Genomic DNA, 69,806 nt, shown 5'->3' on the forward strand with positions numbered 1-69,806 from the left:
CTTTGTGTTCCATCATTTAATTGAATTGCTTTTTGTAAGGTAATATTTTATTTAAACCACTCCCTCTTGCGGATGGGAAGAAGGTGATTGAAGATAGTAACAAGGATAGGTTATATGCATATGATGCCTCTATTGTCTGCATCATGAAGAGTCTGAGGATTTTGAATCAACCGTTGTGATGTGGGCATAGATTCTTTCAAGTGTATGTTTATATACTTAGAAACCAGTTGACTTTTTGTTTTCCCATTTAAGAATGTTGCTTTTGAGTTCAGATTCTTTTGATGCTTCTTGACCACAAATATAAGGGGGCCACAGGGTATTGGTGTGGGTTTTGTGTCCTCTTAAAAGTGTAGGAGAACACAAAGTGCTCATTGTCAAGGGTGATGATCCAAACTTTTGCTTTTTTTGGTAAAATTTAATAATGTTGCTAAATGCTCATATTAATATGCAACAAAACAGATAACCATGTTTTTGTTTGATGCAAATATATATATTAATATGTTTTACCAAAAATACATATTAATATGCTGAACTTTATCTAACTATTACAAATAATATAGAGTTCTCAGCAAACTCCAAATCAACAAAGTATCCTATGAATCTTAAACCCCCCCTCCCCCCCCCCCCCCCCCCCAAAAAATAAATAAATAAATAAAAATAAAAAAACCACCAAAGAAGAAAAAAGAAAATTAGAACCCTAAGAATTCAAGTAATCAAATCACACTAGCCTAAAAATCTCATCTAATTTGCTAGATGAGGTATCACACTTTGAATGTCATTGGCCATATTCTGGTAAGCAGCTTGTGTTGGGTGGATGGCATCAAAGAAAATATATTTAGAAGAATCTGAGCATATTGGAGTTACACTCTTGCAAAGAGGACCCATCTCTACGTATCCAGTCCCACAACATCCTTTTATGGTATGCTCAAAACCTGATAGAATAACCAATTAATTACAATACAAACTCAATCAGTATCACAACTCAAACCTATAAAGATCAAATAAGTTTAAGTTCAAAATCGTGTACTTACCATAATTCTTTGGGTTTTGAATCATGTCCATCAAGGAACTATAGACGTCTGCATAAGCAATTCTGGAACCAGGGAATGCAGCTTCCCACCTTGTGATATAATATTTAAGTTTAACATTGTATGCTTTCGAATCCTCATTCTGTTGATCTACACATTTATACTGTAATATGTTTGGACCCGGTTCGACAGCTGCTTCCGTCGCTTGAATCGGCAAACAGCCAACCGGCGGGAGCCCCGTTATCAAAACCTTCCTTGCTCCCCTCCGGTAAAGATCCTGCATGTAATTTCCAAAACACTAGAAGGTAAGAAAAATTTAAACAAGATTTTTGTAGCAAGTGTAGGGGCAGATGCACAACCATGAAGAGCACAAACAAAATACTTACAAAAGCAAGGAATTTACTATGGTTTGACAAGATTGTTACATCCACTAGCGAAAACAAAATTCCACTATTTCATTAAAACCTCACCCCCTCTTTGCTTCCCTTATTTTCTAGGTTATCCCAAATAGGGAAACCCAAAATTGTAATCCCTATATAATTACAATTCTACGCACCCATGTAAAAATAATTAAGGGCCTGTTTGGTTACATGAGTCTGAAGATTTCAAATATTTAGAGATTTCAAATCTATGGAGTTATAATTTATAAAATTAGATGTTTGGTTGTGGAATGAAATCTGTGGATTCATCCTAAAAAACTATTTGATCGACGTGATTTTTGTGAATGTGCAAATGTATAGCTTTTTTGAAATCTCTGGTTTCACCCATTACCCATAAATCAAATCTACAGATTCACGTTTTTAGTGTAAAAAGGTGAATCTCTAGATTTCCAACTGTATAGCTTTTTTTAAATCTCTGGTTTCACCCATTACCCATAAATCTACAGATTCACGTTTTTAGTGTAAAAAGGTGAATCTCTAGATTTCATGAATCTAGAGATCTTTACAACCAAACGGGTATAATTCTCAGATTCATGAATCCAGAGATTAAATCTCTGGATTCATGTAACCAAATAGGCCCTAATGCAATTAAGATCAATCTCTAATTATATGTACCCTAAGAATACAAGAGATACCCAAACCCTAAAATTGCTTGGGTGTTGTGCAATTAATGTGCAACACCTACAGCAAGAAATTTTGATCTTTTCCATTTCTAAAAAGCACAGGGGTGTGCAATCAACTGAGGTGGAGCTCCCCAAAACCAAAATGAAAATGAGAAGAAAACTAGAAGGAAATAATAGGTTACCGCGACAAAAGTCTCAACATTTCTGAGAAGGAAATCATGGTAGCCGGACAAGGAATACTGCACCCTTCTTAATGGTAAATCATAGTAGTTAAACAACATGTCGTTGGTTGCAGCACCAACTGTGAACACAGCGTTCTTTATGATCTCATCTGCAGCAGCGTTTCCTACTGTGGATTGGATCCGAGTGATGCATTTGTCGAAGTAATCTAGCTGAGTTGACATGTGAATCACATGGCTTAGATCTGCAGTCATGTCATCCAATCCAGAACCCGCAGAAGCGAAGCTGACACCAGTGAGCAAATCGTTGTTGGTGACTTGAGGATCAAGATATGCCGGCACAGAATCCTTAATCCCTAGACGTGAAGCAATGATGTCTGGAACGAGTTTGCCATTAGTGAAACGACCGGTAGGAATACCACCTTCAAAGTCACGCCCATATGGTAGGTGATCACCTCGCATTAAGGTTTTCAATCCATCGTTGTTGCCTGGATCTAATGTTGAATCACCAAAAGTAAAGAGACCAGTAAAGTTATAAGTATTTTGAGGTTTGGGATTTGCATCTTCTGCAAGAACAGATAAACAGGAGACGAGAAGAATGAAGGTGGTGAAGAAGAAGAACACAGCACACCTCTTCCCCATGGTACCTTATGGCTATAACACTGGGACTCTCGTTGTTGAAAGAGTGATTTAAGTATTACTTACTTCTATATTTAGGTCTTGATGATTAATGAAAGAGGTTTAGTATGATTAGAACTTCTAGTTTCCTTTATCTAACTAATTTCTAAGTTTTCGTTGCGATATTTCAGTTCCCCTTATCTAACCATTTGTCATTTAATGTATAGTCATCTCAGAAACGAACTGTAATCCACCTATCCATCTACATCTTCGGAAATAATTAAAGTGCGCAAGAAGTTAGGGTATCTTTTAGGAAAAACTACTTGATTACCTTTTAGGTTTTCCTTCACAAAAGTAGCCACTTAATGTTTCACTTAACAAACCTAACTAAAACCGAGTTTGCAGCATGGGGGTGAAAATATCCAAAGGGTATGAACAAATAATGACTTTTCCATTTTGGACAAAATAATGATTTTTCCGTTAAATGATTAGTTTTAGGGGTAAAAAATGTCCAAAAGAGATGAAAAATCATTATTTTAGTCAGGTAAAATCAGTTTTAACTAATTTTGTTAAGTGAAACACTGAGTGACTACTTTTGTAAAAGAAAACCTAAAAACAGCTAATCATATAATTTTTCCTTTTCTTGGTGGAGTTGGGGTCCCTCTTATCCGGATTTTAGGTCCATGTAGTGAAATAAATCAGTTTTTCCTTGATATGAACAGCTGATTGAACCATTCTTTTATGTGGCTGAAATTTAGTGAAGTTTATATGGTGTCCCATTTAATACTAAATACCATAAGCACCACCATGTCAAGCATACCAGCCTAGCAAGACCGGAACCAAGTAGGTCTTGTCAGTAGAAGAGGCTCATTAAACCTACAAATTAAACGTCTCATTGGGCACTTTCTGCCTATTGGCTTTACCTTTAAAAGGTTTTTCACAATACCCCTCTCAAGGCCAACGGGCGCTTGGCCCATGGTTGTATTTTTTTTTTTTTGGGGTCAAGAAATTGAAAACTTAATTATAAAAAAAAATTTAAGCCAGGAGACCTGGACAATACAGACGGATCAATCATAAGCCCATGGTTGTATTTACTAAATGACTACAACAAACAAGGCTAGAAATCTTTTTATTTATGTCATTTACAAGAATCTATCATTTCCATGGAAAAGGAACCTGTTAGGACAATACAAGGTTCTATCATTTACATAGAAGAGGAAAACACTTCGAGAGATATCTCCAAAAGATAACATGTTTTTTTTTCTATAGTATTTGTTTGTTAGTCATTCGAACAAGTTCTATCGTAGTAATGCTGGAGTTTATAAAAAAAAATCTTAGTCTAAAAAGAATTTTGAATTTAATATTTTAAAATTCCAACAAACATTTTCATATTGGAGCAAACAAGTTTCACAAGAAGTTTGAAAGTAAAGATATTATCATCAAAGGGTTGCTCCGTCGGTAATAATTGGTATCTTTTGGTAAAAATATCACGAGTTCGATGTTCCTAGTGATATATATCTTTCATGTGTGAGTCCTCTTAGTAGAGCACAAACTAATGTTGGGTCCCCTTAGTACAACTATTTATGTCTAGATCCCATAGCAACTAACATTGTCTCCCACCGTTAAATTTTTTTTTTCAAATTTCAAACCTAAAAGCATGAAAATACCCCTTGAATTGTTTAATACATATTATATTACTAAAATAATCCCATATTTTATTATTAATTTATTATGAACCATATAGGTGGATGAAGGGGAATCCCTTCACCCAAATAACAGTCTTAGTTCCTCTCCTGCCGGTCTTTGGCAACGATCCAAACAGCTTGCATTGCATCTGGCGGCCGGAAAGTTGTTGCCAGGTACCATGAAACAATGTGCGTAGATACTTGTCAAAATTGATGAAGCATAAGCGCAGGTGGATTTTCAAAGATCTCGTTGATGTCAATGGATTGGGTCTTCATGACTACAACCGAATAAAATTATCAAGCAACCAATGGATCTTGAGGCCATGAAAGCCAAGCTCAATAAGAACCTTTATGCATTGCCTCTTGATTTTGCCTATGATGTATGGTTGACCTTCAATAATGCCGCAGTTTATAATCCCAAGGGCCACGATGTTTATGCCATCGCAGAGCAACTGCTCGCTCATTTTGAGGAGCTGTTTGAACCTGTTACATGAAATTGAAGAATATGCAACGACAAGTACTTTCTATAGTCGAAAACTCATTTTTTGAGCTTCCAACTCTGGAAGTCGGTTGAGGACACCTGATCCTATTGTTGGATTGTTGGCTTAACTAACACTGGACCTTTATCTGGGCCCTTATTCATTCAAGATATTTAGTTAGGGGTATTACTGACCTTTACTACTGTGGGAGTGGTTAAATGTTAGGGTTTTACATTATAAATAGCTTCTTGGGTCCCCGTAGCCGTCACGCTATATATTTGGGTTTGAGATTGTTTACATGCACTCTCAAGCGAAGGATTCCAAATAGTGAAAGGCTTCAAAAGATTCTAAAGAGAGTAAAAAAGGCGGATCTACAACAATAACACTAGAGGTATTTATTCATCTACGCTTCGGTGATTATATTCATAACACATGCTTTAATTATTATAGGAATAATACATATCCTCATGGATCTAACAATTGGCATTAGAGCCATTTTCTATAATAATTAAGGTTATGAATTTTTTATTTTATCGTTTGATTATCTAGGTGTTCTGTTGATTTTATTTTGGATTAGATCCAATGAGAGGATCCAACGGTTTAATTGAAACCCTATATCATTTTTTGATTTGATTTATTATTGGGATCCAATGGAAAGATCCATGGTTTAATTGAAACCCTAGATCATCTATTGAATTGATTTATTATTTGGATCCAAATGGGAGGAGTGTAATAATATGCATGATTTGTTAATTATATATATATCTGCAAATAGGATTACATAATATTATGATAGAATTATATGGAACCCACCAAAGTGGTAAAATATAATTTTTAGGGATAATTACTGATGCCCCCTTGTAATTTAGAATTATTATTACTACTTTATCCCCTGTATTTTTTAAATTTACTATTCCAACCTTTAACTTTGTCTACAATTACTAATGCCCCCCTACCGTTAAGCTCTGTCGGTTTACTGATGATGTGGCATTTATATATTTTTTCAAAATCCCCAAAATAACCTTGCAATTATCCTTTTACTTATTTGCTTTTTTTTTAAGTTATAATACTACCCTTAATAGGAAAAAATCAACTTTAATTTTACTTTTCTTTTTTAAAAAGAAACCACAAAATAAAAAAAATATGTGATTTTTTTTCTCTAAAAATAAATCACCAAAAAAAGGAAAGATGTAATTAAATAGAAACTAAAATATTAAGAAATATCAAATTTAAATCAAAGCTGAAAGTTGAAAATCACCTAATATATGCTTACCATTATATATGTTACCAAATTTTCTATCAATTAGATCTTATATGCTAATTTATTTGTAAAACTTCCATCATGGTGATTATGAAAAATTTAAATGGAATGTGAAAGTTTTAACAATCATAAGTATGTGGTCCCACCAAATCCAAAACTAATTCTAAAATATAAGATTTTAAGGATATAATTGACATGCAATATAGTTTCTATAAATGAGGGTAATGCCATATTTTTACTTATTAATTTTAAAGGCAAAATAGACATTTCAAATTTAATGTTAACAGCCACTTAACACCATTAGAAGTGAGGGGGGCAATAGTAATTTCACAAAGAATGGGGTTTGATTAGTAATAAAATCAAAGTATAAGGGGGCAATAGTAATTATCCCTAATTTTTACCATGGTATTTTGTGATCCAAGGTATATAATTATTGTAGAAGTTTGATGGTGTTCACACAAACGTGTCATCATCAAAGAATGATAATGCATATGTTTTAAGGGAATATGATGAATTAGAAGTACCATTAACCCAAAGGTGATGGCATTTTCGAAGTCATATATCCAGTGGCAATTGAAAATTGTAAGGGGACTAATGCATTCTCAACCCAAATGTTGAAATGTAGTAACAGTGGACAACTCTTACTAGCATGATGGTAATTTTCTTTCTTTGGCAGTGTATATTTTTGTCATTATTATTAAATGCATGTATAATATTGATGTTTTGATAATTTATATATGTCATTTACAGTTCTATCAAGATGTCTTCTGTTTTCTAAGGCATTTTCAATGGGAATTTTAAGAATCATGTTTTCAGTATGGGTGTCTTAGAATCTTTTGATACTTTCATTCAGTGGGAGTTTTTAAGAATCATGTTTCCAATATGGGTGTCTTAGAATCTTTTAATATTTTTATTTAGTAGGAGTTATTGTTTGTTTTTATTCAACATTCTTTGACTTCAGTATGAAATTCATTCATTAATAAGATGATAATTTCATTTTCATATTGTGTTAATGATTAAGGTAAATAATGTAGATTTATATTTGTTACATTTACTGTTTGATAATAATGGAAGTATTTAGCCAATGTTCAAATGACAATGGCGGTATTTAGTCAATGTTCTAATGATAATGCTGGTATTTAGCTAATAAGGTTCTTATCTATAACGGTATTTAGCCTAAATCCTAATTAGCAATTTTGCCACAGGCAGCGGTTATGCCAATAGGCAGTTTTGCCAATGAGCGGTTTTGTCAATAGGCAGTTATGTCAATGAGCAATTTTACCAATAGAAGCGCGATTATGCTAATGGGCGGTTGCTAAAGTCAGATATTAATGTTAGATCGATCATGATGGTTTGCCAAATTATAATATATGAGTATTTTACCTATGAGGTAATTCAAGGTAGGTTGATCATTGATTAGGAAAGGATCCACAAGAGGGAATGCTTTTGTGATCACATAAGGTTTGGCATTCTTTGCCTCTTGTATACACCCCAAGGATTCATATCAACAAGCTGTTAATGACTATAAAGGTAGATAGTTATGTTTCATATATTGAGGAGCATCTTCTGTTGTCGTTCACATTAATTGTTTGTTAGTTGAATCATATTTTCTGAGTGATGAAGGATTATGAGAGTTATGGCCAAATACTTATGTAAAGGTACCCATGTTAGTGTAGCCCAAGTGGGAGATTGTTGGATTGTGGGCTTAACTAACACTGGACTTTTATCTAGGCCCATATTCATTCAGGATATTTAGTCAGGGGTATTACTAACCTTTACTACTGTGGAAGTGGTAACAGGTTAGGGTTTTATATTATAAATAGTTTTTTGGGTCCTCGTGGTCGTCACACGATATATTTGGATTTTGAAATTGTTTCCACGCACTCTCAAGCGAATGATTCCCAGTAGTGAAAGGCTTCGAAGATTCTAAGGAGAGTAAAGAAGGCAGATCTACAATAAGAATACTGGAAATATTTATTTACCTACGCTTCCGTGATTATATTCATAACACATGCTTTAATTATTATAGGAATAATATAGATCATCTGTTAATTTGATTTTATTTTTGGGATCCAAAAATAAAAGGATTATAATGATATAGTTTTTGTTGAGAGAAGGCAAGAAAGGTAAGAAAAAGCGTTTTTTTTAAGCTATGTGGGCACACTGCATGCGCGCAGCACGAACGCAGCCAGCGCGCAGCGTGCGTAGCGCCCCGTGCGGGCAGATGGCTGCGCCTGCGTGGGCAGAAAGGTTTTTTTAACAAAAAAAAAGGGGGGGGGGAAATATGGGATTGTCAAAGCGGGCATGGGAGGTGAGATTGGATGCATGATCAATGAAGGCTTCTTGATGGAATTCCAAATGTTGTCAAGGAGTGGAACACCCAAACTGCCTATGATGAGTATGGTCCATCAATGAACTTAGTCTTATCGGACCTGTTGGACAACTGCATGCTCTTGTGTTGGCAATGGGATGCTTTTTGCTGGAACACATGATGGTAATATATTGGCATGGAAAATTGATGCCCAAGTAATTGCTTTCAACCAGCCACATCCCTTCATGGCCATAGTATTGGTGTTGTTTGCGCTTTTTCTTTTATCTCATAGAATCAATCATGTGCCGTTTTCTGGATTTGTTGGTTTGAAAGTCAAATGCCATTTAACTTTTAGCCGTTTGTCCCATTTTTGGGTTGCCGGTCAACCATGGAAGCTGCTTTATTTGGACCAGTTGCAGTTTTTGGGTCTTGAGTTTTGAGAAGAATGGGATTTGATTTTTCTGTTGTATTTAATAAAACCTAGGGTTTCTCACCTTCATCTCATCCTTTTAATTTATCGCATTTGTGGTAATTTTGCTGGATTACCTATGATACAATTAGAGGATTGAAGCACCTATAATTGTCCAATTGCAGGCAATTTGGCAAGAGATGGATTTCGAAAGCTTCAGGAATTTCATTGTGTTCTTCTGATCTCTTGAAATTCGAGTTCGGACTTGGCATTTGATTTCATCTGTTGAGAAGCGTTTCTCATTTAGTTGTAAGATTTGATTCTGGGTTTGAAGGATGTACCACAGTGTGCCTTCGGCCACTCCTTAGTGGAGCGATACCTACGGAACAGAGGTCCTCCTTCGAATATGACAAGGAGGATCCTTCTTATCCTAACTCGTACTTTTTGGATCCTTTAACTTCTTCCTGAGCTGAGGAATTGTTGAAGAAAATCCAAGAACTAGAAGTCAACCATGCCCACCTCAAACGAGAGATGTCGAAGGAACTGTTGGGTCCTTATGACCTCTCCATCTTTTGGACACTCGTCTCCACTAGAGAGGGAGAGCAGCAATACCAGACCTGCTATTCCTGTAGCTATGAACTTGACAGATAAACAGTACCTAATTATTTTACACTTACTGGGGCAATCAGTTCATATATTTGATCTCACTGGCTGCATAATTTACTAGTGAACTTTCTTCTTTTCTAATTTGGGTCTCTTGCTAGTTGTTACACCTTCCATTACCCTTTTCTTGCTCTGCCTACATGCAAATAATGCAACCTTCTTGAAAAGCTATCAATTAAACTAAAAATGATAGCTTGGGTTGTATGGGTAATTTGGTGGTTTTTATGACTTCAAAGTGGGAGATTGTTGGGTTTTGTGGACTTAACTAACACTGGTCCCTTTATCTAGTCCCATATTCATTCAAGGGTATTACTGACCTTTACTATTGTGGGAGTGGTTAAAGGTTAGGGTTTTATATTATAAATAACTTCTTGAGTCCCCATAGCCGTCACACGATACATTTGGGTTTGAGATTGTTTCCACATACACTCAAACGAAGGCTACGGAAGATTCAAGGAGAGCAAAAGGAGGATCTATAACAAAAATGCACTACAAGTATTTATTTTTATGCTTCTGTGATTATATTCATAACTATGATTTAATTATTATATGAACAATATAGATCCTGGTGGATCCAACAGTTTGAACCCAGATAACCCCAATCAGATGAGACCAAACAGGGTTGGGAATCGCTTTCTTCCATTATTAACTACTAAACATGAACTAGAAATTGATGCTTAAACCAAGAAAAGAAGAACATGTTGAAAATTTGAAAAGGGAAGGAGCTTAAGGAAGAACATGTTACAGTTGAAATGGTATGGAGCCTATCTATTATTGTTCAGAATCTGATCCAACTGACCCTTAATTGATAAATCGAAATGGATCTTCTTGCTTTTATGACCTAAGATAATATAGATGAGGGAAGGGAAACAATTGGAGGGCTTCAATGCTGATGGAAATGTGGAATGATGGAATCCAATGGCGAACGTGAGGTGGAGAGACACTGCAACGAATGAATTGTTTATATGTCTCAATTATCATGCTAGACGTTAAAAAAAAAGGGTAAAGCTTTCTCATAGAGGTAAAGTAAGGGTGTCAATACGGTACCGAAACCGTTTAATCGTCCCGAACCGCGCCGCTTAAAACAGCACCGTACCCCACCGTTTCAAATTCGGTACAGTTTGTATTGAAACAGTTTTCTGGAATTCGGGACGGTACGGTTTCGGTTTCAAACGGTGTATCGTTGGTATATATTGTATACCGTACCGAATTGCCGAATACCGATAACATACCGAATACCGTTTTTGTACCGTTTTGAAGGTTAGTTTTGTAATTTTATTTTAAAGTTTAAACCCTACTAAGTTATTACAGTAAGCATATAACAAGACACTGGGTTACTTCTCTTTGTTCAGCCCTTTGTCCCTTTGTATGTCTTCTACATCATGCACAACAAGAAGGAGCTAGCTCCAAGGAATTCGAATTCCATAAGTGAATCTGGGTTGGTTGAACAACTTCAAGGATTTGATTGAAGCTTACTGTGGTATCATTCTATCTTGAACCATCTAAACTCTAAAGGTTGCTCATCAAGTTACTGATTAAGATCAAGCACGGAGGCACAAAAAACAACGAGATAACACAAACGCGTCCATTGACCAAATCAAGTTCCCAACAAGCTGCTTGATCAACACAGTTTACTCCGTTGCAAGTTGCTTGCAACCATGCTCTTCCAAAGATTGTTTATATGATATACAAGTTTCTTTTCAAATTTATATTTATTCTTTAATTACAAAATAAAAAGCACAAGCCTTGAATCCCTTGATGTCATACATGGAACGTAAGCAACTGATCACTACCTCCCGTCGAATGGATCAAATGATCAATTTGTTGAATCACAAAAAGAAACAATGAGACTTGATGTCATGGAACATTAGCACATGACCACTTCTCGTAGGATGGATCTCTATTTAATGACGAAAAGAATGGATTTCATATTGTAACAAAATCGAATCGTATACTGAACCGTGCCTTTTTTTAATACCGATTTTATACCGTACTATTTTCTAAATTACCGTTTTCATACCATACTGTATAAATTCAGTACAATTATGATTTCGTATGAGGTTTTCAAATTCAATACCGTACCGTACCGAGTTACCAGTACCGTACCGAATCGACACCCTTAAGGTGAAGTAATCTCTAACACCATATTGGAATCTCAATTGGACATCTATCACAACTCTACCTACAAACTTATTTTACCTACATGTTTGAATGTCACAACACTCATTGGTCCACAGGTCAAACATCTCACTAAATGGGTTAGTGAATCCTAAGGGGTTGCTTCACTTGATAAAGATTCATGGTATGAGAAGTCAAGAGTGAGGCAAAAGGCAAAGCCCTGTGCATGTAAATATTTTTATCAATTCCAAAAAAAAATTAAAAGGAAGAAGGTTATGTGGATATTGGGTACATGTTCTATTGGGTATTCAGTCAGGTTTCTTTACCCGTGAAGGTAGAATAGTAGATTGTGCTCTCCTCATACCCTTCCACATATTTATGAGAAAAACACATCTCTAGTCTACCTTGTCATTGATGAATTTCTCATTCCTTCTTTTTCTGTTAAACCCTTGATGATTACGTTGTCATTTTACTCGGTAAGTCAAGTTTAGGTGTAATGGTGCCTTAGGGGTGATGCTGCTCAATGTAATTCTCTAGTGGAATAGATTTGTAGACGAAAAAAATTTGTTTTGGAGGGGAATATCCAAGTATCTACATACTTTTCTTTTTTCAATACAATTTTAGAACTTAAAATAAATAATTTTGCATAAAAGTAATGCCAAACATAATTTTTAATTAAATTTTTTTTTTCTTTAGTGGTTATCAAATAGGGAGTCCGGATCAGCTATCCGTCGGGGTAGCACTCTGTGCTCCCCGACGGCTTTATCACCATAAATACAAGGGGACCCAAGGGTTGGGTGATGAAGAATTTATTATTTTATTATTTTTTACATGTAGGTCCCACAAGATTTGTGGTGGTAAAGCCGTCGGGGAGCGATGATCCGGATTCCCAAACAGGAGGGATCAAGTTACCTTTTGTCGGTTTTAACCTTATACAGTCATTATTACCCCCAAAAAAAAAAAAAAAAAACCTAATACAGTAAGTAGTCAACAGAGTAGAGGAAGCTGGACTCGACAGATCCCAATTCTCTGTTTTAAACACACCGAAGGGCACACATGTCAATTTGAGGAAACAGCAACGGCTAGATTTGTGTACGTGTGTTTTTTGGTGACGGTTTACGGTGTACACTGCACTATCCCGCTCGTTATAAGTTTGAATTTTAAAGCCCAGTCGTTCTAAGTTCTAAGTGCTAACTCAACTGGATCTGGCTTCGTTCCTTGACTACATTTTTCTTTAACAGTCATCTTCTTGCTTTTGATCCAAAGCTCTTCTGAACACCTGAGTGTTGATTGGAGATGGACATGGAAACTAATCTATCCCTCATAGAAATGGGCGATGAAGAGGAAGACGAGTCACTACTGCTGCTGCGAGAGGATTTCAACAAGGACAAGAAGGGAAACAGCAACGCCAATGTTTTGGATTTCGATTTCTCTTTCTCTCCACTCTGTGCAGTCAGATCCAAGCGTTCTTCTTCTGATGCCGCCCATCCTGCTCCATGTGAGTCTCTCTTTTTTTTTCTTCTCATTTTAGGTATTGTTCTTTCATCCCATTTCTAGGGTTTCGCTTCCTGTACGATCTCATTTCAGGGACAGTTCCATCAAAGTAGGAATTAAGAATATCGTTTAGCTTAGGTCTCTACTTCTTTTTCTTTTGATGAACGCAGACGAGTCGGAGGTGAATGAGGGTGGGAAGAAACCTTCTTGTTCATCACCAACACCAACACCTTCGCATGAAGGCATTGTAGAAGACAAAGAGAATATCAATAAGACCAATTTACTTGTGTCACCGATCATGAAGGCTGGGCAGCATCATATGAAGAGACGTAAAAAGGGTGTATTTAATATGCGCAAAAGCATAGCCTGGAATAGAGCTTTCCTTACCGAAGAAGGTACACGCTTCATTTCCTCTAATTTAGGTGTTTCTTGATAAATTCTCGCTTCAAACAAACAGAAAGAGAAAGACTAAAAAGTGATTGGGTGCGTTTGCCATTAAATTCTTCACTTTCCCTCTGTCAGGTGTTCTTGATTCTGAAGAATTGTCCTTATTGAGTGAATCTGTCAGTAAGCCTAGGGCTGGGTCCCTATATACTATCAAGGAAGAAGGGCAGACATCACTGTCCGAGTGTTCTATCTCAAGTGATAATAGATCAAATAAGAAAAAGAAGTTAATCAAACAATCTCCTGCAAGGCCTTCTGATGAAGTGCACAAGGCTCGTGGTGGTTTATTACCCAAACTGAAGTCCCCAGCTCGAGTAGATACAGCTGTTCGGATGCAGGGGGTGAGTTTTCTATCTTTAGTTTGATAAAGTTTCCTCTTTTATGTGCTTTATTCGGTTTAACACTTGTTTTGTATGCCCTATCCAGGTCTCACAGAAGGTGCAATCAACAAAAGGAATCCACAGAGTTGGGTCTCGACAAGGAAGTTGCCCCCAGCCTATGGGTTCTACTTCATATCCTTATTTTAGTATATTTATGCTATGACATCCATGAGGTTTCATGGCCATTTTTAAGTGGTTATCCATAAAGCTACCTGTATTCTGTATCAGTTAAAACTTGAAAAAAAGTGGATGCCTTAACCTTCCTGAACTCAAAAGCAGCTTCCCAGCAGAATCATGGCAAGTGCAACAAAGAAAGAATCAAAACTTCCTAAAATCTCAGCTCCTAAGACAGATTCTTCTTCAGTACATACTGCTCCAAAAACATCAAATTTATCTGCCAAGCAATCAAGGTCCACTCAAAATGGTGCAACAGGTGTCATCCTCAACATGTTTTTTAATTTTTAAAAGCAGTCTAAAGGGGATCCTGATAATTCGTTTTCTTCTTCTTCTTTTTTTTCTTCTTCCTTTTCCTGTTCTATGGATTTCATGAAAGCTAATCCTGATTGTTGTTTTTTTGGACTTCCCATTGTATTTGTACAGTAAGTCGTGCAGGAAAAAATTATGGATTGAAAGGAAACTTAAGTAATGCTAAAAAGCCTCCTAGTTCCACTTCCTCATCCACTAAATCCTCTGTGCGCAGTTCTCTGAAAACCATGGTGAGAACACATGTTCTTTAACCTGATTTTATTAACTGCAAGAACACAGAAATTATATGTGGAATCAATGGCTTGTTGCCTCACATTCTCCTTTCAGTTTACTGTTTTTGAGTTCGGGGGAGTTTTTGCTTTGACTGATATTGATGTTATCCTAAAGAACAGGCCAACTCTAATTTGGGAAAACAATTGTCGGCCACTCCCAAGATACTTCAGGGTAAAAAAGGTACTAATATTGGCTTGAAGGTGGCTCCAGATCCTACAGTTCCTGCTATTGATATGCAAGCAACCATTGGTCAGGCTGGCTCAGGCAAAATGGCTGTTCTGTCCCCACAGAACTCACAATATGTTATGGTGGACAATCGAAATAACGTGAATTTTCCACCAATGAAACCATCAGGTTTGCGGATGCCTTCTCCTTCACTACGTTACTTTGATCAGGTATAATGAAGCAATTCAATTCCACATCACAATAGTGTGTACATGATAGATGCTTCCAGTATTTTTTGAATCACTACCTTCAAAATTCAGTTTTTGTGGTCTCTTGTGAACATCTTATGACTTCCTTACTGTAGCAGAGCAAAGCTTCAACTCTACGTGGATATGAGTGTCAGAAGAACACACAACTATACAATCATACAGATGCTAATGTTCCTAACTTAAAGAAGGTTGGTAAATCTGTGAATGTACATCTGCCTATTGCTTCTCCTGATGTCACAACCACAAGAACCTTCGGGCACTCAAGTTCAAGCAATATTGACGAGGTTAAGCTGCTTGATGCACAAAGTAGATTGCCCATGGTGGGTTCTTCTGCTGCAAGTAACAGTGATGCAGTCTCCATGAACTCAGTGTTGGGGTGCTCCATTCCTTCTATGCCTGCTTCTTCCCATCCAACCCCAAAATCAAGCTTAGAGCTTAAGAATCAGAACAAGGTGGAAACTGAGGTTCCATCTCAACAAAATGGTTCTTATGACACAATAAATTGCCAGGGTCAACAGTCACATGGTTTTTCTGATTATAGTTACACAGAATCTCCTAGTTTGGCTGCTGCAGTGAAATCCACCCTTGACAAAATTGACCATATTCCTTGTGATAATAAGCAGAAATTCCATGTGAACAACAATATGCTGCTCATCAAAAGTGGATCTCCTGAACAATCCCATAGTTGTGATGATCATGAGAACCATCACGAAGGTTGTCCTCAAAATAGCTTTTCCAGTTCAAGTGCATCAGAAATATCACATGCATCAGCTCCATCCATTTCCATAATGTCCAGGAAAGGGGTGTTCAGTAGGAAAGAAGGCCTGATAAAGCACCCAAAATCTGAAGGTGTGGCACTGGAATCTATAAGCTGCAATTCGTTAAATGTAAATCACGATCTGTTCTCTGAAACCGTGTTATCTTATGACACTGAATGTCAGAACCCAGGGACATCAATGCCAAGTGCTGATTGTTTACCAGCTGATCATGGTATAAAAGAAGAGTTAGCTAGACAGCTGGAAGGTTATGAATTTAACCAAATATTTCACAATGATAACCTGAAGAATCAGGTGAAGGTTGACAGTTTTTTGGGACAGAGAGCTGAAGAATTTCAGGAAGAGAATGGCATTCCTACTGAATCACATATCGAGCAAAATCTTCATATGAATTACAAAGAAGTGGAGATGAATGACAATACCTTGGTTGCACAGGGAAGATCTTCTGATGAACCAGAAGAGGTGAATAATCATCACCATGTCAGTGATGTTAATCCAGAAAGCAGGGACTCTGATGGAACAGGATTTGGAAGTTCTTGTTTTTCACCTAACTTAAGCTCTGTAAGCCATGTGCAAGTAGGCAACCCCGGAACAGAAAACATAATTAAGATTTTGAATGTGGAGATGAATGACAATACCTTGGTTGCACAGGGAAGATCTTCTGAAAAACCAGAAGAGGTGAATAATCATCACCGTGTCAGTGATGTTAATCCAGAAAGCAGGGACTCTGATGGAACAGGATTTGGAAGTTCTTGTTTTTCATCTAACTTAAGCTCTGTAAGCCATGTGCAAGTAGGCAACCCCGGAACAGAAAACATCATTAAGATTTCGAATGTGGAGGATCCACAATTACAAGATGTTATTTCAAATTGCAATACAGGTTCTATGTTACTGCACAATGACTGCTTGAGAACTGGTGAGGAATATTCAGGGAAGCAATCAGTGCCAAGAAATTCTATCCCTAATGAAATTGAACAGATGCTGCAGACGAATGAACATGCACTATTGATGGATGAGATACTGCCAGCAGAAAAAAGTTCTTCTGTAGAACCCCAGAAAGATAATGATCCTGACATCTTTTCTGACATCACTTTGAAAAGGAAGGATTTTAATACAGGTGAATCCCAAAGTCTTCATGTTCTTTCTCAGCTAAACTTTGCAATACAAACTGCTGAAGGTTTAACTGAAATGTCTGAGGTGACTGAACAATCACATATGCAAGATGCAGCACAACTGAATCTATCAGCAAGTAGAAATGTTGTACTAGATGCTACTAATTCTGATCCGCTTCATAATGATAATAGTCAAGATGGTGGTGAACTTCAGCCTGTGACAGATAATGAGTTTCTTATGAAGGTCAATGAAACAAGTCTTCCAGTGTGAGTAATCTAATCTTTATAGTGTTTTGGTCCTAGTTATTATTAAGATCTTCTTCGATAACCTCTTAAATGCATCTAGTGCTGAAAAGAAGCTTAAATAATTGTTTTAATGCAGTGAAGAAAAAGCTGTGGATGGTTCAAAGCCTGATTCTCTTCCTCAGCAAAACGTTATTCCATTTTCTGAAGAATGGCTAGCTGCTCTTGAGACTGCTGGGGAGGTATTTGATCACCCTTCATAAAAAGGCAACTGTCTATATGTGACTATTAGTTCATACACTTTTCTAGGGTCTTAGTGCTGATAGAGCATACTAGGCTTAAATGTTTACAACCTGCAATGTGGGTGAGTCCATGTGATGTAGCCATGTAGGATCCAGTGCTAATCTCACTGATACAATTTCACCTACATAGATCAGGCATGTGGCTTGAAATTTCACTCTAAATTTCAGAAAGTAAAATAAGAAATAATACTCATTTGGTGCTGAAATCTTTGGATTTTGTATTCTCTTGTCACATGGCAGCTTGTGCACGTTTAATACCTCATCGTGCTGTGGTGAATGTTAGATTTATATGATTATTAATGGATTACTTACCGACTGTCTGGACAATTTTGTAACCTATGTGAATCATTTATTTTTACCTTCATGCATACCATTTTGGTTGCCTTCTTTCATTTTATACAGATCCTTCAATTGTCACAATGCAATGTGCGTATTCTAGAAAGTTCTATCTCTCTTCTGCTCGACTATGTACTTTGTTTTGTTTTACTTATCTTAAAACCCTCTTGATTCCATAACTCGAACTCAACATTAATTCCTACTTTTGTCTCTTTTACCAAAACTTATTGTTACTAAAATGCATTCACTAAGGCAAGGAACAACATCTTGAACCGGATTGAGGACCACCCAAAGAGGGCCCAGGGGACTGACCCTGAGGCCCTGCCCACAACCCAAGGAATTTCAACTAGCATAGGGTTATTTTGGTCACTTTTGCCCCTTTGTCCAGTCCAATCTGACCTAGTTTGATTTAGAGTCATATTAGGAGCTTAGATCTACTTTTATTTTTGAATTTGGGTCCTTATTTGTCTAGTTATTGAAGAATCCTAGTTAGGATGGGATTCCCCTACTCACAATCTACTTCCTACAGGATTCCATATCTACTTCTATTTTTCAGTTTGAATAATTTTTGAGTAAGATATGATAGAGTCCTTGTATGAGCGTGTGAGTCCTTAGTCCTAGTTTGAGTTAATTTCAAAAGTTGAGTCCTAGTGTTAGTTCCATCTTAAATGCTGTAAATAAGTCTCTCTAGCTTGTAACAAATCATACCATATTTAAATAAAACTTGAGAATCAAAGGAGCAAAGAGCTTGAAGTCATTGGTTCCACTGGACGGAAGTTGTGACTGCCATTATGCGAAGAATTCTGCAGAATTTAGAATCCATCGAGTCCCTTGCATTCTTCAAGTAACTACAAGACATCCCCACCCCTAACCCTGCTCCTCTCCTCTCATCCCTTGCATCTGCAGCCTTCCCCATCCCTCCCAAACCCTAAAATCTGCTGTTACAACCCCCTCCACCATTGCATAGCATCCCTCCCCCTTCTCCTTCCCCTTCCTTGCAGCAGCAACCCTGCCTCCCTCATCCCTGTTTCATTAAACCCCCTCTTTTCCCTAACCCTAGTTCAACATTCCCAGCCCCTCTCTTCTTTTTTTTTCTTCTTCTTCTTCTGCTTACCTCTGGCAGCCTAGGAAACCCTGAAAATCCAGAACCCAGAATTTCCCAACCCCCAACCCTAGTTCACCTATATCTCCTATACCAGCACCCCCAATTCCCTCACCCCTTCAGGATTACCTTCCCCATCTCCTTTAGTCACACTCGATCCCTACCCTCATCCATTTCCCTTTTAGGATAATCTTCCCTCACCCTACTTAGCACTCGACCCTAACCCTAGCTCAACCCCTAGACCTAGATCTAGGGTTTGCATCAATCAATTAAACACTAGATCCCTGGTTCACATGATGAACTTTCCTATTCAAATCATCATTGACAAATGTAATCAGATAAGGGTCCAAAGCTATTCCTTGCTGTAACCAATAGCAATGGGGAATCCACTAACGTGCCCATGAACAATTTTCTCATGAGGCTCCTACCAATGTTGGGTTGAGTACAATTATTATGTATCCTGCCTTACCCTTGCTTTTGCAACAATGATGCAACCTTAACTGTAGCACCATGCCATCAATTTACCTTAAATTATATTGACGTAATTACTTGACAGTCCATGTTTCTCTAGAACGTTTTAGGTTAACTATATGGGGACCTTGTTGTAGTATTTTCCTTGTTCAATAAAGAGCCTATGGAGATCTCATGTTGGTTATGGCTAAGCCTTTATGTGTCCCTCCTAAGTAAAGAGCTTCTATTATGGATCTACCTGGCATAAAACAAAAATGTTTCTTGAGAGAGTAGTTTCTCTTCTTAATAGCCTCATTCCATAATTTTATAGTATAGCTTAATAGTTTAATGACTTTATAGTTACTGCAACTCTAGACATCACCTTTATATTGTAGATCAGAAACACAATGCTTCTTCACCATCCGACATTTTCTTTGTGCTTGAAATCTTATTAAACATATTAGTTACCCGTGACAAAACACATAGTACTGAAAATGACAGAGACCAAATATTTGAAATCGAGTCCTACATTTTATGGGATACAAATTAGATTTATATAACCCTGGGTTAAATCTTCAGCTTAATGATTCCCACTCATTGTTTCATGCTAAGATGCATATTGTGTCCTCTACAGGAGATTTTGACGAGAAAAAGTGGGGCTGTGCAAAATTCACCACCTGACAAATCTCTTCCAGAACCCAACCCATGGTCTCCGGTAAGATCTTGTTCTTTCTAGTCATATGAATAATGCTTAAGCTGAATGTGAATCAAAGATGATTTTATGTTTGTCTTGAGTGAAAAAATTTATCCGTTGGCACCAAATGCTCTTTTACTTAAAATATCCGTATTGTCCTCAACTTAAAAGCATTATAAAGCTCTATATTCTATTCAAGTCCCTGAGGCTTTCTATTCTTCCATTGGAGCTAACTGAATGTGTATTTCCATAACTTGAAGACCTTTTATATATGTTGTTCAGCAGACTTGAAGTATTATGATTAGAATATACTTTAATTGTTCATATCACTGTTAAATTAATTTGATAAACACTCCCATTTCTATCTTTTTATCTCTTTATATTTACAAAGTGTCACTTTTTTCAGCTGTTTCAATATCATGTTTTATGCCAATGCTACATAAACTTACTGTAGTTAGTTACTTCTAGTGTGCTGCCTTGTAGAGCTTTCTGTTGGTTCAACAAGAAATATTTTTTGCTAAGCCTCTGCCCTAATTGTTGCAGTTTAAGATTTTTTGGTGGTTCTACTTAAATTTTCTTCATGGTTTGCCCATAGCAGCTTGGATTTTGTGGGCTTGATTAATGTGTTGTTGCTAGACACTTCCGCTGCCCTTAATAGTTACCCAACGAGTAAAAGCTGAATTTAGATGTCTACTGAGATCAACATAAATCTAATCATACTAAAAATTTGGGTCTGTTAACTTGGGGCTGGCTTGTGTCTGGTTTTAAGTTCATTAACATATGGAACTGGCTTGTGTGCAAGTTATAATTCAGTATTTGGTTTTGTAGGTTTAAATTGCTGCAGATGATAATACAAAATCACGAAGGGCATTTGGTCCTCTCTTTTTTTCTCTGTAGAATATATTACTTTAGATAGAACCTTTTACCCTTTCCAATTCTAGTTAGGTAGTCTTGGTCGCTGATTGGATCAAATTCACTGTTGAATCAGAACTTACCCCCATCATTTTGCCCCAACTAATCTAATAAAGAGTTTTGTGACCATAGCAAGCAAGGTTAGATCAATACATGCACATGAGAAAGAAAAAAAGCACTTGAAAACAAGAGAAGGAGAGAGGGAGGAAAAGCCCATATACACTTGTAACCTATCATTGCAGGTTTTGCTTTTATTATAATGAGGTGTGGCTGTTGAAATAACATCAGAACGAAATACAATAATGGGAAGCACAATGTCGTCCTTAGGTCACTTAACCCCCTCATCAAAATATTGACCACTACAAGGGTTGGTAACACTAAATAATGCCACTCAAAACTAACCACTTAACCTGAAGCACAAGCATTACCCACACCCCGGTCGGAGCATCATGCAAAGGAAGTTGGGTGAACCCTTTAGTAAACATATCACCAAGTGGACTAATAGGATAGAATTGGAGCAGAAATCAATTCCCTGGTTATTCATCATTCACAAACTGATGGTTGACCTCAATATGTGACCTTCCAGTAAACATATTACCAAGCTGACTTTGAGGATAGAAACGGAGCAGGAATTAATTTCTTTGTTACTCATCATTCACAAAGTGATGGTCGATCTCAATATGCATGGTCCTTCTGTAAAATACTAGGTTGCTAGCAATCTAGTAGTGCAGTTGGGCTGTTTAACACTAGCGTCAGGTGTAGAAGTTGGTACTGGTAGGTGTAGGGAGCACCACATAGTGGGAATAGTTTATGCTTTTATATAAAGCTTTAATTAGTCTATTAGTTAATCTTATTCATGGTTAGAGATCTTGCGATATCTCGTCTTTCCAGGCTGGCAAGATGAGATCCATGGTGATACCAGAATATTCCTTCAACTCGATCAAGATCTCGGTTAGACCCAACATTTTGGTCTAACCCAGCCAGCTTTCAACCTATTTCACTCAAGTTGAGGTGAGATCCAAGCTCATCTCAACTCTGTTTCTTTCCTCTCGCCTCGTATCTCGATAGCAAGCTCCAAAGGGTGATTCTGGCTAGATTTTTTGCCTGGTTCTCGCTGGATCTTCACCTATAACACTCCTAACACTTCTAACCAAGGTTTGCCACATCTGCATCAATAAAACAAGATCAATCAAGTCCATTTGAAGGAGTTATTGAAGCATTAGGTGAAAATTTTCTCCAAAATATTTTCTTCTTCTCCCAAATATTGTGCCCTAAAGTAGATCTTTGAGTGTGGTTAAACGTATTCTTAACATCTTTGTTTGATCTACACTCCATGGAAAAAAATTGAAGTTTCTGTTGTTAATTTAAATTTTTAATTTTTGGATTTAAAGATACTTAGTTTATGAACAATTCAAGTTATTTGATGTATCTTATCACTTGGTTTTCATTTATATGTCCTAATGGTTCTATATTTTATGTTTTATAACATTGCATGTTCATTTCCGCAACATTTTGGTTTCAAACTTAGGATCGAGTTAAGACTCATACATAGGGTTGTTTTTTCACAAATCTACGGCCACCAGTATGTTTAGAAGACCTAAGATAGGCTAAATACCAACTTTGAGCCCAATTTAAGTTTCTTTTATTAATTAAAATTTTTTGTTTCCAGATTTAAAAATACTTAGTTTATGAACAATTCAAGTTATTTAATGTATCTTATCACTTGGTTTTCATTTATGTCTTTATGGTTATGTATTTTATGTTTCATAACATTACATGTTCATTCCTGCATTTTGGTTTCAAACTTAGGGTTGAGTTAGAACTCATACATAGGGTTTTTTTCTCACAAATCTAAGGCCACTAGTATGTTTAGAAAGCCTAAGATAGGCTAAATACCAACTTTGAGCCAAACCTAACCCTTCGAGATGGCCCTTCGAGATTTATCATATCTTGCCCGAGATCTCGAGCAAGATCTCGGTTTTTCACAAGGGTGAGATTGCCCTCGAGTGTGAGATCCCAGATTCATTGTTACTGTGTTTTTGAATGCTAACCCTACTTTTGACCTAAAACCCTTTTTATCGTACTAATACTTGCCGACTCATCCCAGATTCTAAAAATGGCCCTAGTTGGTCTCCTACCAATCAAGGACTACACCACTAGATATGTCATGTTTGTTTGATTATCACAACCTATTCATAGTTTAGTAACAAGAATTCAAGCTCATTTTCTAAACTTATGTGTGAGCCATTGCTCTGCTACTCTTGTCGATCAACGGTAGTTTACTTTTTATTAATCTACAAAATAAGGTTTCGACCAAATTGTACAACTAGTAGTGGAAGTCTTATCTAAATACAACTTCACCTCCACAATACCAAGTAATGAGCTATTATTAGATACAATAATATCATCAACATATGCAATTTACACAACTATCTTGGAATCTTGATGACAAACAAAATCTAAGTTCCCTCTCCTTTTGGCACCTTCCATGTGGAACTTAATCTGCTGTTCCTCCCCTCAGTTGCTTGGTTCAAACGCCACATCACTGCCCTTTAACCGGCACCTAATGGAGCAACATTGAGAAGCCTCAAAAATCCAACAAGCAACTACTTGAAATGGAGCCAGAAGTTGCCAAGAAACTACCTGTTTTGGTTAAATTATTAACTGACACCGAAAGTACCTCAAACCAGGTATCCTTGTCTTGTTGAAGGCTAACTCTTCTTGCAAGTACAATCTTTAATTATGGATGCTCTGAGAGTAGATCAATGTTGTGGTTGGAAGATATCATATATTCCAAATATGACATGAAGAGATAATTTCAGGTGTTTTTTAGACTTCATTACTTCAGATCTCTTCCAATCCTACTGCTGGAATTTCTTTTTCTTCTTGATTGCAACCTTCAACCAAAAACTGCTTGCAAGGATGCCTGGATATGTACTGATCTTTATAATTGTTACATAATTCCTTGGACCACCTTTATTGCAACTCGTCAATGCAAGGATCATTTTCACTGGAAAGGAGTAGTTGGGTTCCTTCAAGGGTGAACTGATCTTTGGGTCAAGTTTTTGGCTTCACTAACTGATTTGGTAAGCCAATGATTAAGTAACCAATTGTCCAGTCGAGCTGTGGCTCACAAAATAAGTTAGTTAATGGACCTGTATTAACCAATGGGTTACTTAAGATGTACAGTTTGGATCATTTTCTAATGATTGCACCTTAATTATTATTTGAATTGGATTACTGATGTTGATGTGTTCTTTTACAGGTGAGACGAAAGAGCAACCAAGAGATTGGTCCATTTGACTGCACAAAGTTTACCAACTTGCCAAGCAGCCCCAACTGATTTCTTGCGATGGTGGTAGCCTTGTATTTTCTGGTTTACATAATCTGATTTTTTATCCACGTTAAATGAATAAGAAAACTTATATTAATGTCCAAACCCTGTAAGCTCAGTTAGGGTTTGATTCTTTGTTTCAGTCGCTTCAACTTGTAGTTAGATTTGTCTCTAATTTCATGCAAATGTAAACACTCAGTGGCTCCAAAAATGTCATACGAGGTGAGAAGATACTTTAATTTTGGTACTTCCACGGATTTTCAGTAATAAAAGCTTATGACTGAAAAGATGCAACCGATGAGTTTTATTTCTATGGATTTTAAGCCAGAAACCAGTCTGCATCAACTTAAGAATATTATTCAGTAACCACCACCACAATGGCAATATCTACCAGTAAGCATAAAACCTCAAATCATCTGAAGAAAATAGATATGAATTGCCTATTGATATCGTAAGCCACAGCCCTACTGTCAATCTGTGCATCTTAAGTAGGATTTCGAACGGTCCAGATTTAAATTTTGACCAGACAATGAATCTGGGCCGTCGGCTGCTCCGAACGGCACCACGTTCCCGAAGAAAATCCGCTTAAGTCATCCAGCACAGATCATGGTACAGGATAGGGAGATCAGTCATTTAAAATGGGGAGAGATCTCTACTGGAACTAGCTTACAGCATATACTGGTAGTTTGACCCAGATAAGAAATCTATGAGGAAAACTTTGACCCAGACAAGAAATCTATTATCTGACCCTTCAAACTGTGTAGAGAATTTAATGGTGAGAGCTTCTGTTCACATGTAGTACAACATGAAATAGCAGAGTACAACAGACGAGCGATCATTGAATGCATTAGGTGGGATTGAGAAGAGAGAAAAAAACAACAGAGAGTGAAAGGAAGTTAAACCAGAAGCTGTTCAAAGTGGGGCTTCGTTTGTTGTTCCAGGTGATTTTGCATCACTCAGACTTCATGAATTTTCAACCTTTTTTTTACCATTAACAGTTAATTACAGCTTTAAATCGTCCGTTTTTGACACCTTGATCATAGGATTTAACCATTCTAGGGCACAACGTTTTCTAACAAACCCATCATCCACTAAAATCATAACATTTCAAAGGTAGAAATGAGGCAACCACAGCAATAAAATAAACAATTAATCTTAGTTTCACCATTGGTTTTGCAAAGTGTGTCATATGACCATAAACTAAATAAAGCAAATGGTTCTGTACACTGTAGCATGGACTGTACATAGAAGGGCTGTTTGATGAGAATTTCTCAAAACCCCTCAATTTGAACCTGTACAAATCATCCACAAACTAAATAACTGATCCGTGCCTTTGCCTATATACATGATGCCATCAGGCAGAGGAAGAATTCTTCTTCTGTTATCCGTCCTCGAGAGATTCGTTTCAATCCCCACATCCACCAACCATCTACTGCTATATCTTTGATTGAGACTACCTAGACTACTAATTACAAATGCACAAGTTGGAAATCTAAGATAGATGAAAGGAGCCCTGTCCTTCTGTAATAGCATATAGTAGTCGCTCCCTCATCGTTTCCTGTAGAAACAAATGAATTAGAAACTCTATATAACTCAGAATACATAACAAATCATGTGAATTGGGCTCTTAGTGTCACCTTTGAAGAGTAGGGAGGAAGTTTCAGGTAGTTAGCACATGTCATCACACTTGGTAAGTCACCATCAGTCCACTCTCCACAATGCTGTTTGAAAAAACACAAATTATTGAGACAAAAAAATTCAAAGCCACTTGGGGTGATCCAATTGGATATAAAAGATCTAGATAAGTGAGACATTGACAAAAATAACCTACCTTGCGAACAATTGTCAGTTTTGGGTTTAGAGATGCTAAGCCACCTGGAGGGAGACGAGGTGCTCCAGTAACAAATTGCAAGAACGCTCGCCGCTGATTACATTCGAATTCTCGAATAATTTCCAGTAACTGCAATTTACAAAAGAAATTTGAGTGAGTAATCACATGTGTTAGCTCCCAGTTAGAGAGTGATAAGTTGATACTCACATTCATGATGGGAGGACTGCTAGATGTGTAGCCGTGATCGAACTTGATGTGATCCAAGAGCTCAGTGGACTGCAAGGAAATAACCAACATGAGTTCTCAATGTGTCTTATCACTCTAATCAGCACATATAAAACAAATATAGTGAAAGATACATACAGCCCAAGCATCCTGCTCCCCACATATCAAACGTTCAAGCTCCTCTTCAGCAAAAACCTGAAGATTCTTAAGCGGGAAGACCTGCAAATCAAGTAACTAGTCATTTAAGATGTTTCAATGAAGTGCTACAGTCACATTATAGCATGTAGTTTGATAGCCACTCACGGAAAAGGAAAAGATTAATAACCTTCTTTTCTTGGGTTAACACTTGGGTCTGTTGAATTTATTATTTATTATCATCAGTTTTTGTAGTTGGGGGGAAGGAATGAAATTGTTCTTATATAAAGTATGTCTTTGGTGGTTCTATACTAGTACACGATGAAAGCTGATCCATATCACTGTCTAGTCAGATGCAACCATTCCCCTACCCCCAGGTTCAGGTCTGCTGTCCTTGGGCTTAGGGCCCCTTCCCCCAACTCTCTAGTTGTAGCCCCCTCTTTGTATTTTCTCCCTTTCTCCTCCGGGGTTTTGGTAATGAAGTTCTTTATTAATCCAACCAAAAAAAAAAAAAACTCAATACAGCAGACATAAAGGCTGTGATACATCAAAATGAATAGAAGGCATAAAAACATGATAGAGCAAAAATCTCATTATCTTATGAAAACCCTGAAACAAATAGAAAGACAAGTAGTTCACCATCTCAGACAGAAGGTAAAACAAAAGTGGGACGAATGAAAAAGAAAAGAAGAAAATTTATCTATGGCAAGACACCTATGGTCAAGATATTCTTCTACTGCTTTCTTTCCTAGGAGAGCATTATACATGAACGCAACCATCTTCCACAATATCCTGTTATTCATACACTCAGATATTCAACTATTCCTTTCTTTCCTATAAGAGCATTGTAACATAAAGGCAACCATCTTGCACAATATCCTGTTACGCCCCACCTATAGCAGCTACAAGATGAGGGATGGACATCCGTTCTTCATAGGAGTTAGCATAGGATCTCTCCGGGGCTAGCTTATGATGTCCTTGCCATATTTTCAGAATATATTATACTGTTGACCAATGTATGTTTAATAATTTCTGTTACACAAGATCAAACCATCCTTGCTTTGTTAAATTTGGGCTGGCTGCATATTAAGATAGTGTGCTGGTAATACCAATGTAAGATAGAAACAGTCAATTATTTTTTTGGAGAGGCTCAACCATATTTTGACTAAATGAGATCTAGGAAATATCTCCATTTATATTCGTATAATGAGTCCAGATGACATGCAACAGTAGAATAAAAAACTAAAAGAAGATGATAAAGAACCTATTGACCAAGATCTTGACCCACTACAATGTATACCCACCCCATATCTCAACCAGTATGCATAGAAAGGATTTAAGGATCCAAACAGAAGTCCAGCACCTCCGAACAACACTTGCACTGAAGATTATATGATTCATCTCCCTTCAGCTCCCATGTGTATGCTCCCCCAACAAGCACCTCCAGGCCATACTTGTCAGTGCATTGCTTTAGCACTGTACACATCCCCTAACGTGGGTCCATTGCAACATAGCATGCTCAGTAGACACTTCATGAATTTACTAATATATGTCTACTATTTTCCTTTTGATGAATTATAGCTCATCAATGATCAATGACATTGTGGTCACTAAGCTACACTACTATATGTATTTGCTAGACCCAAAAGCAATTACTAAGTTTCATCTTTCACATGACAAGAATCTTAGGTATGAGTTGGACCTGAAGAAGCCAAATACAGGTTCTTTCAGGCCAAAGCTTAACCCTAGAATTAGGCCCCTATATGGATTATCAGCAATTGGTCTTTAAGTTCATTATCGCCTTCGGCCCCAGTTCCTTACCCATAACCTTCCAAATTGTTTAGTTATATAGTGGCTAAAACTATCATTCTGCTGCCTCAAGCATCTCTATGAAAGATGATACTCTAGGTCCACCGACTGAAGCACATATTAATGAGTTCTATGACAGCTTCTAGCATAAATCCTGAATGAGGGATAATCAATGCATCAGAAAGAATAGATGCCCCTATGGAAGTATGTTTTATGTCATAAACTTCAAGAGTATTTTCTCAAACAGAATAATGAATTTCCCATACTTAAATTTCCAAAGAAATAATATCATAAATTAAAAGACTATTACTTGTAACAAATCCAAGGCAGGAAACTATGTTCTTAATTAAAAAAATCAGAAAGGCCATCACTAGTAAGAAAAGAAATTTAAGATAGCATACTATATTTTTTTTAATAATCATAGTGTCAATACTTGAGAATCATATCAACATACCATGTACATCACAGCATCAGAGACTTGGGAATCATATAACACTTACAAGCAGTTTTTTGTTTATGAAAATTACACCAGAAGAATAGCTTTTTCCAGGCACACAATGATCCTCTCATCTAGGTTTCAGGACAGGGGAGAGAGGGATTTGGAAAGAAAACTAAAAGATTTGCAGCAAACAGTGATTCTATATAAGGATACAAACCTGATTAAATCCTGACTTGAAAGCTTCAACTTGTTCGTAAATTCCACTCTTTACTGTTGCATCCACCGTTAGTGAAATAAAATTTTCCAAGTTATTCATATTTACCTAAGAAGCATTGAGTAAAAGGGTTATATTCTGGAAATGGAATAACAGAAGAACAAATACAAATTACCAAAGTATTGTATGCAAATTCATTTTTTTAATCCAATAAGAAAGGACTTACCATTTTATGTTCAGGTCCTGAGGCAAGAATATAATCAGGATAGCCAGGAAGAGTAAACTCAAGGAAGAGGTCCTCAATTCGGGTATTTCGGAAGCATGACTCAGACGGAGACATTCCAGAATTCACAGAAACAGATTCCAATAATTTCTTCCTATCAACCAGAGCCTGAAACTCTAGCAGGGTTCTTCCGAGCTCAGGATCAAAGGACGTGATGTCAAACATATTCAGATCCTATAAATGAAAATCATTGACAGAATGGTAAATGTCAAACCAAAAATTTTAACATTACGCAATACATATATAGGCTAATGTGGAAAGGAATCAAAAGAATCATGAATGTGAAAGGCACCTGTTCAAGAATTAGTTTACAGAAGGCTTTAGATAAGGGAATATCTAGGACCCTTCCTTCCTGAAGAGCTTTTGCTACAATCTGTCCAAGAAGGAAAAACTTTCTCACCACTTCAGAGAACTGTATCCCATCTGAGGTACCCATCGAATCCAACCATGGACGAGGAAAAAGCCCAAATGGAGCCACCACAAATCCAGAACTTTCCATATGTAAGCTTTTCCCAGAAGTAGAACTGTAGTCTTCTCTCCACATACCCAAACCCATCTTTTGGAACTCCTGACTAACAAGGGTATAAAACTCCATTGTTGGGCCCAGTCCTGTACCAACTTCTTCATTGTACTCAACTTCGATAACAGTTTTACGCTGGGCATACTGGTCCATCATCTGTGCAGCAGAATCCAAAATGCGGCTTCGGCAAACTAGAAACTTTTTACGAGATACGGTAAGACCATTCAATCGCCTGTCATTTGGAGCATTTGGATGAGATTGATCTCGTGAGGAACCAAACACGGTCAACCGGAAATATTTAACCCTCACATCAAAACCAAATAGAAATGGGCAAATGGCCATTATTTGGCTACACCATGAAGGCATTCCACCAATAGACACAGCAAGTGAATCACGCATTTGCTGTTCCAGTTTTTCTGTTAACTTGCAGTTTACAAACTCAGTCCTTGGTATTGCAGGTACTGCAACCTTCAAATCATTCAGGTCATTGATTCTCCCCTCAGCGAAGGCACGTAGTCTTTCACCAGACATTAGATGAAATGCATACCTACTCAGGCCTTCCAAAATCTTGAGCAGAAATAATATATCATAACATGGGTTTGATTTCTCCAAATCACAAGGAAGTTCAGAAATCAACATGCTGGAGAAAAACGGAATATTCTGCCAAAATTCCCCTCTATCCAACATGGAAGAAATTATAGAATCATGAGAAGGATTTGATTTCACTTCCACAGCTTTCCTATATGTTACTTTGTATACTTCACTCCAGAATCTTGGGCCCACAATTACATCATTCTCAACCTTTGCTTGTTGTTGCAGAATTGCTTGATAGAGGGTCAATGACCGGTCCAGCTGTCTTCCTTCTAGGTAAAATATCAACTTTGGGGAAGAATCAGCATTGCTACAGGATGCAAGATGTTCTGTACCTTCAATATGTTCATCACTAGATACAAAATCAGAGGTAGTTGCTGCATGGAAGAGCAAAGATCCCTCAGACTATGAACCAAAATGGAAAACTGAAAAGCTTATTTTCTGGTTTTAACTTTTTGACGTCAATGTATGACAACCTAGATGAGTCAACGACTTACCAATTGCTGAATCTTGGACTCTCAAGTTGGCATCCTCAACTGGAACATATTGTACATCTTGGGCTGTAGACCCCTGATACAAAAATGCAAGCAGGAGTGAAGGAGGTGGACCATAGCAAAATGCAATCAGGCAATGGAAATGGAAGAAACTTGAACTGAAAACAACACAGACACTAAAGACTTACAGGAGATGATTGGTTCAGGGATGTGCTTGTATCACCTGGAATAGCTTGGATTAGATCACCTGCTCTTTCATCTTCTACAGAAGAATTGGGTACATTAGGCTTGTCTTCCTGCATCAAATTAAGAACGAAATGAAGCACCAGTAACAGAAAACTAAAATTTCTCTTGGAAAAACATGAAGAATCTCATATACAGTTTATATGTAGAAACATCAATTTAAAAAAATTAACTTTGACTATTAAATTTTAAAGTTATAAGCAACAGAGCGAGAATATGACAACAACCTGCACCGCTGGCAAATCAGATGATAAATCATTAGTCTTCCCCATGTCAACTTGAACATTGTCTTGATGAGACCTTGCATCTGCATGTTGAGGAAGAGGCAGACTCGTTTTTGGAGGAGTGGAGGACTGACTCATCAAATTGTTATGTTCGCCTCCAATAGAGCTAACTTTGGGCCACAGAAAACCCTCAATGGCATCAAAAGAAGAAAAAGGTTCAACTGTTAGAATATCTCCAGGGTAACTGCTTAGGCCTGACTCATCCTCAGCCTTCACAAAATGAACTTTTAAACAAGGATGGATAATGCAACGCCCACTTGGTACAGTAGCATAGGTGTTTCTCATCTTGGCGATATGGCTCAGAATAACAGGAAAATTTTCTATGGAAGAAAATGCACACTGCAGTTTCCTTATTAGAACAGCCAAATGTGTATCCTCCCAAACTCCATAAGTAGAGGAAAGACAAAACCTAGCAAACATCTCCAACCTCCTTAGCACAGAAAGAAAACGAGTAGATAAGCCATGGAGATCTGTCTTTCCCTCTAGATACATGCCATTGGATAGGTAATTCACAAGGGATTTCACTATCCCACTTTCTATGAACTCAAAAGTTGAAATTGGTTCCCTTCCACTGAGCTCTGCCATCATCTGATGCAATATTTGATATAACTTCTCTTCTTGTTGAGAATGGACATCACTACCAGTGGACATGCTCAAATTATCAGTTAATAATGCACAAAAAGTTCGAAGTTTCTGCAGAGTTTCAGTTAACCCTATCTCAGAGTTCTGTGATGCTGTAAGAAAGTATGTGGCCTTTATATGCATTGCTAGAACATTAACAGAATCTTCTTTGATCTTGCAATCTTGTATTTCTGAAGATGAAGAGCAGTCAGCATCAAAAGCAAAACATAAACACCTGCGTACATCCTTTGAAGCTAATCTTTGGTCTGATCCAATCAGGGTGCTGCAAGATGTTGGTACAGTGAGATATGAATTTCTTTCATGTATCAGAAGTGCATCAATGGCATAAACAACACCCTCTTTTACAAAAGTACTCAAGAAAACATCAGGGAGTTTTGACAGCAGAGTCTCAGCAATTCTTAGAGCAGAGATCAATACATGATGATCCTTCCTTGTAAAAACTCCAGCCAAAAAACTGCCAATTGAAGACAGACAAAAACTATTAGTTTCAGTTTAGATGTCACATTTATCTAGTCTAATAGAGAATATCATTCACCTTGAAATATTGGTGTTCTTAACCAAGTCAAGAAGCATGTCAGATCTGCTGAAATAAACAAACTTGTTGATAATAGAAAGGCAGCCATGGCAAACATATAAATTTGCACCAGAATTAACCACCTGTCCAAGAAAGGGAAGAAAATGTTACAAAGCTATAGACACTGAAAACCAGAATAACAGCCTCTGGGAATCAGGGACCAACCTGGACCAAGATGGGAAGGATGTCAACCCCAAACTGTCTCAGAATTTCAGGCTGTTCTATTAGAATCTTTTCCTTATCAGAAGCTTGCTGAACATCTTCACTGCTTCTAGATGATGAAGGAAGAAGCTCATTTATCAACTTGAGGAGTTCACGTACCTATGACAAATAACAATCTATTAAATCCTCCTTATACAAAACTATCTAATTTTGTTTTAACAATTTAAAAGTTATTATTCAACTTTAAATATTAAAAATTTAATTGATACCTTAACAATAAGTTGTGAATACCATAGTATATAAAATTTTTGATAAGCAAATAATTTGAAATTCACTTTAACCGGTAACAACTAATAGAAACTTTTTAAAGGGAAATTATCAGTGCCACCCCCTTAGTTACCCCTTAATATTAATGCCACTCCCTAATTTTTCAATTTATCAATGAGACCCCCTAGTACTAACACCGTTAGTCTAAGTTTGTCTTTATTTGTCTATTTCCAATTTTTCAATATCATGAAGATGCAAAAATGGAAGAAGAGTGGATGTTGACAATGGAGGAAGATAAAGACAAGTCAAGCGTACGGTTTCTGTTCAAGGGTATTCTTGTCTTTTTGACAAGTTTAACTTGCTTACATCAGCAAGTAAGCTTGATTTCCTAACAGCAGGGGGCGTCACTGATATATTCCCCCCGCCCCCACCGTATATAATGGTTTCCTTTGCCACAGTTAAGTGGGAGGCATAACACATCTTTCCTTCTTTCTTGTATTCATTTTTGTTTACTTTTAGATCATTGTCCCCTTGATGTCCTACTCTAGCAACATATGTTTCTATTTTATGTTCTTTCTACTTTCCATAACTCTTCTAATTTAGTTCCTTCTTTACCAAATTCATTCCCAACTTCCATTCTTTAGTTACCAATTTCACTCCTCACTTTCTATCTTGGTTCCACTTGCTATTACTCGCAATATTTGCTCTCTGTACTTGAGTCCAAGATTTTGTTTATAGCAACTTCCTTCATTTATTTCTAAATGAGCCTCTTTAGTTCTAATTTTAATTTCAGATCCTGATATTTATCACCTAAATCTACTGATTGTATTTTGACAAAGTAGTAAATTTGACAACTAGCTATCTTATGAGTTTCTCAATCTAGGGTTGTTTCGGTAAGTTGGTAAATTTTAGTTTCAATACTGAGTCCCTAATCTCTATGGCACTCGAATACATGAGATTTTCTAACCCAAATCTGCAGCCAATTAGAACGCCATGTTAGAGATCCTGTTTTCACTTTCGCAGTCATTTTTATCTCAGGTGCTGTTTGCAAGATTTAACCTCCAATTGACATTGTTGCACATCAGATCTCTTCTCCAATATTCTGGCATTTCTTTCTGTTTAAATCTTGTAAGTTCTGCTGCTTAATTCCAATCTCAGAGCTGTTTTCTCCAGTGTTCTTTTTTTGGGGGTATTTTACCCCGTGCTCTTTTAGTATTTGTCCTATTGAGTTGCTTGTTATTATGACTTTGGCAATGGTACATGCCAACACGTTTATTTTGTGATTCTGTCAGACGTTATATTCTAATGAATCATTGCAATCCATTGTGAGAGTTAGTCCACCACCAGCCTATGACCTATCTATTCCGACCCAAGATTTTCCTTTCCTTTAAACACCCTTAGGCCTGGGCAGCTTAGCTGGGCTAGGTTTCTAATGTGTGTGAACTAGGGTTCGACTTTCAACATATGCATGATGTGCCCATGAAGGACTCATGACACACATGAATGAATAAAATTTCAGAACCTCTAATTCTATCACTACCACAAAAAATGTTTTATCCCTCGGAAACTATCATTGGTGCATTACACAAGAATCATTTTAAGTTATGTTTCAAAAGAGCATCAAACTGGATTGCAACACGAGAAGCTAAAGATGAAATCTTAGATGAAATAATAAAAACCTGATTGGAATTTGCATCACCCGTAATAGGATAAAGCAAGCCATGAGTGATATCATAGCTAGACAAAATGTGCTTGAGCATGGTGCAAATGTCGAGATCAAAAAGTGTCATGACAGCTACAACTGAACCAGAGGCAAGTTTAGCTAGCATCCCAATCAAACCCTGCATATCAATAAGAATAAATTTCAACCATATTCAAATTAGATTTCAATGTTAAAAGCTGATGAAATAGAAAATGAACTAGCAAGTACATACAGAATGAATCGGTTGGCTGAGAGTGGTTCTGCCGTTTAAAGCAATAAGATTTGTAGCTTGATGTATCACTCCATGCTTGCAGAGTTCATTCAACATCTCAGGCGAATGACTCACCCTCTCCACTATTCTTATCAAGCAAATGGCAACGTTTTCAACAAGCTGCATAATTTACAAGAATGACAAAAAAGGAACACAATGAGACACTCAGCCCAATCATAGAATTACAATCCAAAAGCTATTATATTAAAAGACAGTGAATAAATGATAGAAGATCAACTTAATACTAGACAAAAAAATTTTATCAGAATACTACAAAATAAAATGAAGAAGCTAAGGATTAGTGTAGATCTCCTTTCTCGCTGAGAACCAAACACGCTGTACAATCCTTCTCTCTGTAAATCTCTTCTGTCAATTTGTTTTCATTTCGGAGGAACAGTGGAGGTAGATCAGCTTTTTTCCTCCATCATTCTTTCAGATTTTTTCTTTTTTATCTTTTATTTGGTAAATATTAGGGGAAATTTCCATCTCAAATGAAATTCATTCCAATGATGAAGACCACAAGCGATGAATCCCCAACCATTAAAGTACTGTATTTCAGTCCACTCTATGTGTGTGCTTCACTGTCTGCCCGGTGCATGTGTTCCATCTTCCCCAGTCTCTTTAATGGGGAATGGAGTCATCTTCCAGATGGGGATCCTTTATTTTGGTGCACCTCAAATACTAAGTTTTTTGGTGTGCCTCAAAAAATGAATTCATGGGAAGATTTCAAGAGCATAGAAAAGAAATCATTCCGCGCGGTGGTTCGCGTTGTTCAAAGCGCATCCATGGAATTCTAGGAATTGATTCAGCAGTCTCAGATAACATCAGTGCCGGATCAGACACAGGCGGAAGATGATACACATGGCAGCCGCAGAGGAGTTAATTACACTTATCACTTAGCAGATGGTGAAACAGTACGAGCAGTTACAGTGCCGTCTGGAATTAGTTTGGTTGAGGCACATAGTTTTTGGGAAGGAGTCTGGATAGTTATTCCACTTGAATTTCAACGTACTTTGGTGCCCAAAAAAAGACCTAACAGCTTTGTCCCATCCTCAAGGCAGTTGGTTTGGCTCTGTTCCTATGGAAGATGCCTTGTTGACTCGGGAAGCAATGCAATTTGCATTAAGGCATGGAATGCTACAACTAGAGTTTTGCTCCGATCCTCTAGCAGTGGTGTATTACTTATCGGAATGTTGGGGATCCTTACTTGATAAACATATTTTGGATGATGTATTAGAGCTATGCAAGTCTCTTGTTTTTTATGTTTTTGTTCATGTTCCAAGGGTGTCAATCTACTTTGCAGACTCCCTGGCAAAGAGGGCTCTATCACTTCTGCGATTGACAGATTTGCCCGTTTCCACTACCCAGATTGAGGAGATTCTTAATCCAGGAATTTCTTCGTGGTAGTCTTAATAAAGTTACTATTTCTATCCAAAAAAAAATAAAATTGAAGAAGCATGATACAATAGATTACTCATCTGATAGTAAAACCAAAACCAATGATACCTTTGGGTCTTCATGTTGGATAAGATTGCATAGAATAGGAACCGCCTCCATATAAGGTGCAGAACAGTCAGACGGAAGCTTCTTGCATATGTTTGCAACAATGGAAAGTGCAACCCTCTGAGACAGACAAATAAAAAATCAGTGCAAAAAGCAGAAGAACTTTATTACGTTGCAGAATTGGGAACCAATTTCTCACCCAAAAAAGAAAAAGAATTAAAGATAAACTCCTCTTCAGAGCTTGTGATGTAATAGTAAAGAATATCAACAATATTCTACATTAATGTACCAATGTCAATTTACACAAGGACTAAGAGAAACAAGAGTTTTTCCAACTTTGTATATTCATAGCTCTCACCTGAACGCTTGTACAGAAGAAGTCAATATACTGTAAGACGGCCATAATTGCCCCAGCTTGAGAGCAGGCAAGTGGATGATCATGAGAGATCTTTTCCAGTGCTTGTAAACACTACATAAGATGGAATAGAATAACGTAAATTTGACATTCCAGGCAACTCATCAAAAAGGAATAGTGGAGCTAAACTTCAAGGAACCATTATCAAGTATGTACCTGTTCTGCTACGTCCAGATACTCAATTGCCATTAGTCTAGAACAAAGAGCAGGAACTGCCTCGTGTCTGACGAGAAACGCAGAAGATCGGGGCAAAACATCACAGAGGTAAGTGACAGCCCTAATGGCAAATAGCATTATATCCGGATTGTTATCATGCCTAACCAACTTGACCAAGACAGGAGCGAAGGCGTCAGAGGAGAAACCAGGGAGCGAATCACCTGTACAGAACGACAATAACTCGCACAGCTCCGTGAGGGCCGCGAGCTGGCTACCAGGATCAGCATCGTCCTCCAAGCTTGTCAAAATCCTTTTGAATTTAGCATGGTCACCAGAAGATCTTTGAGGATGATACTCACGCAAGTTCCTGTGTCCATGTTCAGAATCATCCAATCCGTCAGAATCACAAGACCCATATCCTGAATCTCTATCCAAGTCGCCTTCTGATCGCCCTGATGCAGAAGCAGACGAAGAAGTCTCCATATCACATTCAGGCGCTTCAGAGGCAGAATTTGTGGCAGCCATGTGAGCTTGTAAACATGAACTCGAAGAACCAGGCCTGAACTCTGATGAGCTACAAGCCCTCTTATCTGCTCGCAAGGGATCGGCAATCTCTGCTCGTTTGCGGCCTCGGTTTTCCATATCAGACTAAATCAGCAACAAGGGAAGAAAGATAGAATCCTGAAACACACGAACTCTCGATCAGCACAAACTACAACGAAACCTTAAATTTATGATTAATGAAACCAGTTGAAGTCGACTCAAACTCAAAGTCATGTATCCGTGGATAACACGATACTTAACAAAAATTAAAGATTTTCATATATGGAAAACCACCACATAATTGATGTCTCCTAATCATATTCAAAGTCGGCATCCATCCGATAGATTAAAAACAAAATTCTCAAATCTCCTTAACAACCTTACTCCTTTTCAACTATCGACGATCGTCGATCAAAACTGAACCCCCAAAAAATTTTAAAAAAATAAATAAATAAATAGATGAAAACAAAATAACTAGGTGAGAGACCAGAATGAAAAGAGACACTGGTACCTTAATGTTATTTACAAGTTACTCAAATAGTAGTTATTGATTTAGAGTTTGTTCTGATCTCTAGTTCTTCCGAAGAACACGGAAAGCTAGGGTTCTATTCTCTTTCTCTCCCTCTCTGTCTACACTTTAATTTTTATTTTTCCCTTTCAAGGTTTGTTGCTTACGAAATCTAAGAACGAAATTCCAGTGATGACGAGATTGAAGGAGGAGACTATTTCTGTGTATATATGAATAAGGAGTTCGTATCGAATTCGTACTGCTTCAAAAAGAAGAAGAAGTTGCAGAGGAACAGGATTCCCCGGAGAATTTGCACCACCGTCTCCGTAACCTTCGCGTATTTCCTATTAAATCTCTGAATCCTACTACGTTTATTATTTCACTTCGCGCGTTACCGCTATGTGCCCTTTATCTTTCTGAAATGACAATTGACACCCTTAGAGTTGTGGTGTCAAATATTTTGCAACTGCTATAAATTATGAAATTACCTTTACGCCCCTTATAATATACAAAATCCCTCCGGTGAATGTCCAAGACGGAGACCTATCTCTGTACGGTGGGGTGAGTAAATGACCTCACCGCCTTCCCCATCCCCGAAAATACAAACGGATCCCCCACACATGGATATTTCTTTATTTTCCTTTGGAGGTGAGTTCTTTTACCGTCTCACCCCTAACCCACTGGAACAAGCATGTAATAACGACATTTTTCTCTGGTAAAAATGTAATATCGACTTTGTAGTTTTTACAAGTATAAAACAGATTCGCTTTACCTATAAGATACCGATATTTTTTTTAATTATTCTACAACAAAAAAATATCTAAAATCTTTATTTTTTTATTGCCAACCCCGATTTTTTATTTTTTTATTGCCAACCCCGATTTCCAAGGATTTGCCCTGACTAATTAGGTGTTGCATCCACAAGGTTTCGATACCGGAACCTTGCTTAAGCGGATCAAGCTGCTTACCACTTGGACCAACCTCCGTTGGTCAAAAAAAAAAAATTTCTTTAATTACTAAAAAAGAAATACTTGTTATAAATAATATTTATTTATGGATGTTCATTACCCCCAAATAGATTGTACTTCCAATTGAAGATCCTCATAATGCAATCTAGGTAATTCACATTCTCATATTATTGAATATCACAAACATCTCATTATACAATATTGGTAGCCAATATTTCCATAGTCTGATAAACCATATCAGAGAAAATGTTAGTTCCATTATAAATATGTAACGAGTCTAATGACTAACTCAATAGAAGAGTTGAATTCATCTTGTCTTTCTTCTTTGTATTCAATATATCTTCTTTATTTTATAACAATACTTTTCTTCTTTTTATTTTATGAATGATACATATACAGGCTATACTCACAATCATAGTATATATACAAATTACATTTAGAGATAAAATTACCCCTGAATCAGCACCCATTTGCATAGTTATCAAGTCAACAACGCGAGAGGCGAGTCGATAGAGGACAATGCAAACCAACACGACAACACCACACCAAGTTGCCTTGACCTGAAAAAGAGCGAGGGCCAATGTACAATCTTTTGGCGAAATTCGGTGAAATTTTGCCAAATTTCTGCCGTTTCGGTGAAAGGCGAACCAAAACAGCCCACAGAATTTCGAAATTGCGAATATCACCCCGAACCGAAACGGGCACTGAATTTCGACATTGCAGAATATCTCCAAAAAATATCAATATTTTGCCGATTTCTCGCGATTTTTAGGTGATTCATCTCGCGATTCTATAGAAGAATCTTCAGGTTTAATGGATAATCTTACCAATTCTGTCCCAAAGATTCAATACTGCCAAATGTGATTAGAATGGAGAATCTACATAAAATAATTCCTAGAAATAATTCAAATTAGGAAGACATTTTATAGCAAAATCTTCAAGATTAATGAGCAATCCTACCAATTATATTCCAGTGATTTAGGCCTCAAAAGTTAACGTGCTAAATGTGGTTACGGAAGAGTATATACATAAAAGAATTTTTGAAAATAATTTAAATTATGAAGGGATTATGTAATGGACTCTTAAATGTTAACGGGTAATCTTTCCAATTATGTCCGAATGATTTAGGCCTCAGAAGGTAACTTGTTAAATGTGGCTAGGAAGTAGAATTTATAGAAAATAATTCAAATTTATCGAATATTGGCATCAAATTAGGGTAGACACCAAGTTTCAACCTAAAATGAAAAAAAAAAAAAAAAAACCACCCGAAATAGGGGTCGAAATGTGGGGGAAATCTCGCCAAAATTTCGGCGAGATTTCACTATTTCACCAAGTAGCAAACCAACGAACTTTACCGAAATTTCTTTCTTTGGCGAGGGCGCCTGACAACTATGCTCATTAGTATAGCCCAGTGACACAAGACCAACCTTCTTCTCTATGATTAGTGTTAAGCGTTTGACTTGATCTAACCTAATCTAGTCCAACCACCATATGATCATGTCGGATTTTTCAGTAAATATAGGGCAACAATATAGCACGTATTTTTTATTTTTTTTTGGTAACAAATAAACGGGGTTTAGCAACCCTAAAAAAGGAAAACTACTCAAGCATGCAAATCTTATCCGCCAATAGGATCTCCTCCAATTCTTGGGGTGGATCCAGAAAGAATTGCGAAGGTTCCTCTAAAGAAATCGGTCTCTTCGTGATCCAGCCAGCAACGTAGTTGGACTCTCAATACACATGTTGGAATCTAATTCCTTCATAGCTTCTCACTTCTTCCTTTATTGCATGCACCACTCTTGCTACTTTCCCTTGTATTCTTGCATTAGGCTTTAACAGATCAATAGCTATGAGAGAGTCTGATTCCACATATAAAGGCATGAAATTCTTTTCGTGTGCAACGTTAATTCCTTCATAGGTCGCTTGCAATTCATCTTCTAAAATATTCATCTTCATTTTTCTCTTCACGAAGCCTCCAAGGAAGATGTCTTATGTGTTGCGAATTACACCTCCTATCTAACTGTATTCTCCTTTGCATAGTGATGCATCCACATTTATTTTGAACCATCATTTCTCAGGATTAATCCATCCACTAGCACTTCTAGGGCATTTGGGTTTTATTGTTTCCTCTCTATTCGTTCCCCACATCATTTTAACTTGGTTGAAGAGGTCTAAACAAAGCTCTGCACCGTTTCCTGGTCTGGTGAATATTTCTTCATGGCTTTCTCTATTTCTCCAATACCAAATTTTATACACCACACAACTGAACTTTATCGCCCAATCTGGGTACCAATCTTGACTTTTTCCACATAAATTAAGCGTTAGCTAGTCCTTTTGATTACTCCTAAAGAACCATGTTAATTTGCATTGACTTCGGCAATAGTTTATTCCAAATGCCAAGAGCAAATGAACAATCTCTAAAAATGTGAAATGTACTCTCTGATTCACATAAATAGAATCTGCATGATGCATGAGATTGAAGCTTCATTTTTCTTAATCTAACATTTGACTGTAGCCGGTTGTGACTGAGAATCCACAAGAAATTACAAATTCTATTTGGCATCTTGAGTTCCAATAGTTTTTATTGAATATTGGATTCGATATAGATTCCTTCTCCGCCTCAAGCATCTGGTACACCATTTTAATGGAAAAGCAGTCATCTGAAGATGGGTTACAGAGCAAAATGTCACACCCTTCCTCTTCCTTTGGTGTTGGATGTTCTAGAATTTTTGTACATATTTCCAATGAGAGGAGATGCTGAACCTGATCCCATCGCCATTCATAATTGTCATCAACATAATTGTAGATTTTTTTCTTTCATCATATCTTTTGAAATTTGACATGTGGCTTCATCTAGAAGGTGTTCCCCTGCTGCGATCCATTTGTCCTTCCAGAAAAAAAATTATTTTCCCATTACCTACCATAAATTTGCAATTTTTTTGAACCATTTGAGCCATCCTACTCATTGCTTTCCAAATGGGGGAGTTAGTAGGGCAGGTAGCAAACCTTTCTTTCCGTTGATCACCTCCGTATTTAGCTTTCAAAATTGTTGTTCACATGTTTTCTTGATTCATAAAATTTCATAATAATTTCATCAAAAATGCTTCATTTACTGTCACCAAATTTCTGAAACCTAAACTGCCCATCTCCTTCGATTTACATAACGTCTCCCAACGAATGAGATGAGCGCGTTTTTGACTCTGAGTGTCTCCCACATAAAGCCGCGAGCTACCTTCTCCACTTCATGTAATATTCCTTTAGGGAGGGGGCCTGATTGCATCGAATAGATGGAAATTGACATAACTACTGATTTTGCAAGAGTAACTCTTCCAGCCATGGAAAGAGAACTTACCTTCCAACCAATGAGTCGTTGCTTAACTTTCTCCAAAATTTGCTTATAATTCTCATTCTTAATCCTTCCATTCCAAATTTGAACTCCAAGGTACCGACCAATATCTTCTGTTTGCGTAAATCCACTTGCCTAGGTAATTTCTTTCGCTCGCTCTCTGTTAGTATCTTTTGAGAAGAAAATTCTTGTTTTTTGGATGCTTACTTTGCTGCCAGAAGCTTCACAAAAATTGTCCAGACACCTATCAATAATTTCAATTTGTTGCATCGAGAAAAGTATAACATCATCTGCAAACATTAGGTGAGATACATTTGGGCCAGATCTTCCCACTTTAATTGGTTTCCACCTATTATTAGAGACCACATCTTGAATACAGTGAGCTAATCTTTCAATGCACAAGACGAAGATGTAAGGTGATAAAAGATCACCCTGACGGATTCCTCTCGATGGTTTGAATGGAGTCGTAGCTTCATCGTTCCATAAAATTCTTAAACTGGAAGAGGTAATACAATCCATGATTAATTCTACTAATTTATTTGGGATTCCCACCATAATAAGGGTCTCCTTAGTAAAATCCCATCGCAGACGATCATAAGCTTTTTCTAAATCAATCTTAATAGCCATGTTGGAAGTTCTTCTAGATTTGCTTCTCATAAAATGGAATATTTCTTGAGCAGTGATGATGTTCTCTTGTATATGTCTTCCTGGGACGAAACTGACTTGATTAGGAGAAATCCAATCTGACATGAATTCTTTCAACCGATTTGTGATAACCTTAGTAATGATTTTGAAGTTCACATTACAAAGGGAGATGGGCCGAAACTATGTCACTTTCTCGGGTCTTTCCACCTTAGGAATTAAAGCAATGAGTGTTTCATTTAATTTATGATTCAGCCTCCCTTCAAATACTTCTTTAACCATATTCACGACAGAGCTTCCAACAGTCTCCCATGACTGCTGATAAAAAACGGCGTGAAAATTATCAGGTCCCGGAGCTTTCTACGGGCCCAAGCTTTTAACAACTTTATGAATTTCTTCCCAACCAAAAGATTTAGTGAGAGTTTCCAAAATAGGACATACTTTAGGGAAGCTATGTAGGGAGTGAAGTACATTTCTAGTAATCATATCATCTTCAAATAAATTGATAAAAAAGCTTGTAACGTGCTCTTTTAGATTTTATGGATCACTAATAAGATCCCCATTCTCTGTTTGTAGCTCCTCTATTTTATTTCGCCTTCTTCGGATGATTGTAGAGGTGTGAAAGAATTTTGTATTTCTGTCTCCTTGTAGCATTCACATTTTTCTTGACTTTTTGGCCCACAAGATTTTTTCTCTATCCAACACCATCTCCAGTTCCCTTCTAAGGTTTTTCTCTAAATTAATAAGGAAAGGATTATAGTTCCCATCAGCCATTTTCTTTTGAATACCTCCAAGGCGAGCATGCAATCTTTTTTTTTTTGCTGCTTTTATATTACCAAACTTGGTAATATTCCATTCTCTCAGATTATCTTGCATTCCTGATAAGGCTTCAGGAATCACCTCAGTAGCCTTCCAACTGTCCTTTACCACCTGCAAAAAGTCTTCATGAGTAGTCACATCGCCTCAAATCTAAAAGGCTTTGTAAATCATCGTTTTTCTTTTTTGTTGAGATCTATAATCAAGAGGTGGTGATCCGATTTGATACGCAGCACCACACGAACTATTGCATCATGAAAAAGCACTCTCCAGTCAGCGTTACAAACTCCTCTATCAAGTCTTCTGAATATTCTTCGTCTTCCTTCCCACTTAGGACCTCGCCAAGTGTATTTGGTTCCTGTGTAGCCCATGTCAAACAAACCGCATCTGTCAAGGGCAGTTCTAAAATTTTCACACTTTCTCTTGGAAAGCTCCACTCCCCATTTAGATTCAAAACTGTTTAGTATGTCATTAAAATCACCTGCCACGTATTCTTTTACTGATTTATGATCAAGGTTAGGATTTGGGTTGAGTATCTAACCTTGCTCAATTTGGCCCAGGCCTATGGGATCAAGGACCAAGGTTAGGGTTAAGCGAGGTATTCAAGGTCAAGGTCAAGATTTACAAAAGCCAAACCTAGCTATAGGGTTGTAGGGAAATTGTGTTGCTTATATCAAGCTATATTATGCCAAGTATAAATGTTACGATATACTCTTACTGTCGTACAGTTTGGTATATGGTATGACAACGATATGGACAGAGTGATATAAATGGATCATACTATACCTATACCATATCAAATACTACAACTATTTTATACAATTAAATATGATATGATAATGGTATGACATATCTAAATAAATCATTTGGTATTTGACAACAATGGTATAAAGTAAATATATTTGATACATGTACCAAATACCATTACAGCATTACTATACTGAAACCAAACCTTTAAATATACCTTCTTCTTTTTCAGTATAATGAACATACCATTATCATCCAACCTTTTTTGGAACAAGCAGTTTTATATATTGAAGACAGAGGTATTAAAGAAGGAGCTTCACTCCTAACCTCGAAGGGATTCAAACTCTGACCTCTTTTTTTCCTTTTCAAAATTTGCCCTTTGAGAGTTTACAAGAGCGTTCACTTTCTCTCTTCAATGTTGGTGAATGAAATTCCATTTCTTAAATTATGGAAACAATACATATTTTTTGTGTGTAAGTGTAGAAACTATAGCTAATGCTAGTATTTCCAAGAATCTTTCTCTTTCATTCCCATTTGAAAAGATGCATCTATCCACTTGTTTTGAAGAGAGATAAATATGTAGGGCTTGAGAATGTTGACGTAAACCACAATCTAAAAAGGAGAAAAAAAGTTTCTATTAAATTATTTTGAATCCCTTCTAGGGAGAAAAATGATGAAAAGATGCATTGTCCACTTGTTTGGAGGGGAGACAAAAATATGTAGGGCATTGGAATGTTGAAGTAAGTCATAATCTAAAAAATGTTTCTATTAAATTATTTTGATTCCCGGAGAATGATGAATATATTATTGGTTTATCGCAGTACTCATTGTGTCTATTACACTCTTCTTCCGTTGAAATGACTTAAACTTTTATGGTAATATAAATCTTTCATTGGTCTGGCATGCTAGTCTACTATAAATATTAATCTATCAGCACTATTCTTTTTATTTTAATCTAATTAATCTAAAAATTCAAAACTTCAAAAAGAATTTGAAGAAAAAAAAACATAAAGTGGGGTCTACATATATCCCTATAATAAAGTTAAATTACTGTTTATTTTTAAAAATATCTCTATAATAAACAGTGTCTAAAAGATTTTTAATGACAAATTCTGGACAAATATATCCAATGAAAATTCAATTTTAGGGTCTCTGTATTTTTAAACAATGCTTTAAGTCCTCCATTTTGGGGTATCAGTGCAATTTACTCTAATAACTAATATTTCATAAATTCATACTTAGAATGTTTTTTATCAAAAAAAAAAAACCCCACGAATCTATATTTCAAACCTATGGGAGTAGAAAGTCATCCATATATGTGTAGCTTCTTGTCTCACCAAAATGGTGAACGTTAATTTCAAGGGGATATCCATTGTAAATTCTTGGTCTTTTAAGAGAAGAAGTACAAACGTGTACTTACACTTCTTTCTCTTCATATTAAATATGTGGGTTTGTATTTCATTCTCCTATTAAATGTCTTCTTTTACTTGTTACATTATGTTGGATTGATTTAGCGTGTGGGATACCTGTATGTAGAAAAGGGATTATACGATTGATTCTTTTTTAATCTCAAGATGGCTCAGTTGGTAAAAGATCAACATCTCTAAATAGGAGGTCAGAGTTCAATTCTTCTTGGGCCAGCACTGATAGTGTGATACCTACAAAAAGAATACTTCTTATTGTAAAATCAAAGGAAAATTAAAAATATCAGAGCCTACAAGATTACACGCTGAGGGAACTAAGATTTTCAATTAGAAGTTACACCTTTTGATATTATTTCCTTGAATTATAAACATCTATAATCAATACTATTTATAATAATAAAAAATTTATGTTTGATAGTATTAGGGAGATATTTGGAAAATCAACCAACACTAGTCGCCCCTTCATCTCAAGCATATACAACTAAGATTGCTTCCAAGAGTTCCACTACTGTTAGAAGTTCTATAGCTGATCAAACTTCCAAGAGTTCTACTATTGTTAGAAGTCCCATTGTTAATCGAATACCAGTTATTACATACAAGAAGAACTCTACAATTGGTACTCACAAAGACACTAAACAACCTAAAGGAGAGTTTGACACTGATTGGTACAAAATCCAAATCAATATTTTATATAATCTAAAACACTAGAGTCCTAACACCACAGCCACAAGACTCCAGAACTCTACAAAGAAAGACTCCAAGAACACTAAGAATGATTTTGTTTCTATATAAAACTATATCATAAATTATTGTAAATTAATGTGATTATTATTTTCGTGCTCTCTCACACACACAATCCGTCTCTCTCTTCTTCTCAACGCTCTCTCTCTTCTTCTCTCTTGCTCTCTTCAACTATTATTACTTTCAACAGATAGTAAAAAAAAATTTATTTGATCTACTAATTTAATGAAGATTTATCTGATGTTTTAAAAAGAAAATTTTACTCTAATATATTTTATTTAAAAAAATTATCTAATGCTCATATTTATTTTCAACTCAATAAATATTTTAATCCAAAATTATCTATTTAATAATTTTTTTATATATAATTTAGTTATCATTTTTCACTTTTTTAGATTTTTTTTTTTTTTTAAGAGTATAGTTACCAATATTTACATCTTAAAAGATAATTTTCACACGATAATCTTTTTAGGATTACACTCCAAATCTTATATTAGAGCAAGACTTCTATCAATTAAAAATAAAATAACAATACATAATCAATTGAATGAGAAAGGGGCAGTAGTCAACGGTTCTACATGAATGAGGGATTAACGATTTACAAGTGAAAAACAGTAAGACTTGTACATCTTTTTGTAAATTCTCCACAACACAAGAACAAAAGAAGAGTGGTGAGAAAGAGGCGTTAATTGATCTGAGTTGGGGCTTTCGATTCAATCCCCTGTTAGTTTTAGTTAGGGGTGTAAACGAACCGGATTCGGATTGGATAGTGGTAACACCATATCCACATCCTATTATATTCGGATGGATTCAGATAATATCCTATTGATTTTGTGAGTTTTTGATTGGACTCTTTCGATTACCTGTTTACATCTTTACCTTTTTTATTTGTGAGGACTAGGTTTGAAATTTAAGAATTTAACAACGTTGGTAGCTATTTTAGTAGAAAATCTAAAAAAAAAATCACATATCACAGGCTAAAAAAATTATAAAAATAAGAATAATAAATCTAAATAAGTAACTTAATCGGATAACTTTATCGGACAAATAATCGGTAAGAAATGGGTATACCATATCCGCATCCTATTAGTAATCGAACAGTATTTGAAAACCCCTAAACGGATGTAGATGCGAATTTAAAAACGAATTTCGATTATCCATTTTTACCCCTAGTCTTAGTTCCATGACATCAAGACTAGAAAAATAAGGGCAGCAATTTCAAATCTGAGATCCAAAACCGTTAACTATAGAATCTAGTTCCCTATCGACTGTAACTTACCCGAGGGTATACGCATCCAAAGATTTTCAATCAACTTTTTTAAAGCATTCCAATTCTTGCAAATATATTTATTTACTGGGAAGTTCTGTTGTTATAAAACACATTTTTTGTTCTTGCCTTTCGCTCCAAGACAAATGAAATCCTACAATATTGCTCGGTTTTTTTTTTTCCTTTTTGGGTAAAAGTAATTATTTCCGACTTATCCGGAGAATCAAGAAAAGTTGGCTATATATAATTAAGAAACGTGCAAATGTTTTCAAAATCCCTATAGCAACATCGATAAAATTTTCCAACAACAAGATGCTGTACACCCGAGATGGGTAGAATAAATCGTCTTCCGAGGGACTGGAATCTGAATTTTCTTTACCAAGTCCTACCTCTTGAAGGAAAGAAATAGGTCAAGCCCACATTGCTAACATCAAAACAAACCCACCCCACCCTACCATTCCGCAACCCAACCCAGAAAATAGAATAAGCAACCAATTCATGAAACAATATTTACAGATGAAACCGATCCGTGATCTGCCAATGCCAAACCTGTCCAGAAGCGTTTAACAGGCAACTGAGTCATCAGCTAAAAATAGCCTTTCTGTGCACAACTTTCATTGAGAATACCACAGAGATCAACAATTGCACAAGAATCCCCATTATGCATCAAAATCAAACCAACCAGAATCACTCACAATCATTGACAGCAATTTTTCAGATATACAGCTCGAGAATAACAGCATATAAATTATAATAAATCCTTCAAAGGTGAATTTTGTCAACCGGTCAGTCTGATTGAAGCACCCAATTATACAGCCATTGAAAGAATTAACCTTGCCATCCCAATATAAAATGAACATCACTACTCCAAATGCTGCTTGAAATAAGAAGAATAGCACCCTGTACCATGGCTGCACCATAAGATCTATAGCAATTGAATTCAGCATCAGTTTGTCATATTGGAAGAGAGATTCTTTATTCTGTGCTTTGCATGGGAACCATAAGATGCTGTCCCTGCGACTGCAGAAATGTTCCAGAAATTATTATCATCAGAACAGGGCAATGCCTCACAATAAACTTTTGTATAGTCCACAAATGTCAAGAAACTAAGCACATCATGGTTTCAGCCATGCCAGTAGGTAACTACGTTGACAAGGGCAATTATGAACAAGCAGTACCATAAAAAATATTTAAGCTATAGAGTTTATTTAGTAAATAATGTTCCCCCATAAACTCAAGTGGTTGCACTACAAATAGAATTTTTAATCTACTAACACTCTTGCTGACAGTTATCTTTGTCCCAGTGCTGATATTGCTGGCACAACCTGTCACAGTAGATATTTGTTTTTTTTTTTTTTTTTTCTGGGCGGGGGGGGGGGGGGGGGGGGGATTAAGAAAAGAACAGGAAGAGAATGATCATCATAGAAGGGAATGGAATAGGATTGAGTATGAAAATTGGCCCTTCGGCTTTATTCCAAATTGATGGAAGGCCAGTTAGGAGAGGAGGGGAAGCAGGCAAGAATCAGAGTTGCAGGGGAAGAGAAAATCCACATGAACAAGCAGCCACATCACGCCTGAAGCTTCAACTTGACTCAAAAAATCTATTCATTCTAAATGCAATCCATTCAACAATGAGGAGTTATATAACGGGAAAAGATTACATAATACTTTCCCAGAAACTCCCCAAAATCCTACCAGATCAGAAAACACCCAAACCGGCCTCAGTTCTCACTTTGGACACCAAGTAGGCAGCTGCCCCTGGATCAAGTTACTCCTCTGAACCAGATCATCATCAGGTCTCCACTGAATTTGATCGTGCCCCCTCAGATAACTTTCATGCAGCTTATCTTGAATCAAGGCTAGTCCTTAATTGATTACAAATACTTGTTCTTTATTATATTTTGCTACTAATCAATCCCAAAATCCTCACTGCTGCTACATTTAGCACATCTCTATGATGCTATCTTACTTGTCATCAGTGCAAAGTCATCAACTCATCCATTGTAAGCACAAAGAAAGAAGTGTTTAAATCTGGACCCTTAGGTAGAGCATTTGGTTCCACAATTTCCTCGAATCAAATTCCAGGGAATCACGATTCTTAATTAGCTACATCATTTGGTTCCTAAAATTCATGAAATCCACTTGATTCTATCGAATCTAATGATTCCAGTTTTTGGTGTAAAATAGGTGGTGCTTCAATGGAAACCACCAAAATAAACCCTGGGTACTCAAAAATAAACCCTGGGTACTCACAGCCGCAATTCGGTGGAATCACCACCCATTGCAACCTGCTGCTGCTCCTTTGTGCAATTGCTTCTCCTCTTCAAAGCCCTATCCTAAATCCTTCATGTGATTGCCTTCTCCTCTTCTGAGCTCTAAACCTAAATCCTTAACCAGAGCTTCCAATCAATTCAAATGAAAATTATACTTTCAAAACTTCCACAAAATTAGTAGGTCTGATCCTTTATACATTGCATTACTACTTACATCCAAATGAAAGAGTGCAGGTGAGATAACCAATTCAAAACATCCCAGAGCTAACGGCAGAAATGCGCCCAGATAGTAATGGCAGAGGAGGAGCAACTGTAAAGCCAAAGGGCACAGACAAAATCAATAAGGCAAGTAGCTGGGCACATATTGTTCCAAACAAGCACATATACAGTCTCTTCTAGGTAACGGCCCAAAAAAACCTACCTAGGTGCTCCCCCTGCCTGGAATTATAGGTAACTTAGCCTAAAACCTAGGATGTTATCATCTAGACCTCATATACAACCGACAATCCAGGCAACATTTGGAACCATCTAGGCTGAAGTTTGGATTTTCAAGATATTATAAAGGGCAAACCCAGTAGCTTCTGCACAAGCAGAGCCCTAGGGGTTGGGAGCAATTTCGTATGCCGCCTTACCCAACAATTTGTCTTGAGCGGCTGTTTTGATGCCTTGAAATCAAGCTACAACCACGGCCAACCGACCATTGCACCGAAGCCAGCCCCTTAAATTTCAGGAAATTATACCTCAACCTTATCATAAAAAAAACAGAATATTTTCTTCAAGTCAAAATATGAAAATTGTCAATATTGATGAAAGCTCAGCCAAAAGAGAAAAAAAGATAGATTACATATAATTCAAGGGGCAATGATGACATGCCAGTTACGAGAAGGGGGATGCCTGAAAGAAATTAGAGTTTCAAGGAAAAATGAGAATGCATAAGAGAGAGAGAGAGAGAGAGAGGGGGGGGGAGGGGGGGGAAGGAAAGAAGAGTGCAAACGCACACAGCCATACAGGCTATTCAAAAACATAAAGTGAATTCATATTTCTTCAATTTATCTCCAACAAAGGGCAATTACATCATATGTAAAGAAACTAAAGGACCCCTAAATAAGACCAACTCTCTCTATTTCAATAAGGAAACAAAAAGGGATTAGTGAACAAATATCCTAATTCCTGCACACCTAACTTCTAAAATAAATAAAAGACAGTATTTTCATAAAATGACGTAACTTCCTAAAATTCTACAAAATCCATGCCTATAAATCTTGGTCTGGAAACCCAGTAGACTTTCAGTCAATCCATGGCAGCATATATGCATTCAACTCTACTGGTGTCGAGATAACCTTGTCCATGGGTTCTGCAAACCAAGAGTATCAGAACCACAGAGTTGCAGACCACACATGAATTCCCATGGGTTCTACAAAATGAGAGTATCAGAACCACTGAATTGCAAACCACAAATATGAATTTGACGGAGTGATAATGCAGTGCACTGCAGGGTCAACTACCACAATCCACTGATGGTTGTTAACTAATGACATCTTCTTGATGCCAATCTAACCCTGGGATTGAACAACTGAAATCAGACCACTGCCTGATTCTTCGTCACCACCTAGATCAAACCATGTACTTCAGTTTGATCGTCAGCTTCACCATTGACAGTGTCTTTCACATTTGATTCACATTCTGACAATTATATCATGCTTGACATCATAACATAGAAGCTTCTAATATGGTAAAGCTCCTGAAGACCCATTTTCAAATTAGAAACTTAAGCTTCCATCTTACAGAACCCATCACCAATTTAATGGAGCAAACTGCATCAATCAATCTCCATACAGTAGTGGGCGACTGGGTGTGTATGACAATAACAGCAGAATTGTAGATAAAATGAACTCTACTAGTGACAGCACAATTGTAGTATTGGACTTAAAAGAGAACACAGGAAGAGAAAGTGTTATTAGTAGATACAAAGGGGGGGACACCTAGAAAATTTTGGAAAAAAGTAGAGTGGAAGGAATTAAAACAGAAGTCACAGGTAAAATTGGAAGCAAGTTCAAAAAATGACAAAATGGGACAAGGACGGTCAGAGAGCAGTTTTAGGAAATTATCTTCTAAAAAAGATAACAAGCAAAATCGTGGATTACCATATTAGTAGTCTTCTACCAAAGTCGAGCAACAGAAAATCTGGACCGACAAAAATCTCACAGGAAATGGAGATCAAAAAGACAAGCACCGAGGGTTGAGTCCCATTTAGAATTGGATGTCACATCCACCAATATTACTGAGCTCAAAGGAGGCCATAGACGTTGGAGTTGATTTATGGTGAAGACCCTAAACCAGGTATGACTTAATTCATGCCTGATCTCTCATTCTCATCTTCTCTACCTCTTCTCCCCACTACCCCCCCACCCACCCACCCACCCCAAACAGAGCATAAAAAAGAACGCCTAAAAAATCTAAAGAGAAGGGAATGTAACCTAGGTCTAAGATGAGACGGGTGTTTATAGGGGTTGCTGAAGGGAGTGAAAATATAGAAAGAAATAGATAAATAAATAATAATATTAGTGGGGGGAAAAGAGGAAAAAAAAAAAAAAAAAAAAAAAAGGTTGAATAATTACATAAAGAGAGATTGGGGAAAGAAAGATGAAAAGAAATAATTATACCCTACTTCGTTGGAGAAGAGAGGGTAACTAAGAGGGGGGAAATAGGAAACAAAATTATATATATATATATATATATATATATATATATATATATATATATATATATATATATATATATATGGAGGAGTGAAATCATGTAGAGGTGAAATCACACCCACATGGCTAGTTTTTAGCGCCACGGTGGCGTGCATGTATAGTTACAAGAACGAACAAAGAATTTACAAATGAAATCTACCAATGCATGCAATGCAAAAAGTTATAGAGGGGCTTAGGAAATGGTAAAAGCACGACTGTAGGCATGCCATCTCAAATCTTTATTCTATGAAATTAAGAAAAAAATTACAAAAGCAGGCCATAGATCTACATTCTTACCCTACTTGGGTTCCCGAAAAGATTAAAGAAAATTATAGGAATTATTATAAAGCACTTACCATAAGAGAGAGCTTTACCAATCACTTGCAAAGGAGTTTACAAAAACGCATCATACAAACACACAAGGGACCATTCGTAGTTGCTTTAAGAAACCTCCAAGGTTTTCCCAAGAATTAGAGTATTGGGGAAAAGGAGTGAAATCACCCAGATGGCCAGTTTTTAGTGCAATGGGTGGCATGCATGTATACTTACAAGAAGGAACAAAGAATTTACAAATAAAAATCTACCAATGCATGCAATGCAAAATGTTATAGAGGGGCCTAGGAGATGGTAGAGGCACAACTGTAGGCATGCCATCTCAAATCTTTCCTCTATGAAAATAAGAAAAAAATACAAAAGCAAGCCATAAATCTACATTCTTACCTTGGTGGATTCCTAAAGCAACTACGAATAGTGTCTTGTGTGTTTGTATGAAGTGTCTTTGTAAGCTCCTTTACAAGTGATCAATAAAACTCTCTCTTATGGTAAGTGTTTTCTCATAATTCCTTTAATTTTCTTTAAATATTTTTGGGAACCCAAGTAAGGTAATAATGTAGATCTATGGCCTGCTTTTGTATTTTTTTTCTTCTTAATTTCATAGAATAAAGATTTGAGATGGCATGCCTACAGTCGTGAAATAAGGAAATTAAAAAAAATTAAATAAATAGAATAAGATAGCCAACGAGATTATTTGCACAAATAGCATAATATACTAGAATTCTAGTAGACCCATAACTCAAACTAGATCCAGTTCATCTTCGTCTAGGGACCTAGTAGAGTTTGGGCCAGTCCAAGGCAGTTTGGGCCAGTCCAAGGCAGTTTATCTTCATCAAGGTCAAAATCACCACAAGGTGAAACCCCAATCATTAGCCTAAACAATACAGGTAAATGGAATCACCACCAACCATAGATTTGCTTTCTGTTAATAGAACATCAGTTTATCTTCATCAAGGTCAAAATCACCACAAGGTGAAACCTCAATCATTAGCCTAAACAATACTAGTAAATTTGCTTTCAGTTTTCTATTCCAATAGCGATTTGTATTATCACCAAATAAATCTTTGTTGTAATTAGTATCTGCGAAGTAATACAGAAAATAGTCCGCACACGAAGTTAAAATCTTCATGCTTGTTCATAACACGAATGAACAACAATACCATGTCATCAACCAATTGTTTACCCTCCCAAATAAAATAAATGCTACAAAGTATCTAGTTGCATTAGTAGATCATTTGGTTCACAAAATGTTAATCATAATGGAGGTTCACAGAATCACCAAATAAGCACTTGAGTCTAAAAGGAAATAAAAATACATAAATAATTTCATTAAGAAAAAGGAAGATTAAAACCAATGTATACTAGAATAAAAGAACGTTCAAAAAAATACAACCATATAAGAACTCAATTATTTATGAAGAAGTACATCATAAAAGATGGAGATAGAGAGACAAAAGATAAATAACAATATCTTATTTGACAGGAAAAGTAAAAGAGTTTACATATAAATACCAAATAAAATATCAATATAGTGTAGAGACAATTTATACACAATGTGTTTAATCATAAGTTGCTATAAACAAGCGCGTGATCATGTCTCCTCATTTTTACGCAGACATGGCAGTACAGGAGGAAAAGTGCATAGAAGATCAATGCAACTTCCTCCAAACATTTTCCTGTGTGTTTCCCCAGATGTTTACACCATTCATCATGAAGACTAGAATGGGTGAGAACTCGAAGGACTCAGACCCCAAATAAACATCAGTCACATATATAATGTAAAGACAATTTATACACAGGGTGTTTAATCAAAAGTTGCTTTAAACAACTGTGTGATCAATTCTCCTCATTCATACATAGACATGGCAGTACAGGAGGTTAAAGTGCATAGAACATCAATGCAACTTCCTCCAAACATTTTCCCTTGTGCTGCACCCAATGTTTGCACCATTCATCGTAAAGGCTAGAATGGGTGAGAACTCGGAGGATTCAGACCCCAAATAAACATCAGTCCAAAATATATCCTATCAGTGTTCCATTGAATATATTTTAAGACACTCATTTATAAATTAATAATACAACTATCATATGTAGGCCTCCATCCAAATGTCTCTGTTGATCTAAATGCTAAAATAGAAACAGAAGGGAAATCATTACTTGAGAATTCATATAGCTCACTCCCTGCGATAAGGATCCTTGATGAGCAATCTGTGAAATATATTTACCAGGTAGAATAAATACAACACCATAAGCATTTACACGTAAACGATTCCAAAAAAAGCTGGACGATGAAGGATAGAAGAGAGAATCTTCAAGTGGAAAATCCATTACCTGTGCATTTGAAGCGGGCTGACCTCCAACAGCGTCCCTTTTATCACCACTCTTCGCAGATCCCTTGGTGTCACCCTATCAGAAACCATAATTAAACAAAAAGTGAGTAAACCAGAAAACGTAGGATGAACAGATATCAGCGGACATCAGAATACAAGATCAAGGGGGAAGAGGTACCTCCATCTGCCGCCATACGCAAATCGACAAAAATCATTCACGAGGTGGGAAAAGGATCAATTAGTCAGTTTTACGCTTTACAAATTAGTCAAAAGAGCATAAGACTGGAGATCGATGTAAAGAATAAACAAACCCAACATTAAAAGAAAATTAAGCTAAACAAAACACCGTACGACTATAAGCAAAGTTAGCAACTTACCTCTCTGTACCGATTCAGATAAACCTTTAGGGGATCAATATAATCTTCGAAACCTAACGTTGCCATCGCCCATAGCAGATCGTCACCGTTAATCGTCTTTCTCTTCTCTCGCTGACACTTATCGCTTGCCCTAATACACCAAAAAAATAATTAAATTAACAAGAATATCAAAAAAGAAACCCTAATCAACGAATTAATGATAAAGCGTCTTGATCCGTACTCGCTAGTAATGAAACTGATGAACTCGGAAACACATTCCTGAACAGTCTCCTTAGCATCCTTGGCAATTTTTCCGTTAGCAGGGAGCGCTTTCTTCATGATCCGACTAATATTGGCGATCGGAAGGTACCTGTCCTGCTCTCGAACATTCGAACGGGGACTCTGATCACCACTTCCGTGACTACCACCGCCGGGGCTAGACGGACCTTCGGCCATGACCGTTTAAATCTTAGGTTAAACAAAGACCAGCAGCAACAGCAAAACAATACCAACGGTACCGGAAACCCTAGCTGTCCAAAACGCAGAAACCCTAATTCCGGCAATGCCATAACAGCAAATTTGGGCAAGAGAAGAGATGTGAGGAAAAGAGGAGATACAGAGAAAGTTGGAGAAGGGGAGAAGGGGAGAAGGAGAGAGACGAGCGAGCGAGAGAGAAGAGACAGAGAGAATCACAAGGGGATTAAGACAAACATACCTCAGAGATGCTTTGTATTTGGCGCGTCGAGAAGAGAATCGATGGATTTTTTTCTCCGAAAGAGAGATCGGACGCTGGAGAAGAAAGGAGGAATGAGACGTTTAAGATGAGAACTTAAGGGTTTGCTTTGTTTATCTGCACCGTCCGTTATTCCTGCCCTTTTATATCCTCAAACTAACTTGCAGTTTCTCTCTCTCTCTCTCTCTCGGTCTCACGGTCTCATCACGCAGTTTCTGTTGTATTTCTCTTGCGACCGAAAAAAAGTTTCTCCCGTTCCAAGCGACTCGGATTCTCGTGCTCGTGCCTTCACCGATTGACACGTCTCTAACTGGGCGGCGCTCCTCTGCAACTCCTTCCAAAATCAAAATAAGATCACGGTAGAAGTCTCCGTCAGTTACTTAATCTTTCACCGTTAAATCTGTGGGCCATATGTACCGTATTTCCACACATCAGATGTGTTGAGTAAAATTTTTTTTTTTTAGTAAAGGATGTGTTGAGTAAATCATACTTTATATATGAATTTTTATTTTTTTTGGTAGAAGAATTTTATATATCAAGTTCCATCAACGATAACCCAATTTTTTTTTTTTTGGTAGAAAAACGATAACCCAATTACACCCTAAAAATAATAATAATAATAGATAAATATATTTACCCAAAAAAAGCAATAAATAAATCTTTAAAAATTTAAATTAAAAATGAGATTTAAAAGATGACAGTTGGCATCAAACGAACAGCTAGCTTTATTTGCCTGAAATTGAAAATATGATTGATAATACATGTTGACACAACATGCATTTTGCATGTCATTAAGAAACCACCTGCCAATGTGGCTAATGTTTCGATGAAGAAATGTAAATTATCATTTTAGATTGAAAGAAAAAAGTTTCAATGATACCCTAAAATATTGGGTGAAAAGTACACATCTCAAAATAATGTCAAATTGGTATCAACCTCAAAAAATGTCTATTGAATTTGCACAACAATACATCTTAGCAAAGTCTATTAATGATTTCATAACTCGTTGTGATTTTAGAGCTCCTTCTATTTCCTCCATTGTTATTTGTTTTATATTATAAGATATGCGATAATGCAACAGGACATATTTGTTATTTCCTCTAACAAATTAATGATGTTGACGAATAAGTGGGCAAATGCCAATTTGGCATGATTTTAGCTCATGAACATCAAGAGGTGAACAATATGGGGGTGTAGCTCATATGGTAGAGCGCTCGCTTCGCATGCGAGAGGCACGGGGTTCGATTCCCCGCACCTCCACTCCTTATAATATTTTGCACCTATCCTTGGATTAGGCAAGTAAGCACCTTACTCAATGAAATTTAGAGGCTTGATTGGTTTGAGTTATTAGATTTTGTTTGTTTAAATAGGTTCAATGATACGTATGTTTTATTGCACGCTTTAATCGAGCTTAAACTCTACATTAAACATTGCTTTGGTGCCATAAATTATACATTGCACACTCTCTTAATGACAAGTTTTGAATTTCAAGATTAGGCAAGTCGCACTTTACTAATGAAGTTTAGAGGCTGGATTGGTTTGAGTCGTTAGAATTTGTTTGTTTAAATAGGTTCAATGATACTTATGCTTTACAGGTTGCACGCTTTAGTGTCATAAATTATATATTGCACACTCTCTTAATTACAAGTTACACACTCTTAAACATCTCACCTCATTCATAACCATCAATCTACAGATTCAAGTTTTTAGTGTAAAAAGATGAATCTCTAGATTTCATGAATTCAGGGATTTTCACAAACCAAATAGGTATATTGCATTCATGAATCCAAAGATTTCAAACTAAATTTGTGTAACCAAACAGACCCTTAGGTCATAGATAAAATAATCGTATTATCCTCATTAGAGTCAAATGATATATCTATCCCATTTAAACCCTCTCATACCTAACTCCTAAGTGGGTGAATTGATTATCTTTTCTTCCATCTTTTACCTACATCTTACTATAAATTTCCCATCGCCTTCACCTTGCTTGCCAAAAATCACCTTCTTTGCAAATCCAGGGAACAAATCCACTAGGAAGTAGAACAACCAACCTTCAATGTCAGAGATCATAATGGGCCGATTTTATTAATGCAGGTGAAAACTCAGATCAAGGAGCTTGAGAATATTTTCTAGAAAATTTGATGTGAATGGAGATTGGAGGATTTCTTATGTTAGATCTAAAAGTTACAAAATAAGAGTGTCTTTTTTTTTTTTTTTTTTTTTTTTTTTTGGAAATAAAGACTTTATTTATTTAACTGAACTCCCCACGGGATCTTACACATTAAAGAGTCAAAGAGAAAAATCCAATATAATAATGGGGGTGGGGAGAAGTGGTACATGAACCAATCCTGAGAAAGGGCCGCTAATTTAGCAAGTTCATCGACTGCAAAATTTGCTTTGTGAGGGATGTAGGAGAATGAACATTCTGTAAAGAACACTGCGAGCCTGAGGATATCTAAAATTAGGTGAAAGATTTTCCAACTTCTATAGGATGTTGGATGCGTAAGAGATAGAACAAGCGATTGGTTGCCGCTTTCCACTTGGATATGGGAGATCTGGAAGTCGATGGCTAAGCTGAGTCCTCGTCGAATCGCTTGTGCCTCGACAATAAGGGAGTCCTGATAGCCCGTGCCTTGTTCAAAAGCAAACACCACTTGATGATAGAGTCACGTGCGAGACCACCAATTCCTGAGCCTGTTGGATTAGTAAAGGAGGACCCATCCACGTTAAGTTTGATCCTGCCTAGAGGTGGAGGTTCCCACTTGATGAGTGATGTTGTTTTGCTAGGGGGTGAAGAGGGGGGGGGGGAGGGGGGGTGAACTCGTGGATCGCTTGTTGTAAATGCAGCATGACATCCTGATGCTTTGGGGGGGGTGGGATGAGTGAGTAAATCGTATTATAATATCCCCAAAGAGCCCAAAGGGCAATACAGGTGTGGATGATCTGCTGTTTATGAGGGGAAGAGCAAGTGGATTGGGTGACAAGGGCTTGAAGTTGTAGGTCGAAAGGGTGTGTGGGATCCCATTGATGAAGGCTAAGAGAATGTCATATGTGGTTGGTGAAGGGGCATAGGGTAAAAAGGTGATGTGCCGAAAAAGTGTGGTGTCCACAATGGGATGGGACATTACAGCCTCTCGCAATGAGCAGATCTACCGTAGGTAATTTGCCCAGAATAGTCTTCTATAAGAAAAAGAGAATTCTAGGTGGGAGGGGGAGATGCCAAAGGCTGGAGCCAATTAAGGTTGGGTAAAGGGGGGGGGGGGGAGGGAGATGATGTTGCCAACCGATAAGCCGAATTGACAGTGAACTTGCCTGAGGAAGAAAATAAGAGTGTCTCTGCAGTTTGAAATTGAAAATATGGCTAATCAGAATTTTCGTTCCCTCTTTGTTCTTTCGCTAGGGTAATCAAGCTTCTTTTTTTTTTTTAATTCTAATATCCATTTCAACCGAAACTTGTTTATGATTTCTTTTATTGTTATGATATACAAATAAAATTTATGGTGAGAATGCTGGCATTAAACCGAATTTTCATGTTAGCGCTTAAGTGAAATACATGTTTTGTTGTCTGTTGGAAACTTGACTTCCTAGCCTCGTTGAGAGAAGGGGTGATTTCCGACGGGGGGAAGGTGGAGGCGGTAGTCACGGGGCAGGGAGAGGATTTGTAGTAGTTTCTAGCGACTGTAGTGGGCAATTTTCGGCAAGGTGTAGATAGAAGTTCTCCCTTCACCCACCTAAAGGTTAAGTATGGAAATATTTAAATGGGAGTAGTTATGTCATTTGACTCTAATGAAGGCAATATGATTATTTGACTCTAATGAGGGCAATATGATCATTTTATTCATTACTTAATGGAATGTCAAGAATATGCAACTTATCATTTTAAGAGTGTACAATTTATAATTTAGAGCACTAAAGCATGCAACCCAGAGTTTAAACCTCACTAAAACGTGCAACATGTAAAAAACTCTAATTTTTTTTTTCAGCCTCCAAAATAGTTATGGAAAGCTCAATATTGTAGAAAACAAGACCCAATCCAGGGAACTGGATGATTAAACAAAACACCCAAATGAACAAAATAAACCAAAGATCTTGTGCAAATAAATTGAAAGACAATCACAAAGCAAATAACAATAAACCACCATAAGAATGAAAGAGAAATGCAAACAATACACAAGAATTTTACGTGGTTCACTAATTCGAAATATTCGAGATTAACTACATCAACGGGAGGGATTTCAATATTTTAATCTTCAAAATAGTACAAGATTTGAGAATAATACAATGTTACTTCAACCGGTCACACCACCACTCAAACCTCCTTGAAAATACCATTCCATGTCAAGCTCTTCAAGAAAACTCTTCAATCCAAGCTCAAGTTTCAATGGAGTTGCAATAGAGATAATACAAGAGAGAAGATAACCATTTTCTTGCAAAACCACAACAAGAAGAAGAAGCTAGAAGTTCAATCCCCTTTTTGCACAAAACCCATTTTAGAACTCCTAGAAACTCTTTTTTTCACACCCCATTTTCCTCTCCCAAGGCTCTCTTAATGATAACTAAACACCTAACTCATGTTAATTACTAAGTGGGACCCACCAAATTTAAATTTGAATTCAAACAAAGATAAATTGATTTTCATCACTAAACCCAACAAATATAAGTTTTATTTTCACAAAACATGAACATCTATGGGTGTCATTCAAAATTTCTCTATCAAGATATAATTTTCTATTTAAAAAATAAAATGATAACTTCAAATACATTTAGGCAAAGGTGAATACCAAGGGATAGTGCTGACATGATCACAAATAATTATAATTAATTTTTTAGAAAGAGATTGAATAATACTTAGTAGTTACTAGTTAGTACTTGCCACAAAATTTTATTTTATTATTTTGCAACAACAAAAAAGGTTTGAGATCGCTAGTGTCAAGGGTGTCAATAGGTGTCAATTGAAATTGAAAACCATAATCAACTTCTAATGTATAAAATTGAAAGAAGCTACACAGAGTAAGATTCAATACAGTTCAATACGTGCTATGTTTGTTTTGATGTAAAATGTTTATTGAAAGGTTCTTTATGATAAATTTCACTTCGTGACATGTAATATTTCATTTTCTAAAATTTTTCAATACTTTTTTCATACAAATAATTAACATTTAAACGTTTTTCAACCAATAGAAAATTTCATTTTATTATTATCATTTTGAAGTGTACAGATTTCGTTAGAACTTGTTTGGTTCTCTGAATCCAGAGATTTCAAATTCTTGGATTCATGAATCAGAGATTTATACATGTTTGGTTGTAAACATTCATAGATTCATGAATTAAGTCATTATTGGGTATTGGAAGAAATCTATGAATACATGCTACCGTAAGTATAAAACTGATCAAATTTGCGGATTCACGCAGAGTAATCCAATGGAAATCTATGAACTTCGATAGATTTGAAGCTAACCAAACAATTAATTTTTTGAACCATGAATTCATAGATTTGAAATCTCATTTCAAATCTCTAATTCATGTAACAAAAGGCCTTAGCAAATTTTAAGTTAAAACCTAAAACAAGCATAGCTTAGAAAAAATGGAACCTTTATAGATTGGTGTGGTGGTTCCTACAAAAAGTGTATTAGTAGCACTATAGTAATTTTCAATAGTATAATATATTTTTCTTTTATTCAAATTATTTTTTTTTCCTTTGAATTTGATGTTATTTGCACCAATGATATTAGAGATTACAATAATAATAGTTGCCTAGTGAGGCTTAGAACATAACAATATATATATTTCTTTTAACATCTTGAAATAGATTGGTAGATTCTTGTACGATTTAAGAAGTCCGATTTCATCCAAATAAATAAACTATTTATTTGCAAAAACCAGTTATGGAAACAAAATCATAGGTGGCAAGGCCCCATGGTGGGGTGGATAGGTAAAAGAGGTAACCTATCGATGAAATTGTATAGGCGCCCCCGGGGGGCCCCGAAGATATTCGATGTAGATATAAATGGAACCTAGCGAGCTCTACCGAATGCATCAGATAATATTTTGAATCTTGCGATTTTTAGATCAGGATACTATGACTTGTAGCCGTGGCTTCAAAAGTAAGTGGAGCCACTGGATGTGGAAGTAGAATCCTCAAAATAAATTTGAGGATTTATCCCGGAAGAGGATCATCAAGCTCGGAGTGATTTTTTATGAAGTGGATCACTTCTGCGTTCTGAAATGCAAGGTTATCATCTTCTTAAAGCCTGCAAGAGATTCTTCCATCTCTCAACATCCTTCTACATCAAGAGTAAGTTCCATGAACACCCTTCTACTATGCTGTGGAAAACAATTTGGCAGATGTAAGACTCCTACCCAAGATCTCAAGATTCTTGTGGCGTGGAAGTGTTGGAGCTTTGGTAAGCAAGTTAATCACTTAATATAGTCATATACATGAGACCAACATGACCTCATTGTGGGATTTGGAAACTATAAATCATGTTCTTCTTGGGTGCCCCTTTGCAAGTGCGGTTTGGCATGGATCAAAGTCTTGGCTTCTCCCCACCTCCGGGTACATCACCTAGTTTGAAGGATTTATTCTAAGATGGAATGATCTTGGATGTGTAAATAAAAACTAATTTGAACCTTCTGTTCTTTGTATAAGTCTTTATTCTTTGGCATCTTTGGTTGGCTGGAAATGTCCAATTGGTTCATGCTCATGGAAATATACTCCTTTAGTTCCTATTACTAATATTCAGAGGACATTCTCGTAATTTCAGCAAGGATTCAATTTCATCATCTACCATTCAACAAATGCATTCTTCTTCTTTCAGGAACCAAATGGATCTCATGATAATTTGCAACCATCTTCTACTATGACGTCCAATTGTTTCTCTTTTGTTGGGGATCAGATTGCTTGTTGTTTTGTGATGCAAGTTTAACCCGGATGGTAATACAGAGGCATTAGGTTATGCTCTAATCTCTTCAACCAAAGAGGTCCTTAGCTATTTCTCAACCTCTACATTTCCATGGATGTGATTTCAGGGGAAGCATTAGCAACTCGTAGCCTTGATGGATGTTAGTGATCGAGGTATTGATGTATTTGTGTCTTTTAGATAAACTAATAGTGGTTTCTTTTTAATTCGCGTAGTGGGAAATATTCCTATGAGGTTGAGGTGTTTGGAGGATACGTTACTCATATCCTCCACTTGTGCTTCTTGTAATTTCTTTCATGTTTGTCGGGATGCCAATGGTTTGCGGATTCCTTAGCTAGGAAGGCTTTTTCTATTCGAGTAAGACAGTTTGGCCGTTATCCAATCCCTGGTGTGTAGTGTGTTGCCAACTGGTGGTTTCCTTGGTAGCTCTTTTTCTAATAAAATATCTTTTTACCAAAAAAAAACTGCTCCTTCGCACAGAAATTCCCTACCAAAATCGGGGTTGGATTAGGTGTTGATAAAACTAATTTATACCATAATTGATAACTCCTTATTAACATTACTTGGGTTGGAATGATGAGCCCGAATCCGCAAAAATACTTGTCAATAATTGCACTTAGGAATGAATTTCTTCACTTAGAGAGGAGATATTCACACGTTTTTTGAAAAATGACAATGTTCCTTTAATTTCAATAACATAATACACTAGAGTGGGTTTTCACCTAATTAAATATGAGACTCAGACAACATAAATTAGGCATGGAACTAGAGCCAACTATAACTATGTTCAAGCCCTGGAAGGCATATTGCCCACATTCTCTTTATCACATCACAAGATAAGAGCAAGCGGCTAAGAATTCTTCATTGACATTATAGAACATATGGTGAAGACTCTTTGAACCATCTAGAAATGCCCGAAAGAACAGGTGGGTGACTAGTACAAATCAATTTTCAATTGTATAAAAGTCCAAAAAACCACCTGCTTAGTTTTTCCTCCGTCTCTATAAATCTTGTTGAAACAAGGGTTGGATTAGATGAGTGAGACATCAATTTGCAAAAACACTTGTCAGTAAGTACTATCCAATGATGATTTTTTATTATTATTATTATTATTATTATTATTATTAGAGAGAATATATTCACTAGTTTTTTTTTTTTTTTGGATTAGATGAGTGAGACATCAATTTGCAAAAACACTTGTCGAGTAAGTACTATCCAATGATTTATTATTATTATTATTATTATTATTATTAGAGAGAATATATTCACTAGTTTTTTTTTTTTTAATCAAAAAAACAAAATCTATCATTACTAGTTAAAACAAAATACATGTTCCTCATTCTGGTTGAGGGTTAGGTTCAAACTATTGCTACTAATGTTCCTTGTAGCAAGTGTATCAAAATAGTTGAGTAGTGTCGGAGATTTATAGTTACAAACAATTGCATGGGTTAATTTGGATTTAATGTCTACCAAATCAGTTATTTGATGGATAGGCCAGTTGCTTTTCTGAGGGTTATAAAACCTAGGGGTGATTATCCCGTCATTGATCTAGACTTCTTGAATTTGACTGGAGTATTTTACCCCCTCCTTCATTGCCTTCACTATTGCTTCCATTGAGTTGCTTTTTGCCATTCGTCTTGCACTTGTCCATATGATTTTCCCTCGTTCCATAATCCCCGCACTCCAGCCGCTGATGTCTAGTGGTTTGTTATGAACCCCTGCACAAAGCAAAATGGTATCATTAGTAATTATACTACACTCTGTTGGGTGGTTTTGGGTATTGCTATTTGTATCATCATTTTTGGAGGGTGAGCACTTCATGTCTAGAAACCATCTTGTTATGTTGTGCAACATTTTGTAGGGGTTGGGTTTACTTGTTCTGAAGATTGCATTATTTCGTTCTTTCCAGATGAAGTAACAAGTGGTCACAAAAACTGAGAAGAACCAATTTGTTTTTTGCATGTCTGGTTGGAGACCAATTAGCAGATGATTGCACAGATGTAGGATTGATTGTCGGGCTAGATGTTCTGTTCGCAAGCCTAGGGGTCCTGTTGCCCAGATTCTCTTAGTCCATTCACATGAGATGAAGACGTGCCAAGTTGTTTCTGCCTTATTGTTACATAGTTCGCATCTGTCATTTATCATCTTCCATTGGGAAACCATTGCTTTTGCTGGTAACCCTTCATTTAATAGGCGTCAAAAGAAAGATTTGAGTTTGGGGTGTATTTGCATCTTCCAAAATATTCTCCATCATGTGGTAAACTTGTTTGGCGTTGTTTCATATCTTTGTTTTGCCTACGCCTTACCGGCCAATTTGGCAGAGAAGTCTCCATTTGCTGAGATACAGGATTGCCATGAGTCCTGTGATAGATTAAGATCACTAGTTGTTTAGAAGAAATGACCTTGTTCCAATGATTTCAAATGACATAACACTAGACCAACAATATTAAAGATCCATTCTAAAGTAGGTCTATGCCAATTAGCCATGAGACAGAAATTAAGCATGCAACTAGGGCCTAGTAGATCTATGTTCAAGCCTAGAGATCATAATGACCAGATTCTCTTTCTCACATCACATGACAAGAACAGATGGGTGACAGATTCTTCATCAACTTACAAAACACACATGGTGAAGACTCTTTGAACCATCTAGCAAAGACCAAAGAAATAGGTGAGGGACTAGCACAAATTCATTTTTCGTTGTGAAAAACTCTAGTAGACTACCTACTCAGATGCTACTCCATCCCTAGAAATTTTACTAGAACTGGAGTTGGATTAGCTGTTGATAAGTACCAACTCAGACCATAATTGATACATCCCTTATTAATATTACTCGGGTCAGAATTGTGAGGCCTTAATCTACAAAAATAGTTGTCAATAACTATTGTCCAGTAATGAATTTCTTTTAAAGAGAAAATACTCACTTGTTGTTTTGAGAAAGTAAACATGTTCCTAGGATTCCAAATGACATGACACACTAAATTGGCAATGTTAAAGATCCATTTTAGGGTGGGCTAATGCCAATTAAAAATGAGACATATTGAGACAAAGAAATTAAGCATGAAATTAGGGTCTAGTAGATCTATTTCCAAGCCCAAAGAGCATATTGCCCAAATTCTCTTCCTTAGATCATATGATAGGAATAAGTGGATAATGAATTCTACATCAACGTTACCAAACTCACATGGTGAAAATTCTGTGAACCATCTAACAATGACCAAAGGAATTGTTGGGTCACTTGCGCAAATCCATTTCCCGATGTATGATAGCCCAAAGAACCACCTGCTCAACTACTCATCCTTTCTAGAAATCGTACCAAAACAATGGTTGGATTAGGTATTGATAAGTACCAATTCAGACGATAATTGATACACATTGATTAACATTACTCAAGTTAGAATGATTGAAACCGGAATATGCAAAAATATTTGTCAGTAATTTTCCAGTAATAAATTTATTTTAGAAGCAAGAAAATATTCACCTATTGTTTTGAAAAAATATCATGTTCCTATGATTCCAAATGACAACACACTAAATCAACAATGCGAATGATTCATTCTAGAGTGGCTTTGTTAATTAAACATGTGACAGATCAAGACATAAAAATTAAAAATGGAACAAGGGCCTAGTAGATCATGTTCAAATCTAGTGGGCATTTTGTTGAATTCCACACATGAAATGGACAACTGGGTGATGCTATCATAGCTTCGTTAGAATCTGATTCTATGTGCAATCCGAAGCTTCTGAATTATTGGCTAGGTTGATAGCATTGAGAATAGACATAGCTTCTGCTTCCAGGACTGTTTGGTATTGGAAAACTTTTGAAGACCTTGCAATAATACTTCCACTCCAAAGGATGATCTCCCCTCTCTTCCCAAGTATGGGCTGGCTAAAACACACATGCTGAAGACTCTTTGAACCATCTAGTAATGACCAAAGGAACATGTGAGTGACTAATGCGATTCCATTTTCTATTGTGCCAATGCCCAAAAAAATCACCTGCTCAGCTATTTCTCCATCCCTAGAAATCCTACCAAGACAATGGTTGAATTCGGCGTTTATAAATACAAGTCCAACCCATCATTGTTACTCCTAGATTAATATTACTCAGGTCGGAATGGTGAGCTCGTAGTTTGTAAAATACTTGTTAGTAATTGTTATCCAGTAATGAATTTCTTTTATTAAAGAGGAGATATTCAATTGTTTTAAAAAAATGACCATGTTTCTATGATTCCAAATGACATAACATATTAAACCAACAATGTTAAAAATCCATTATAGAGTGGATTGATGCCAATTAAACATCACAGATTAAGAATAGAAAGTAAGCATAGAACAATGGCCTAGTAGATATATGCTCAAGCCTAGAGGGGATATTGCCTAAATTCTCTTGATCAAACCACATGATAGGAACTTGTTGGTGAATGATTCTTTGTTGATGTTATAGTGCACACATGGCGAAGACTCTTTGAACCATCAAACAATAATTGAAGGAACAAGTAGGTAACTAGCACAAATCCATTTTTCACTATGTAAAAGCAAAAAAAATAACATATCTGTCACGCCCCGTTTTATAGACCTAGTGGGGCCCATAAAATTATAGTCTAACTGGACACATGCAAGTAGTCCATTGTCTTCTTATTAAACATTTATTTTTATAATATGTGGAACCCTACAATAATGGGATTTATAAATAATTTTTTTTTTTATTAATCAGATCAAATGATCCCTAATAACAAACCATATATACATATTTGTGGTCAAGGACTAGATACCCATTATATATAAATAAAAACCCCCAAGCACATACCAAGTGACACTTGTTATCCTTTAAACTTTTCTAAACTTTACTTTACAATACACTAGAGACCATTCATTTTTACTCCTACTAACAACCTCTTTTATCCTTCTCTTTGTACTTATGTCTAGAACATTAATGAACTTAAATGACCATTTAGCTCAGTAAGTGAAACTATCCCTAAAACATACACATGGTGGCAAGAATTGTGTCATAGAAATAATAAGTTATACAATAAGAGTTTAATCATAAAAATAATACATGCACACAATAAAGCCAATGATACTTCCAACATAATAACTTATATTATTTTCATTTTTCTTATTCATTGGCTCTCTAATATGGACCTTTCATTTAATATAGCATCTTATGGGGACTGTACTATGAAAACAACACTCTTTCATCCTTTCCCTTTCTGTTCTTACATATGATTACTGTTGTCTTCTATTATCCTTTTTTAGTGTATGAGTTCTTTAGTCTTGATTCATGTTGGAATGGACCTCATTGCATAAAACACTCCCATGTACCGGTAACGTATCACCGTCATACTAAAAAGGGTTGAGACCTTCGAATTCATCTTTCTTCCATCAATCTTGCTTGCTACATTGATCTTTATTTTTACATGAATCATTCTTTTGTCTCAATTTATGCTCAAACCGATCTCTTTGCATAACCATTCCCTTCTTATACCGAAACAAAATGACCATCGTATCAAAATGGGTTGAGACCTTCTACATCATACACACCTCTTCTATTATCATCAACTCTTAAAAACTTTTTCATCTCAACTCAAACCAGAACTTATCCCAAAAGCATACCCTCTTGATGTATCGAGACATGTCACCATCATATAAAGGAGGGTTCGAAACTTCTTTATCCTTAGGGTTGGTTTTACTCATTTATCACATAACAAATTTTAGTCCGATATGATCATATAATTATCTAATCTATTTTCATTTTTTAGCGTCATAGGC

The 69,806-nt window shown here is 36.6% G+C and overlaps 4 protein-coding genes and 1 non-coding gene across 8 annotated transcripts; 2 read left to right on the forward strand and 3 right to left on the reverse strand.

Annotated features, from left to right (window-relative positions):
* Positions 1–741: 741 nt before the first annotated feature.
* On the reverse strand, positions 742–2,912 carry LOC149023633 (GDSL esterase/lipase At2g40250-like). The gene is made up of 3 exons (XM_089143335.1): positions 2,274–2,912; positions 1,032–1,305; positions 742–932 (listed from the first exon to the last, which is right to left on the reverse strand). Exons 1-3 carry the CDS (start codon positions 2,910–2,912, stop codon positions 742–744), a joined length of 1,104 nt encoding a protein of 367 aa, XP_088999461.1.
* Positions 2,913–12,978: 10,066 nt separating this feature from the next.
* LOC149023634 (uncharacterized) lies at positions 12,979–25,006 on the forward strand. 2 transcript variants are annotated; one of them, XM_089144178.1, is made up of 11 exons: positions 12,979–13,312; positions 13,479–13,703; positions 13,831–14,093; positions 14,179–14,263; positions 14,401–14,565; positions 14,733–14,848; positions 15,011–15,286; positions 15,421–17,480; positions 17,596–17,698; positions 20,281–20,361; positions 24,518–25,006. In XM_089144178.1, exons 1-11 carry the CDS (start codon positions 13,111–13,113, stop codon positions 24,593–24,595), a joined length of 3,654 nt encoding a protein of 1,217 aa, XP_089000304.1. In that variant the 5' UTR covers positions 12,979–13,110; the 3' UTR covers positions 24,596–25,006. The 2 variants fall into 2 exon arrangements, with proteins under 2 accessions (XP_089000304.1, XP_089000305.1); XM_089144179.1 differs by having other exon boundaries at positions 15,424–17,480; positions 24,518–25,005.
* A 190-nt stretch (positions 25,007–25,196) lies between these two features.
* On the reverse strand, positions 25,197–38,757 carry UPL4 (ubiquitin-protein ligase 4). 3 transcript variants are annotated; one of them, XM_089144182.1, is made up of 19 exons: positions 38,658–38,757; positions 37,347–38,027; positions 37,134–37,244; positions 36,779–36,895; positions 35,234–35,392; positions 34,979–35,140; positions 33,036–33,191; positions 32,832–32,953; positions 31,598–32,750; positions 31,316–31,423; positions 31,131–31,203; positions 29,815–31,010; positions 29,466–29,696; positions 29,243–29,347; positions 26,781–26,861; positions 26,625–26,693; positions 26,418–26,546; positions 26,224–26,307; positions 25,197–26,144 (listed from the first exon to the last, which is right to left on the reverse strand). In XM_089144182.1, exons 2-19 carry the CDS (start codon positions 37,986–37,988, stop codon positions 26,079–26,081), a joined length of 4,764 nt encoding a protein of 1,587 aa, XP_089000308.1. In that variant the 5' UTR covers positions 37,989–38,027; positions 38,658–38,757; the 3' UTR covers positions 25,197–26,078. The 3 variants fall into 3 exon arrangements, with proteins under 3 accessions (XP_089000308.1, XP_089000307.1, XP_089000306.1); XM_089144181.1 differs by having other exon boundaries at positions 38,565–38,757; XM_089144180.1 differs by having other exon boundaries at positions 38,401–38,757.
* A 10,044-nt stretch (positions 38,758–48,801) lies between these two features.
* Positions 48,802–57,434, reverse strand: LOC149023636 (nuclear transcription factor Y subunit B-1-like). Its single transcript, XM_089144183.1, has 7 exons — positions 57,094–57,434; positions 56,620–56,928; positions 56,400–56,529; positions 56,201–56,206; positions 56,024–56,098; positions 55,850–55,900; positions 48,802–49,368 (listed from the first exon to the last, which is right to left on the reverse strand). Exons 2-7 carry the CDS (start codon positions 56,832–56,834, stop codon positions 49,324–49,326), a joined length of 522 nt encoding a protein of 173 aa, XP_089000309.1. The 5' UTR covers positions 56,835–56,928; positions 57,094–57,434; the 3' UTR covers positions 48,802–49,323.
* Positions 57,435–58,298: 864 nt separating this feature from the next.
* TRNAA-CGC (transfer RNA alanine (anticodon CGC)) lies at positions 58,299–58,371 on the forward strand. Its single transcript has one exon. It is a non-coding gene; the product is annotated as a tRNA-Ala (tRNA).
* Positions 58,372–69,806: the final 11,435 nt, after the last annotated feature.

This window comes from Hakea prostrata, chromosome 2, assembly GCF_041222555.1.
Source record: "Hakea prostrata isolate BN-2017 chromosome 2, UWA_Hpros_2, whole genome shotgun sequence".
Taxonomy (NCBI): Eukaryota; Viridiplantae; Streptophyta; class Magnoliopsida; order Proteales; family Proteaceae; genus Hakea; species Hakea prostrata.

What these genes read in the sequence shown, in the direction of transcription:
- LOC149023633 (XM_089143335.1), bottom strand. Translation starts at nt 2,912, where the DNA reads ATGGGGAAGAGGTGTGCTGTGTTCTTCTTCTTCACCACCTTCATTCTT. An exon ending in ATGTTGAGACTTTTGTCGCG is followed by an intron (nt 1,306 to 2,273) that starts GTAACCTATTAT and finishes AATTACATGCAG; the next exon opens with GATCTTTACCGGAGGGGAGC. An exon ending in TCAAAACCCAAAGAATTATG is followed by an intron (nt 933 to 1,031) that starts GTAAGTACACGA and finishes TTATTCTATCAG; the next exon opens with GTTTTGAGCATACCATAAAA.
- LOC149023636 (XM_089144183.1), bottom strand. Translation starts at nt 56,834, where the DNA reads ATGGCCGAAGGTCCGTCTAGCCCCGGCGGTGGTAGTCACGGAAGTGGT. An exon ending in ATCAGTTTCATTACTAGCGA is followed by an intron (nt 56,530 to 56,619) that starts GTACGGATCAAG and finishes TTGGTGTATTAG; the next exon opens with GGCAAGCGATAAGTGTCAGC. An exon ending in TGAGCTATATGAATTCTCAA is followed by an intron (nt 49,369 to 55,849) that starts GTAATGATTTCC and finishes ACATTTCTGCAG; the next exon opens with TCGCAGGGACAGCATCTTAT.
- LOC149023634 (XM_089144178.1), top strand. Translation starts at nt 13,111, where the DNA reads ATGGACATGGAAACTAATCTATCCCTCATAGAAATGGGCGATGAAGAG. An exon ending in TGCCGCCCATCCTGCTCCAT is followed by an intron (nt 13,313 to 13,478) that starts GTGAGTCTCTCT and finishes TGATGAACGCAG; the next exon opens with ACGAGTCGGAGGTGAATGAG. An exon ending in GCAGTTCTCTGAAAACCATG is followed by an intron (nt 14,849 to 15,010) that starts GTGAGAACACAT and finishes CCTAAAGAACAG; the next exon opens with GCCAACTCTAATTTGGGAAA.
- UPL4 (XM_089144182.1), bottom strand. Translation starts at nt 37,988, where the DNA reads ATGGAAAACCGAGGCCGCAAACGAGCAGAGATTGCCGATCCCTTGCGA. An exon ending in CCCTGAACCAATCATCTCCT is followed by an intron (nt 31,204 to 31,315) that starts GTAAGTCTTTAG and finishes TTTTTGTATCAG; the next exon opens with GGGTCTACAGCCCAAGATGT. An exon ending in AACTGACAATTGTTCGCAAG is followed by an intron (nt 26,308 to 26,417) that starts GTAGGTTATTTT and finishes TTTTTCAAACAG; the next exon opens with CATTGTGGAGAGTGGACTGA.